Genomic DNA, 72,089 nt, shown 5'->3' with positions numbered 1-72,089 from the left:
CAGACCATAGCTGGCGTATTGTGGGGTCATGTGGGTGCCCATAGCAGTGCCATTGGTCTGGAGGTATATATTGTCACTAAATCTGAAACAGTTGTGTGTGAGGATAAAGTTGTAGAGCTCAGCCACCAGTTGTGCTGTGGCATCATCAGGGATACTGTTCCTGACCGCTTGTATTCCATCTACATGTGGGATGTTAGTGTAGAGAGCCTCTACATCCATGGTGGCTAGGATGGTGTTTTCTGGAAGATCAGCAATGCATTGTAGTTTTCTCAGAAAATCAGTAGTGTCAACAGTGCTGGTGGCGTAGGGTCTGAGTAGAGAGTCCACATATCCAGACAGTCCTTCAGTGAGAGTGCCAATGCCCGAGATGATGGGGCATCCAGGATTTCCAGGTTTGTGGATCTTGGGTAATAGATAGAACAACCCTGGTCGGGGCTCTAAGGGTGTGTTGATTTGTTCTTGTGCTTACAACCCATCCTGGACAATGTTCCCTCACTTTCACAGGCCTTCGGAGGAAGGCCAGTCCTCGCCCACAGACAACTCACCAACCTGATGCATATTCTCACCAGCAACTATACAGCGCACAATAATAACTCTAACTCAGGAACCAATCCATGCAACAAACCTCGGTGCCAACTCTGCCCACATATATACACCATCACACCATCACAGGACCTAACCAAATCAGCCATACCGTCACTGGTTCATTCTCCTGCACATCTACTAACGTAATATATGCCATCATGTGCAAACAATGCCCCTCTTCTATATACATCGGCCAAACTGGACAGTCCCTACGTAAAAGAATAAATGGACACAAATCTGATATTAGGAATGGCAACATACAAAAACCTGTTGGGGAACACTTTAATCTTCCTGGACACACAATTGCTGATCTAAAGGTAGCCATACTGCAGCAAAAAACTTCAGGACCAGACTTCAAAGAGAAACTGCAGAGCTACAGTTCATCTTCAAGTTTGACACAATCAACTCAGGATTAAACAAAGACTGTGAATGGCTAGCTAACTACAAAAGAAGCTTCTCCTCTTTTGGTATTCACACCTCCAGATCAGCTACTAGAAGTGGGCCTCATCCTCCCTGATTGGATCCACCTCGTCATCTCTAGCCTAATCCTGGCCTGCATATTTACACCTGCCTCTGGAAATTTCCACTACATGCATCTGATGAAGTGGGTCTTTGCCCATTTAAGCATATGCTCCAATACATCTGTTAGTCTATAAGGTGCCACAGGAGTCCTCGCCACTTTTGCAAGTTCAGACTAACATGGCTACCCCTCTGATTTATGAGATCACAATTCCTGTTTCTTGAGGAGTGCATCGAGGCACTCCTCCAAATGGCAGAGCTGAGCTAGAGAGTCTTTACTATTGGATACAGTTTGTGCCAAATGGAACTCAGGGGTCATATTCTGCCTCGAATAGGTGGCAGCCCTTTCCATTACAGTAGGAAATTCATCAGAATGGAAAGATCCCACTTGGAACTCCAACCTGTTGCACAGTGAGGACTCAGGCATAAAGCCAACTGTCTAGGAGGAACGTTTCTTGATTGTCTCCTGGGAGCATTAACAATTCATCAGCGAGGCCCCCAAACATATGAACCCATACCTGAATACAAAGAATAGCAGTGTGCAGGTGTTCCCCAGGTAACCAGACTAATTTAACCAAGTCTGCAGTTTGAGAATAGACCCCAAAAAGGACACAGGCTGTGTCCTGCATAATGTCATGGAAGAGTTTATCATGGACACTCACAGCTGTGGGCAAGGGGACCAGGTGTATCTCACAGGCCATATCTAAATCATTTCCAGTATACAGGCAGTCCCCGGGTTACGTACAAGATAGGGACTGTAGGTTTGTTCTTAAGTCGAATCTGTATGTAAGTCGGAACTGGCGTCAGCCGCTGCTGAAACTGATCAGTTTCAACCGTGGCTGAATCTGGATGCCAGTTCTGACTTACATACAGATTCAACTTAAGAAACCCAGATGTCCCCAAGTCAGCTGCTGCTGAAACTGATCAGCAGCTGATTCCAGGAAGCCTGGGGCAGAGCAACTCTCCCTCGGGCTTCCTGTAGTCAGCGCTGGTCAGTTTCAGCAGCGGCTGACTTGGGGACGCCTGGGGCAGAACAGCTAGGGTGCTGCTGGGTTGGTCCGGAGCGGCGCTGCGGGACCAACCCGGCAGCCCCCAGCTTCTCTACCCCAGGGGTAGGCAAGAAAAGCCTGGTCTGCTGGGGGGGGGGTACTAGCTGTACCCCCCCCCAGCAGACCAGGGAGACGGGGGTGGGGACGCCCAAGTCCTCCACGGCTTTGCTCCGTCTCCCTGGTCTGCTGACCTGGGAGATGCGGAGCAAAGCCTCAGAGCACGCGGGCAGCGGGACAGCCCAGGCACACCACGGCTGTCCCACTGCTGGTGTGCTCCGAGGCTTTGCTCCCCATCTCCCTGGTCTGCTGGTCAGACCAGGGAGACGGGGAGCAAAACCTTGGAGCACGCCCACAGTGGGACAGCCCGGGCGCGCTTGATCTGTCCCCCTGCGGGCGTGCTCCAAGGCTTTGCTCCTGTTCCCCTGGTCTGCTGGGGGGGGGGTACAGCAAAGCTGCTGGACCCCCCCCCAGCAGACCAGGGGGACAGGAGCAAAGCCGCCCAGGCGGCAGGGGTCCCGCCGCCTGGGTGGCTTTGCTCCCGGGCAAACGAGCAAAGCCGCCCAGGTGGCGGCTTTGCTCGGGTGTCCCTGGTCTGCAGGGGGGGGGGTCCAGTGGCTTTGCTGGATACCCCCAGCAGACCAGGGAGACCGGGAGAAGCTTTTCTCACCCCAGAGGACAAGGGTGGCAACCTGCCGCCCGTGAGCTCCGGGGCGAGAAAAGCCCCATTCGTAAGTGCGGAAGTAAGTCGGGGACTGCCTGTATTGGTCCTGCCAACTCTGCACACTTTCCAGACACTGCATGAACGTGTTCTATGCCCGGGGTGGGGAGCCTAACTCACAATGCAAGCTCGCCCTATCCAAACCAGAGTCAGACAAAGATGTAATGGTGAGCACCTGCTGAGGAGTAGGGTCGTACCCCTCAGGAGAAGTCTGAGGCACCTCAATCCAGATCAGAGCAACAGATCTACTGCCTGCTGCATAGCATTTTGATCCTCTTGTAACAGTCTAACCATGGTCCACATCATAACAGGATAGGAGGGCTGTACAGTGTGAATGTGGAACTCATAGTTGGGGGAGCAGAGGTCTGGGGAGGAACGGGTGGGTAAATAGGTGCAGGAAGAGTAGGAAGGGGGCAAGAAGCTTGCTTTAAGGCATCTACTTGACCCTTTAGGGCCAGGTTTTTAGCTTTAAGAACATTAAAATCGTCCATGTTGTTTTCAGCCATTCTGACTGCCAGCATACTCTGAAGATTAACAGGGTACTGCTCCTCAGCAATCTGCTGCAGAGTTTCTACTTTACTTCTAAGATTAGTAACTTCCTTCTACTAACCAAACAGACCCTCACACAGAGCTTGCATCTCCACAGTCTTTTTCTTATTATGCAAAATTCTGGATGCAAGAGAGGATTCTGCCCATCCCTGAATGACCAGCTAATCCTGACGTTCCCCCAAAAGACACTCAATAAGGTCCTCCCCTCCATTTTCCCACTAACTTGTTCATAAAATCCCTAACAGTTGTTGCAGTAAAGAGTCCATCAGACTTACCCATGAAATCCGTTGATCAGGCACGACTCTCCCCTGGAATCCTGTTTGTGATGGCAGATGTTAGACAAGAAACAGGTGACCCAGTAGTGGATGGGGTAAACGGACCACTTCATTGCTGACACACGTTTACCTCTGACCCCCAACACAACATTCCGAGTGGCAACAATTTGGCAGCAATTACATTCTTTTATCCATTTTAGTATGTTAATGTACACGCCTGTTACTACTTTCCCTAAATCCTTATTTAGTAAGGTTAACTCCTACACAGGAGGAGGCATTGGACACCAACGGGAATTGAGCCCAGGGTTGTTGTTGATGATGATAATGATCAGGGCTAGCTGAACCGTGGTGAGCCCCGCTCGCTAGTCGTGCTGTCTGGTGATCTGCGCATGTGCAGATCGCCTGAACCCGGCTCCTCCGGGTTGCAATCTACTCGCCACAGGCATTATTTGTCGAGCCCTGATGATGATAATGAATATTATTATACCCACCTCTAATGATTGTTTACAGAATTTCTAATTAAATCAACACTTTTGTAACTACAAACTTTCCTAATTAGCAGGTTACAAAGATTACAAGACATGTGACCCTGAAAGTACTTTTTATAGAGCAAGTGAGAGTAAGTAAAAGACACAACAAAGAAGAGCAGCTGTATGCTTACCTGTCTTTCTATGCTGCAAGAACAGTGGGAAAGAACATATTTACACATCAGAAAGGATAATACCTGCTTTGGCCCAATCCTAATCTATCTTTCCAGACTAAAACAGAGGAAGAAAAAGCATGCTCAAAGGGTTGTGGCTGAACCCCTTTACAACTGAGGTGTAGTCATTCTACACTCCTATTAATTTTTACATATAATTTTTACAGTAAGTATAGATGTGGTCTAAGGTCTGTACCTGCCTCCTTGGTCACTTGATTCTTGGCCAGATTCCTTGGCCTATTCTGTCTCATCCAGAGTTTCCACAACTATGCATCAGATTGGTTTAGTGTTTTCTCTGTGCTGTGACTGCTGTGTTGAAGATTGTAACTCACGTGGGTGCAAGAGTGCCCTCCTCAATATTTGGAGAACAATTTACAATGCTGTTGTATCATGCAAGCAAGGTACTAACAAACTTCAACAGAACTTTATTTACCAAAAGTAAATCTCTTTACAAAGCTGCTGCATCCCTCTCTAGCTCTCACTCAGCCCTGGCTAATCTCCTCCCCCCTTCTTCCTGTTTCCTGTGCTTCCAGTCTCCCAACAGCCATTGCTCCCAGTTCTAATAATTACAAGCAGCATCTAAAATACCACAAATGCCTTGCCTCACATGATAGAAAGGTTCTCCTCTAGATATGGAAAACGGACATGCAGCTACCCTAGTGACATGTGAGAAGTAAGGTGATATCTATTTACATAAACACAAAACGTGCAAAAGAATCTGCATTTATATTTCACATGCAACTGACACAATCTACTCAACGTATGTACATACATAGTATTTTCATAAGTAATCTTTAAATATATTTTCCAGCATATTCTCAAATACATTAGAAATAAAAAATTTTAAAAAATGATAGAAAACATTTTGAATTTTTTTCTTTATATTCCTCTAGCACTCATGAAAACGATTTCTGGTCCATTTTGATTGTTATCCATGTGTGTCTTCTGTAGAGAGCTGATAACTGGCAGAGATGACCTGCTAGCCTGCTAATGAGCTCTTTCCCCCTGTGGAACTTTATGTCCAATTTAGGAAAGTCATTGTGAAGCAAGTTTTGAATTAAGACTGGTAATAAATCCAGCTAAGGGCACTTGTTTGCATGATTGTGCACCTGGGGGTCAACAGCCAGGCTTCTATAGACAGTATTTTTATTCATACTTTCAACTGAAAGATTTAATTTTTTAAAAGTACGTCTTGGGGTAACAGAAGGCACTAAATTAAGGTCCTGGTGTGTGGGATAATATTTGGTGTTTTATAATGGCTCTGGTATGTGACAATGAAATCGATTGGGGTGAAGAACCATTTTTGGACTTCACTTTCAGATTCTTTTGTGTTCAGAAAGATGGACAGAATTGTGCATCTTTATAAAAAGCATTATAAAAATAAGAATACACTTTGGAACATCTATCTGTGATCAGAGTGTTGGTCAGAGAGGATTAATGGCTCAGCTGCTAGGTTGGTCTGTTGGCAGTAACAACTCCAGGGTTCTTGTCTTTGTCAAAATGGAATATAAAAATCTGTCACAGGGAATAATTAGTCATTGCTAAATATGTGGTATTTTAAGTTAATGATCTCTTCTCTGTGTGGGCTATAACTGTTCCACTCATTCACTCAGAGAATGCGGGGGCTTCAGAAGCAAAGAAACAGAGCTTCCCTGCACACTCTGGGTTGGGCCTGCCAAACATAACTGATGATGCTGGAGAGAGATCACATCCCTATGCACAGGGCTGGTGTAAGTATTTTGAGGATAATTAGTCATATGATTCTTTGGGGAGTGCTATAAACTTAATGACTTATTTTATATTAAGTGTGGGGTTTAGAAGAGCCACCTCTGGCAATTGGTGTGTATTTTCAAGGTTATCCTCACAATGAAAAGGCTTTGTAATTTTATTTTCTTTAAAAGTAGCTTAGACTCTTCTTTGTAGAGTGGGTCACAGCAGCAAGTTCAGTTCAGCCCATCAGTCAGCTCTGCAACTACAGGCACCTAAGAAATTCAGAATTAGCTCATTATTTATATTTCCAAGGTACATGCATGAAAGTCCAGTCAGTCAACTCCTGTTGCCATTGTTATTCGTATGATTCATTGATATTTATGACTAAATTACTATATGATGTTTCACTATGAAAGTTTATGGTACCAAAAGGTTTTCTATGGTGAATCTTTGTGGATTAAATACCATTCTGGACTGTTGTACTCAAATTGCATTTGATTACAGCATTTTTCCCCTTTAAATGGTTTTTTTTCCACTTACTGATTTCAAATTATTAAAAACGACTCTTCTATAATTCCTTAATGCTTTAGAATCCATATGGTTTTGGGACTTGAGACCAGCTTTTGACATTGCCCACAAACTGGAGACATATCTATCACTTAGGACTTCTTTACACAGTCATCAATGCACATTATGGGGATGAGATTTTGAAGTATGTATTTATGAAACAGTACATTAAAGCACACTACAGCATTTTTCATGCACACATGTAGGGTCTACACCAGGGCTGGCTCACGACATTTTGGCAACCTGAGGCGGGGAGCTCAAATGATGCCCCCATGCTCCCTTCCTTGGGCCAAAACTTTGAAAGGTCTCAATTCTGCCTTCTTCCTGTTCTACTCCTCTCAAGGCACTCCACCATCTCTGTGCATCTAGAGCAGAGAGAATACATATGTAACAGCAGCAGATACAATTTTCTACACTCTGGGTCCTAGTGGTACCCCCCCACAGTCTGGCACCTGAGGCGGCTGCCTCAGTTCACCTCATGGTAAGGCCAGCCCTGGTCTACACAGACCAATTAGCATTCAACACATTAGTTTTTGCTTTACAAATCATATCTCTGTGGTTCACTTTGCTGCTTCGTGTGGTCAAAAGTAGGTATTTGTAATACCTGATGGTTCCATTTTTAAATACATCATGCTCATGGAGCATTGACCAATGTAAGTGCTCTATATATTGGTATAAGTGCAAATTCCAGTTAGGAATTTCAATGTTATAGCAGCAAGACTGTTTAGAGGCGAGGTAGAGTTCAGTTAGTTAGAAAATTTCACTCTGCATACAATTTTATGTAGCTTATTTCTATGATTCCTTTTACATCTGCCATACTGTTATGAATACTGATTGGCCTACCCTTCTATTTCATGGCAAATGTCAGCTGCCAGTGAGTGTACAGCTTGGTTAGCGGTCATTATAAGTCAGAAAAATGGAAGATTTGATTAAGGTAAGAACCTTATGAGAGAGATTTAACACATCAAATGATTATTATGTGAGCCTGATTCTTCTTCCTCTTACACTGGTGTAAATCAGGATTAATCCTATACAAGTGAATGCATTTACACCAGTGGAAGTGAGAAGAGTATTTTTAAATGCTGCTTAAGGGTCTTAGTAAAGTGTAAAACATAAAATAGCTTAAAATAAAGCTAATGTGTTCTTTTAGATATCTTTAAGTCCAAAAAAAAAAATGTTCCAATTCTAAGCAAAAGAGCAAGGTAGGTTCTAATGCATGGGTGGGCAAAAGAGTCTCCACGGGCTGGATCCGGCCTGCCAAGCGGGTGGATCCAGCCCTAGGAGGCCCTGCTGCTCCCCTGCCCCCAGGCCAATTAGTGCCCGAAGCCTCCTCCCGCACTACCAGGAGCACATGGTGCTTTGAAGAGCCATGCGCTGCTCACAGGGTGGGGGAAGGGGAGTGGAGGAGGCTTCACGCGCTCCCCAGCCCCCAGGCCAATCAGGGCCTAGGGGTGGGGGAGCTATGTGAAGCTTCCTTGCCCTACCCTGGCCCTGCAAAGAGACCATGGCACTTCAAAGTGCCATGTGCTCCTCGCAGGACAGAAAGAGGCTTCAGGCGCTCCCACACCCCAGGTCCTGATTGGCCTGGGGTGGGGTGCATGCCAACCCTCTTCCAGGGCATGGATGCCTAGTGGAAAGGGAGATGAAAGGGACTCCCCCACCCACAGACCATGGTCTCGGGGTGGGGTAGCACCACCCCTTCCCGTGTAGGCCCTGCCCCTTCCTGCTTAGGTCCACCCTTTCTGGGGTAGCCCGGAGCTACTTCACAAATTTGCCTCCGGGCAAAAATTATTGCCCACCCCTGTTCTTTAAGAGACATGTTGAAAGAACATATTTTACAGTTTCACATGCACCAATGGAGAAGTAGATCTTGTCTAAAAGGATCTATGGATAGGGCTGTCAGGTGTCTGGTATTGACCCAGACAGGCCAGTATTTTCCCCTCCTGTCTGGTAAAAAAAAATCGGAAAATACCAGATACCAAAAATGTCCAGTATCAGAGGGGTAGCCGTGTTAGTCTGAATCTGCAAAAGCGGTGAGGAGTCCTGTGGTACCTTATAGACTAACCGAAGTATTGGAGCATAAGCTTTCGTGGGCAAAGACCTATTTCGTCAGATGCATGTCTAAAATGTCCGGTATTTTCTGATTTTTTTTCCCTGGCCAGGAGGCAAAAATACCGGACACCTGGCAACCCTAGTGCCCGGGCCCAGCCTCTGGCCTCCCCCTGGACCCCGACACCCCCAGGCCTCTGCCCCCAGATTCCATGCTTTCCTGGTTCCACAGGGAAGCTAAATTCTGGCTTGAACAAGAACACAAAATGGCCACCAGCAAAAAGCCTAAAGACCAAGGGGAAACAATGCCTTCCCTGGGTCTCAGTGCTCAACCGCTCCCCAGTTCCTAGTCCTATTCTAACTCTGCACTCACTCTGAAAGGGGCCATGCTGTTTTAATGCTGATTTGCTTAATAAGTCTCAGCGTCCTTTTTTTTGCTCAACAACTTTGGTCTCCCCCCCTTTTTTTTCTTCAACAGAATATTTTCCCCAGTGCTTTTTTGGGGGGAGTGGGGTGTTTGGTATTTTTGGTTCAAGCATCTGGCAACCCTATCTATGGAAGAAGATTTCCTTATCTCAGATAAGCATGAGGGGAGAAAAATCTCTTTTTGGTGTCAGTAAGTGAACTGCATTTATTTAAGACAAGTATTGGGACACAGGTTGGAAAGTGGCAGGAAATCACTCTGAGGGTTGATTTCCCTTGTTCCTTCCAGAGATAAAATTCACAGTAAACAGTTTAATTGATTAAGTTAAAAAAATATCCTGGGGTAATTGCCTTTTTTATTGATTAGTTTTTTTGTAATTGTTTGAAACTTAATATTCTGTGTGAACATTTTACAAAGCAAAATTTAATTGCATGAATCTTTGTCAATGAACAACAACAAAGAGGCATAGATTGTTTTAGCATTAGCTCTCATGACTCTACATTCAATTTCTTGTTTGTTAAATTGTAAGAATTTTTTTTTAACATTTACCCAAATCTCATTTGTTTAGGACAAGACCAGCCATCGAGCCATTGATAACAATATAGAATTAGAGACATGTGAGGAGTATTTTACTAATTTTGGGTATGTCTACACTACAATGTTAGTTCGAACTAACGGACGTTAGTTCGAACTAACATTCATAGCCGCTACACTAGCACTCCGTTAGTTCGAATTTGAATCGAACTAGCGGAGCGCTTAGTTCGAACTAGGAAAACCTCATTTTACGATGCTTAAGCCTAGTTCGAACTTACTAGTTCGAATTAAGGGGTGTGTAGCCCCTTAATTCAAACTAGTGGGAGACTAGCCCTCCCCAGGTTTCCCTGGTGGCCACTCTGGCCAACACCAGGGAAACTCTATGCCCCCCTCCCAGCCCCGGACCCCTTAAAGGGGCACGGGCTGGCTACGGTGCCCGTGCCAGGTGCAAGCCTGCCACCACCCAGCCAGCGGACCCTGCACCTGGCACGGCACAGAGCCACCCACCTGATGCCCCCCAGCCCTCCCTCTCTTCCCGGGACCAGGCTGGCGGCTCCCGGGAGCTTGCCCTGGACCGTAAGAGGCGGGCACCTTCCTGGGCTAGTGCGGACATCGTGGACCTCATCCACGATCTCCGCACTAGGCACCGGAAAGTGGCCGTCTAGGGCAGGAGAACTGCCAGCCTGGCCACCCAGGAGCAGGTGTGCATGAAAATCAAGGGGGTCCACTGAGACCCCCGACCCTGAGCCCTGAGCTTACAATGGCCGTCCTGGGTCAGACCAAAGGTCCATCTATCCCAGTAGCCTGTCTGCCGACAGCGGCCAACCATAGGGACCCTGAAGGGGATGGACCGAAGACAGTGACCAAGCCATTTGTCTTGTGCCATCCCTCTCCAGCCTTCCAGAAACTTTGGGCAGGGACACCACTCCTACCCCCTGGCTAATACTACTCCATGGACCCAACCTCCATGACTTGATCTCACTTCCCTTTAAACTCTGTTTTAGTTGTAGCCTTCACAGCCTCCTGCAGCAAGGAGTTCCGCAGGTTAACTATTTGCTTTGTCAAGAAGAACAACTTTCTCTTACTAGTTTCAAGCCTGCTACCCATTCCTTTCCTTTGGTGTCCTCTAGTCCTTCTTTATGGGAACTCATGAAGAACTTTTCTGAATGCACCCTCTCCACCCAACCCCTGCTTTTAGAGACCTCTATCCTGTCCCCCCTCCGTCTCCTCTTTTCTAAGCTGAAAAGTCCCAATCTCTTTAGCCTCTCTTCATCTGGGACCTGTTCCCAACCCCTGATCATGTTAGTTGCCCTCCCCTCTCCCAGCCTTTCTCTTCCCCTCTCCCACCTCCTTTTCCCAGTCTCCCCCAGTTTTGTTCAATAAAGACAGAGTCAATGTTGGAAGAAACATTATCTTTATTTTGTACATCAATAAGAAGGGGGGCTAGGGAAGGGTAAGTGGAAGGAGGTGAGGGAGGAATGGGGTACGAGCCCCCGATGGGGAGGACTGGGCTGGCTCTGTGGGCTTCTGGGGGTGGAAGCTCTCCTGCAGCCCCCCGATTGTCCCCTCTGCCCAGATGGCAGCCTGCAGCAAGTGCAGCCGGTCTGATGGCTGAGTGGTGTGATGTGCCCAGTGTGGGTACTCCGGGCAATCCAAGCCAGGACTGGTTTTCAAGCGGGGCACCCCTTAGAACTGTCTGTCCGGGGTGGGGATCAGGACCCTTTAAGCGCAGCCCTCGGCTAGCCTGAGACAGCATCTCCACGCTCTAAGTCCTCCTCTGATGCCCTGCCGGCACTGCTTCCGGCCATCCTTAAGCCCTGTTCAGAGTCCACTCAATGTGGAGTTGCTAGTTCGAATTAGCAAAACGCTAATTCGAACTAGTTTTTAGTTCTAGACACATTAGTTTGAATTAGCTTAGTTCGAATTAACTAATTCGAACTAAGTTAGTTCGAACTAGCGCTGTAGTGTAGACATACCCTTTGAGAATTTCTAAAGGAAGAGCACTAAGGATTAGCAAGGAACATATTCCATTAACACTTGTATGGACCATTAACTTCCTCAGGTGTGTTGTGAAGATTAATTAATTAATGTTTCTACTGTGTTTTGAAGTAATAAAGTACCATTTAATTACCAAGTGCTATAATATAATTGCTCAATTATTTTTTAAAATTGTGCTTGCCGAACATTTTTGGTAGGAAAACACAAATACAATTTAAAAAACGCCACAGATAGTAATGATCCTTCCCAAATATTAACACATACAGAGCATTTTAAATGTTTATTTTTTTATTGTATATTGGGTGGGAGGAGTAACCTCTGAGAAATCAATGGAATAACTTTTTTGATAGCCCCAGTATGGAAGGATATACAGGGCTTGAAATGCTGAGGGGTTAAAAATTCCTAAAAAACTAATCATTTCAACCAGAAATATACATGTGGAGATAGAGACAGAGAAGAGAGAAAACAAAACCAAAAGCAAAAAGAGCAAGATGTAAACCAAAAGGCAATGCCTTTCCATATCTCCAAAGAAAGAAATATTACCGGACCAATTTACATATATATTATCGTTTAATTACTGTCCAAGGCTCTGAAACTGTAAACTTGTCTGCACAAGTTGACTTCTGTGCTAGTACAAAGCCCAGTTCAAGTCAGCAGGATTTCAGAAAGATGTAGGTATGCATCCACAAGGAGCAGTTTGCAGGATCAGGGCCTCTGTATGATACTTTTGAAAGAGTATCATTTAGTATATGAATAAGTTCCTCAAGTATTTTGCTTGCTATCTAACAACCATAATTATTCTTCTGTCATTTTTTATTTGTTTAAATTTTGCTGGTAATCTATGGTAGCAATGCCATTTTTAAGGTATTTGTCTCACATAGGCTATGTCTAGACTGCAGGCTTCTTTCGAAAGAGGCTCTTTCGAAAGATGCTTTCGAAAGAGCCTCTTTTGAAAGCATCTTTCGAAAGAGCCTCTTTCGAAAGAGCGCGTCTAGACTACAATGCACGGATCGAAAGATCGATCCGCTATTTCGAAAAAGAGCGTCCAGACTGCCGGACACTCTTTCGAAATTGAAAGCCACCCGGAACTGCTTCTGCCAGGGCATGGGGGCAGCATTTCCTTCCGGGTGCTGCCTGCCAGCCCTTTGCAGAGACGCGTGGTTAAAGGGACGCCCCTGAACACCCGTTGCTCTGCTCCTGCAGCTGCCTTTGCTGTCCCTCGAGGAATTAAGCAAGGCATTGCAGTGCTGGTTTGGAGTGCTCAGCTTCCTGGGACACCCCAGCAGCTTTTTTCTTTTGAGGTTTTTCTGCGTGCAGACCCTTTTTTTTTGGCATGGAGCCAGAGCTGCCCCTGGGCAGGCGATGGCCCCACACCACCATACTGCAGCTGTTGCTGCATCTGCATGACACTGTCATGAGGCTACTTCCCGAGCTGCTCCCAGACCAGAGGTACGAGGGGTTCCTCCGTCAAGCAGCCGCACTGCCCTTGCCTCCAAAGTTTTTCGTGGACAGGCGTGTTTGGAGGTTTGACACCAGCTCTGAATGGTGGGACCGGCTCGTGATGGAGATCTGGGATGACCAAGACTGGCTACGGAACTTCCGCATGAGAAAGACCACTTTCCAGGAGCTGTGTACCTGGCTCGCCCCTGCTCTGTAACGGCAAGACACCCACCTGCGGCCCGCCATCCCCCTGGAAAAGAGGGTCGCCATTTCCCTCTGGAAGCTGGCAACCCCCGACAGCTACCGCTCTGTGGGACACCAATTTGGCATGGGGAGATCTACTGTCGGGGCCGTCTTGATGGAGGTAAGTCATTGTCTGGGGACAGTCACAGTTTGGGGTGGGGGGAAGGGAGACTGTCAGGAAGGGCCAAGTGGAGTGGGAGTGGGAGGGAGCTCCTCCACTCACCCTGAATTGTGGGGGGGGGGGGGATTCTGAGGAGGGGATTCCCGGGCTGTTTGAGAGGGAAGGTGGGCGGTGGGTTCTCCTCCTAAGAGATAAGGCACCCCTTCTAACATTTTGTTGTCTGTCTCATTCTGCAGGTGGTGAGGGCCATCAATTCGGAGCTGCTCAACAGGCTCATCTGTCTACCAGATCTGGACAGCGTCATGGCCGGCTTTGCTGCCTCGGCTTCCCCAATTGCGGAGGAGCGCTCGATGGGACACACATTGCCATCCGTGCACCGCCCCATCGAGCAGCCCAATTCATTAACAGAAAGGGCTACTTTTCTATGGTCCTCCAGGCCCTGGTCGACCATCGTGGCCAGTTTTCGGACATTTGTGTTGGGTGGTCAGGGCGGGCACACGATGCCTGCATCTTCAGAAACTCGTACCTCTACCGGAGGCTTCAAGCAGGAACATTTTTCCCCCATCGCCAGTTTGCGGTTGGGGATGTGCACATGCCGGTGTGCATAGTGGCTGATGCCGCCTATCCCCTGATGCTGTGGCTGATGAAGCCCTACACCGGCCACCTGGATGCGAGCAAGGAGCAGTTTAATGCTCACCTTAACCGGGCTCGCAACCAGGTTGAATATGCGTTTGGCCGTTTAAAGGGCAGATTCCGGTGCTTGCTCACACGCCTCGACATGGGGGAGAGCAACATCCCCGAGGTGGTGGCTGCATGTTGCGTCCTCCATAGCCTCGTGGAGAGGAAAGGGGATGCCTTCCTACCAGGGTGGGGTAGAGCTGCTGACGCCCAGAAGAGGCTCTTTGCCCAGCCCCGGACAGCTGCCATCCGCCAGGCTCACCGGTCTACTGTTGGCATCCGGGAGGCCCTCCGGGAGCAATTCTCCAGTGGAGGCCACTGAGACTGAGTGCACTGAGGGGCTTCTGTCTGGGGTCTGGGCCCTGGCTCAATAGAAGCTTCCCTCCACAACCCATCTCCTGACCCTGTTTGGACACATCACTTACACCAGGGTGTGTTTCAAAATAAAATGATCTGTTTACTTTTTGTACATATTATCAAACAATAGTATAAATGTTGCAAACATAACAAAATTTTTTTTCATTTTTGTTGTTGACAAAACTATTTACAATAAAGAAACATTTTGTTGAACCCTTTGTTTAACTGGGGTGATGGAGGTGCTTGAAACCTGGAGGGGGGAAGGGGACTGGAAACCTGGAGGGGGGAAGGGTACTGGAAACCTGGAGGGGGGAAGGGGATCAGGTTGCACGGTGCTTGCCTGATTTCCCTCTCCTGCCTGGGCCTCGTGTTTGGGGTGCTCCACGGCTGCGGGATTGGGTGGTGCACCTGTCGGTTGGCTGGCTGGGGTGCTCTTGGGACGTGGAAGCCTGGGGGAGAGGAGGGCCAGGGGGAGAAAGGGGCTGGGGAACTGTGGGGTCTGGGGGAGAGGGAGGTCCAAGGGGGGAAAGGGCTGCTGTTGTGGAAGCGGGGTTTGGTGGGGTGGGGTCATGGGGTGCTGGAGGAGCAGGACCAGGCACAGCAGCAGGCAAGCCGCTGACCTCCCTCAGAGTGGTGTACAGCACCGTGCGCTGCAGGACCAGCTCGTTCATGAGCCGGTCACGCCAGCGATCCTCTGCCTCCGCCCTCTGTCGCAGGATGGAGTTCTGCTCCTGCACGGCCTCAACGTGCTGCCTCAGGATGTCCGCATAGACACGCCTGTGTCTGCGGCTCCCATGTCCCCGAGATGGAGATGGAGATGGAGATGGAGGTGGGGCTGGGGTGCTGCGGCCCTCTTCCACGGCTGGTCCGGCTGTGGAGGAAAAGAAGAAGACACAATCAGTCCTAAAAACTGGACTCTGTAGCACTTAAAATACTAACAGGATGGTTTATTAGGGGATGAGCTTTCCTGGGCCAGACCCACTTCCTCAGATCAGAGTAACACGGCTACATTTCTATCACAATCAGTCATGTGTGCAACAGCTGTCCAAAAGGGCATGCCCTCTCCCTTGAGACAGGGGAAGCAGACATTCTGAAGGTCACACTGTGTGTGTGTGTGTGACCTGGGCATCAGCCTGAGTATGACAGGTTTCCCTTGTGCATCACCCACTGTGCACCCACCTACCTCCCCCCCCCTGGGTGTGACACAACCTCACTGTACTCACCTGCTGCTTCCTCTCCTGCGCCAGATGACGCCTGGGAGGCCTCTGAGGTCTGGGTGACTGGCTCCAAGGTGGTGAGGGTCGCCGTCTCCTCGCTGTCCTCCTCCTCCTCTGGGACCATGTCCCCGTCTCCAGAGTGCTCTAGCTCCTGCTCTGGAGCGTCCACCACGGGGTCTGCCAGTCCAGACTGTACAAACCTCCGTGGTGTGCGTGCTTCTGCACTGCCACCTAGGATCTGGTCCAGTTCTGGGCAGTAGGGGCAGTAGTGGGGGGCTGCCCCAGACCGGGAGCTCTCCTCCCTGGCCTTAACGTACCCCTGGCGCAGCTCTTTCACCTTTGAGCGCACCTGGTCCTGGGTGCGGGGGTAGTGGCCCTTCTGGGCCAGGGCTTCAGCCATGCGGCCATAAATGTCAGCGTTTCGCCGCCGGCTTTTGAGGGCCTGTAAGGCCTCCTCCTCTCCCCACAGCTCCAACAGGCTCTTTATCTCTGGGCCAGACCAGGATGGTGCCCAGCGCTTGGAGCCCTTGGCTGGGTCCCCAGAAGGCTCGGTGGAAGGGCCAGGACGCTCTTGGGGCTGGGACATGCTGCAGCAAAGTAGCCGTGTGCTCTGGCTCCTTGTCTGCAACAAGTGTCTGTGAGGGTGCCTGTCCCTTTAAGGAATGGCTGCAGCCAGGAACCACAGACGTGCAACCCATGGCCCAGATTGTCCACCAGGGCTTCTTCCTGGAGGCCAATTCTTTCGAAAGAAAGGGCTCCCCCCGTCCAGACTCGCATTCTTTCGACGGATCTCCCTCGAAAAAGGCGTTCTTCCTCGTAAAATTAGGTGTACAGCCGTCGAAAGAAAAGCCGCGTTCTTTCGATTTAATTTCGAAAGAACGCGGCTTGAGTCTGGACGCAGGGGAAGTTCTTTCGAAAAAAGGCTACTTTTTTCGAAAGAACCCCTGAGTCTGGACACAGCCATAGGTGTTTCTGGCAGGTTCATTAGTTGACATCAATATCTTTTTGCATGTTAAGATCTTTTCCCATTATTTGTTTTATTGCTTCACACTAGTTTTGGAAATATAGAATCTAACATTTTCTAAGAAGTCACCTTTTTTGTGACATAGCCTGAAATGTTTAAAGTCACTTTTTTTAACTCATCATAAAAGGATTTCGGATCAAGGAGTATATATTTTTTAAAAGATTTAAAAACCAAAGTCAAAGGCAACATATTGAACAACTAATGTATTTGACACTACTTTCATGCCCCAAGATGCAGAGAATCCTCCAGCTGTGATCTGTGCCCCATGCTACAGAGGAAGGCGAAAAACCTCCAGGGTCTCTGCCAATCTACCCTGGAGGAAAATTTCTTCCCGACCCCAAATATGGCAATCAGCTAAACCCTGAGCATGTGGGCAAGACTCACCAGCCAGAAACCCAGAAAGTTAAACACCTCTAAGGATGGAGACTCCACTACTTCCCTAGGTAACCCATTCCAGTGCTTCACCACTCTTCAAGTGAAATAGTTTTTCCTAATATCCAACCTGGACCTCTCCCACCATAACTTGAGACCATTGCTCCTTGTTCTGCCATCTGTCACTACTGAGAACAGCCCCTCTCCACCCTCTTTGGAACCTCCCTTCAGGAAGTTGAAGGCTGCTATCATATCCCCCCTCACTCTTCGCTTCTCCAGACTAAACAGATCCAACTCCCTCAGTCTCTCCTCATAGGTCATATGCTCCAGCCCCCTAATCATTTTGGTTGTCCTCCGCTGGACCCTCTCCAATGCGTCCACATCCTTTTTGTATTGGGGGGCCCAGAACTGGACTCAGTACTCCAGATGTGGCCTCACCAAAGCCAAATAAAGGGGAATAATGACATCTCTGGATCTGCTGGCAATGCTCCTCTTAATGCAACCTAATATGCCACTAGCCTTCTTGACTACAAGGGCACACTGTTGATTCATATCCAGCTTCTCATCCACTGCAACTCCCAGGTCCTTTTCTGCAGAACTACTACTTAACTGGTTGGTCCCCATCTTGTAACTATGCTTGGGATTCTTCCATCCCAAGTACAGAACTCTACACCTGTCTTTGTTGAACCTCATCAGATTTCTTGTGGCCCAATCCTCCAATTTGTCTAAATCACTCTGGACCCTATCTCTGCCCTTGAGCGTATCTACCTCTCCCCCCAGCTTAGTGTCAAACTTGCTGAGGGTGCAATCCATCCCCTCATCCAGATCATTAATAAAGATATTGAACAAAACCGGTCCTAGAACCAAACCTTGGGGCACTCCTCTAGAAACTGACCGCCAACCTGACATCAAGCCATTGATCACTACCCGCTGGGCACAGCCTTCTAGCCATCTTTCTATCCATCTTACCGTCCATTTATCCAATCCACATTCCCTTAACTCGCTGGCAAGAATATTGTGGGAGACAGTATCAAAAGCCTTGCTAAAGTCAAGGTCCACTGACTTTCCCATGTCCACTGAGCCAGTTACCTCATCATAGAAGCTAATCAGATTGGTCAGGCACGACTTGCCCTTTGTGAATCCATGTTGACTATTCCTGATCACTTTCATGTCTTCCAAGTGCCTCAAAATAGATTCCTTAAGGATCCTTTCCATGATTTTCTCCAGGAACCGAGGTAAGACTGACCAGCCTATAGTACCCTGGATCATCCTTCTTCCCTTTTTTGAAGATGGGCTCTACATTTGTCTTTTTCCAATCATCCGGGATTTCTCCCGATCTCCACGACTTTTCAAAGATAATAGCCAAAGGCTCCTCAATGACATTTGCCAACTCCCTCAGTACCCTGTCTATGTGTAAACATAGCCACTGCTTTTTTTCAAAATGAAATTTTTTGGAAAACCCCCCAGCAGTCTAGATGCGGATCTGTCGAAAAGAAAGCCTTTTTCAACAGTTACTGTATTCCTCAAAAAATGAGGTTTACAGGATCTGTCGAAAAACGATTTATTTTTGACAGATCTGCATCTAGACTGCTGCTTTTTTTTAAAAAAAAACTCTGTTAAAAAAAAGTGGCAGCCATGTTTATGCAAATGAGGAGTGGGATATTTAAATCCTGGCTTCATTAGCAATTTCAATGTGCCTAATCTACATCTCTCTGTCAACAGACACTCCCTGACTTCCCTTACTCCTTGTGAAATGATGGTTACAGTAGTCAGAATAGGAAGGCCTCCAGCTCAACATTATTTTGACGTTATGTCGAAATAACCGCTTGTAGTGTAGACACAGACTATGTTATTTTGAAATAATGCTGCTGTGTAGACGTACCATGTGACTGCAAAGGAAGGAGGGGACAGAATTTTATATGCAGATTTCCTACAGAGATTCCTCTTATGTCCTTTAATTAGAGTGGAAGATAATTATCTTTGGATATTAATTAAACAAACAACCAGAAAAGTATCCAGTAGCTCACAGTGTCAAAGTATAAAGCAAAAAATGTACTAGGAAAATGTCCCAGCTCACATTCTTCAGGCACATGTATTATCCATGTTCTTCATCGCTGCACCCAAATAAGTACCAAGATGTGCACTGCTAGAGCTAATCATGTCTAAATCACAGAGTCTGACAACATCTGTAACTTTGAAATACATCTGGTGAAGGGAAACTATTGGAAATTGATCATATACATTTTATAAGAGAAGATAAAACAGTGTGTCTGAGACTGGAGAATGCTACCTTCTAAAGGGGAAACTGTTGAACCACCAGAATGCGAAAAATAGGCCAAAATGCACTGTGTGACTAGCTGCTGAAAAAGCCACATCTGGTTTAATAACCCAGTTGTTCCACAATGTAATGTTAGATGATCTGATGCACTTTAGGTATGCACACAGAATTTGCATAAGGAGACAAAGAAATATGGAGTGCACTGTATATATCACCTTTTCTTACTTTTGATATCAGGACAACCTGCTGAATACTAAGGGCATGTCTACACAACAGGGCTAAAGCAAAAATAAGCTACACAACTTCAGCTACATCAATTGCATAGCCTAAGTCAAAATAAGGATATGTCTACACTACCCCGCTAGTTCGAACTAGCGGGGTAATGTAGGCATACTGCACTTACAAATGAAGCCCAGGATTTGAATTTCCCGGGCTTCCTTTGCATAAGCGGGGAGCTGCCATTTTTAAAACCCCGCTGGTTCGAACCCCATGCAGCACGGCTACACGGGGCACGAACTAGGCTTCCTAGGTCGAACTACTGTTACTCCTCGTGAAATGAGGAGTAACGGTAGTTCGAACTAGGAAGCCTAGTTCGAACTACCTAGTTTGTGCCCCGTGTAGCAGTGCTGCACGGGGTTCGAACCAGCGGGGTTTTAAAAATGGTGGCTGCCCGCTTATGCAAATGAAGCCCGGGAAATTCAAATCCCGGGCTTCATTTGCAAGTGCAGTATGCCTACATTACCCTCCTAGTTCGAACTAGGAGGGTAGTGTAGACATACCCTAACTTATTTCAGCTTTTGGCACTGTCTACTATACAGCAGGAAGTCCGAGGTTCAGCACTCTTCCTCCAGCTTCCCTTATTCTTAACCCTTATGAGGGTTACAGGAGCTGGAGGAAGAAGTCCTACAGCTCACCATTATTCAACATTATCTCAAAATAACAGTTTGTAGTGTAGATGTTATTCCAGAATAACACTGCTGTGTAGATATACCCACAGGCTATGTCTACACTGTCGGTTTCTTGCACAAGAACATCTTGTGCATGGGTTCTTGTGCAAGAACTCTTGCGCAAGAACACATCCACACTGCCATGTGCTTTTGCGCAAGAGCATCCATGGCAGTGTGGATGCTCTCTTGTGCAAGAAAGCTCTGATGAACATTTTAGCCATAAGGCTTTCTTGCATAAGAAACCCCTGCTGCGCATCCACACTGCCCTCTTGCGCACAAGCTCTTGTGCAAGAGAGCTTACACTTGTTAGAAAAGAGCATAGCTCTTGCGCAAGAATCCCTCTTACCTCGCTTTACTGTAAATCTTCTTGCGCAAGAGCTGGCAGACAGTGTGGACTCTCTGTGGAAGAACGGCCACTCTTGTGCAAGAACCCGCCAGTTCATACATAGCCTTAGTTTCCCTCTTTATCAAAGACAACCTGTCTGCTGGACGTATTCTTGAGCCAAACTCAAAAGCTAATTTATAGGGGTATGTCAACACTTGCACCCTAGTTCAAAGTAGGGATTCAAATGCAGCCATTCGAAATAGCCAATGAAGTGGGGATTTAAATATCCAATGCTTCATTAGCATGATCTTGCCGGCACATTACTCCAATCAACAGCTGTTAAATGAGGAGTAACGTTAGTCCAAACCAAGGGGTTTGGTTCAAACTAACGCATCACGGTGCACACTTTCACTTTCAAAACAGCTGGCATTTGGAGTAACGCGCCGGTGAGATCATGCTAATGAAGCACGGGATATTTAAATCCCCACTTCACAGACTATTTCGAATGCCTGCATTTGAATCCCTACTTCGAACTAGGGTGCAAGTGTAGATACACCCTAAGAGAGTTGAACCTTCAGTTATGTTTTCAGCCAAGTTTAAGGTCACTCAAGACAAAGGGGAAACACTCCACCTTTTTTTGGATTGCTTACTAATTGTATGCTAACTAAAATCCAATAGAAGAGCTGGAAGAAAATAATAGGAAGTGAGAATAAAGAAAATAAAATCATTTCTGTTCATCTCTAGTTCACTGGAGAAGCCAGTGAATTATATGTATTTTGAAGACTTTTAGCTGTGAATCATTGACTTTGTGAACTCAGAATGACTTCAGCCCCTATGAACTGCCTTAACAAGAATGCTCCAGAGCTGGGTTAGAGATGTTCTTGAAATCAGGGAGATTTTACATTTCTCATTCAGGTTGGCAAATTGCCTCTACGAATAAAGTGGTTATGGATCCCAAGAGGCCCCTGAAGCTTCTGCAGTCTGACAGTTGCTGAAGCAGTTTCATACTGAATTCAACTCTGCTGTGTGTTATTAATTTACTACATAATTACATTATAAAAGCAAATTACCCTGCTATTTCATTGCAGTTATTGTTTTTGGTTTATGAATTCATTACTTGTCTTTTCTCATTGCTGTTAATTATACAAATGCAGTTTGCTTGCCAACAAATGTGCTTATGCCTCTGACTAACTCTGACTAACTCATGGTTTCTGTTCCAAATTCTGTGATGCAGCAGAAAGCGGTGGTATTCCTGGAAATTCATCACTAGAATTCCAGTGTTTCATAGATGACACAGCACTGCATTTTTCCTAATACAGCAGATGAAAGTCCATGATGAAATGGATAAATAATGAACATCTAGTTTGTGCTACTCTAATTAACTTGATGAACAATTATGCAAGTAAGCCCATGGAAGTTAGTCAGCCCATCTATCCAGATGAGTATGCGTGAGGAGTAACAGTATAATCATACAGTCATAAATGTTTGGCCTCATGTCATCACATTTGAAAGTACTACCGAAATTTTCTTCAGTTACCACATAGCGATTCAGCAATTTATTTTGCAGGAATGTGTGTATGTAATATAATCCAGTCTTATGATCCACTCCTATGATTACTGTTGTATTTATCAAATTCCAGTTTAGCCTCAATATCACTGTACCTATAGTAGACATGTTCCACATCTTCCTGAAAATATTAAAAGTGAAAATGAATTTCTCTTAGAGTATGTCTACACAGCAAAGTTATTTTGAAATAACAGCAGTTATTTCAAAATAACTTTTCTAGCAGCTACACAGCCAAACTGCTATTTCAAAATTAAATCAAAATAGCAGAGGGCTTATTTTGAAATTGGTAAACCTCATTCCATGAGGAATAGCACCAATTTCAAAATTGCTATTTTGAAATAAGCGCTGTGTAGATGCTTATTTCGATGTAGGGGGCCTCCAGCCCTTCCCAGAGTGTCCTGCTGGCCACTCTGAGTACAATCAGGAAAACTCCTCTCCCTCTGCTCCTCCCCCGAGCCCTTAAAGGAGCAGACTCTGGCCACAGTGCCTGTGCCAGCTCCAAGCCTGCCAGCCGAGAGCCAGCAGTCACTGCCCCTGACCCAGTGGCCCCAAAACATGAGCCAGCAAGCCACTGGCAGCCAGCCCTCCACTTCTCCCCAGGAGCAGTCTGCCAGCTCCCAGAAGCCTGACAGGGCCCTCCGGGTGCCTTCCTGGTCCAGGGTGGAGATCATGGACCTTATACAGGTTTGGGGGGGATGCCCCCATCATCCATGATCTCCACACTAGATGGAGGATCATGAACATCTATGGCAGGATAGCTCCCAGCCTGAACACCAAAGGTCACATGCGAACCCAGGAACAGGTTTGCATGAAAATCAAGTTGGTCCGGTGAGACCCCCAAACCTGAGCCTCAGGGTGGAAGTTCTCCCGCAGGGCATCCTGGATCTTGACAGCCCCCTCATGGACCTCCTAGATGGCAGCCTGCAGAAAGTGCAGCCAGGCTCGCAGCAATGCGTCCAAGAGAAGCACCAGAGTGCCCGGGGAAAGCTCTGGCTCCGTATTGCAGAGTGCTGTGGTGTCTCAAGTGAGGACAACCAGAGCATACAGAGACAAAATGCTTTGCTGTCCCTCATCGAGGTAGGCAAGCAAGCAGGGAAACCTGACAACCGGCTGTCCAGGGGGGGTTCCTTTAATCACAGGCCTCAGGTAGCGACCACACAAATTAACTCCTGACTTGATGTTCTGCTGGAACTGGTTCCAACCAGCCTTAAATGTGATTCAATGTCCACTCAGTGTGGATGCGCTATTTCTAAATAGCAAAACACTATTTTGAAATGCATTTTGTGTGTAGACGCGTTATTTTGAAATAAGCTATTTTGAAATAACTATTAGATAATAATTAGATATTTTGAAATAATGCTGTAGTGTAGATATACCGGCTACGTCTACACTGGCATCCCTTCTGGAAAAGGGATGCTAATGTAGCATGTTGGAATAGGCAAATCCGCGGAGGATTTAAATATCCCCCGCGGCATTTGCATTAACATGGCTGCCGAAAGTAGGAATAAGAAATCCTCCGGAAAAGGCTTTATTTTCCGGAGAATAACGTCTAGACTGGCGCTTTTCTCCGGCTTTTCCCCAAGCCAGAAAAAAGTGGAAGCCATGTTAATGCAAATGCCGCGGGGGATATTTAAATCCCCCGCGGGATTTGCCTATTCCAAAGTCTACATTAGCATCCCTTTTCTGGAAAGGGGTGCCAATGTAGACACAGCCCCCCGAGTGAATACATTATAATTGTATACTTTGAAATAACATCTCAAAACAGAGGGCTACGACTTGTATTCACATGTTCATAATTTTCTCAAAACAAATAAACTTTGGACAGAAATTTTCCAGGCTTAGTGCAAGGTCAAGGTTGATTTGATTTTGAGAGTTTGATAAGTTTCTAGACATTCAGGAGGTATGAATGAGTGAAGCTTTAAACAAATGTGACGCAGACATGGCTGGACAAATTTGACAAGTGACCAACTTAATTGTAGGATGTGTGCCTTCCCTAATTAGGGAGTATATATAGGCAACTGAAAAGCCATTTCTGAACATGCTTAGTAGATATATGCCAAACTTTACTTGAAGTTTAGTAAACAGGGCTACATGAAATTCAAAAGTGTTTTGCTTTATGGCATTTTACATGAAAACTTTTGCTCTTGTGTTTCATACAATTTTTACACTGCATGCAAATTAGAAGGATTCTGTGAACCACCTTTTTTTCTATATCTCTATTCCTTTTTAATGCTTTGGACATGCAAATGATTAAAAAATAATGAGTTTTTTTTCCAGTGTACAGTGGATCCCTAATTTAGCTCCTATTGGAGTCAGTAAAAGTTTTAAAATTAACATTAATATGAAAATGTAGATCAACACTGGTCATTTAGAAAAATTCTAAATTCTGAAGTTTAAATTTAAACTTTTAAATAACTTTTGTTCATAATTTTCCATTACAATCTTTGGAATAACATTTTTACCTCACTTTTATCATTCTTCATGGCACATTTCTCCTGTGGATAGTTTGGCTCTTCCTTCTTTTTCTATAATACCTCTGAGATTGGTTTTGTTAATAGTCTCGTTATAATTATCAGTGTTGTCTACTCTTCAATTAGCTCAGATTATTTCTCACATCTTAAATTGTCAGAAGAAGGGCGGGAGGTCTGGTGAAATGTTCATGATAGCTGGAGAACGCAAGTTAAAAACTATGGAGTTTATTTTTCTGGATATGGAGATTCCATATATATTATATTGAGTTTTCATTTGAATCCTTAGGAAATTGGATTGGAAATCAACCTTTGGTTTTCTATTTTATTCATCATTTACACAGATTTTAGGTAGTGACAAGTATTGCACTACAACCATAGTTTAAATATATTTTGAACAGCATTAAACAGCATATTTGCCATTATTTTATTCAGTAAACAGCTTTTATAGTTGAGCAAAAATCAAATGCTAAGATTCTTTTTTAACCCAGATAGTTATTCCAAAATCCCCAAAAGTCAGGCTTTTACAAGAAAAGGCATTGGGTAATCATGTATCTGTAAGTAAATAATGGCTTTAGATTACTTGACCCTGCTACTTAGCATATATTTGAAACACTGTACCTGGTGTTCTGTAGTTTATCACAGATTACAAAGTATAATAGTTTTTCAAAACTAAAATCTAGGACATAGCAAGATTAAAATATATAATGCCTTGCTCCCCACTCTAAAAATTTATTCTTAGGTTCATGTCCGCTCTTGAATATTTATTGGAAATGAACAGATTGGGGAAATGCTCCAACATATTCTCTGGGAATCTGAAGAGGTGTCATTGCCAGAAGTATTGCCTCATAAAAGTCACACTCCTAGGAATTATATCCTAGACTGAGATAATTATATTAAATCTCATTTTTTATCTCGTCAAAGTACATAGGAAATTTAAGTTCTACCAATCAGTAGGGAGTTTGCACAACAAGTACAGCTGAATAATGTGGTCAGAATCTGCCCTCCAAAACTCATGTTTGACTGCTGTGGGTGTCAGTGCAAGTTGTGGACTGGTGTTTGTGGAACAGAGGATTGAATCATAGAAATGATCTTTTGTTTTGTAAATGTAATACTTCTGAAAAATGCTAAATTAACAGTTTTAGAAATTGTTTACCTAAAGAAGGGAATATAAAATGAGCAGCAATACTTCACATTTCCCTGTACCTAACCTAACCCCTGTACATCAAACCTGGGGTAGAGGGGACTCATTCTAGGAGTAAGAACAGTTATGCTGCTATAACACTTAGCATCAAAGAAGTCCACAAGAATGGAAGGGTTTTCCCCCCCTATCTACAGAACACCATCTCTAACAACAATGGCAGCAAGCTCAGTGGAAGCTGCATCTATGCTGGTGATTAAGTCAGCATAGCTATCATGCTCCAAGTTAGGAGAACCTTCACTAGGATTTTTTTTTGTACCCATGCAAGATAGCCCATGTTCCAAATCACTTCCAGACTTTGGGGGTTCAGAATCAAGATCCCAGGTGTGGGAGTCAGGCCCATCAGCATATGCTCACATGAAATCCGAAGCATAGTTCTTCTCTGCTTTCTACTTCATAACCTTTGGCTGTGTCTACACTGGCAAGTTATTCCGGAAAATCAGCCGCTTTTCCAGAAAAACTTGCCAGTTGTCTACACTGGCCACTTGAATTTCTGGAAAAGCACTGACGATCTAATGTAAAATCATCAGTGCTTTTCCGGAAAAACTATGCTGCTCCTGTTCGGGCAAAAGTCTTTTTCCAGAAAACTGTTCCGGAAAAGGGTCAGTGTAGACAGCACAGTAGTGTTTTCCGTAAAAAAGCCCTCATCGCGAAAATGACTATCGGGGCTTAATTGTGGAAAAGCGCATCTAGATTGCCAAAACTTTTCCGTTAAAAGCATTTCCGGAAAATCATGCCAGTGTAGATGTAGCCTTTGTGAATAGTCCCATATGCAAACTGGGAATCATGTGTCAAATATTTTGTTGAGCAGAAATGTAGTGGAGCTCTTTCTATTGTTCTAATCACTGATTCAGTTGATAATAGAAAAATAATGAATGAATTGTAACTACATACTCTTCCTCTTCCTTTAAGATGTGGATGCATGTATCCCAGCAAAAGAGAGAAAATACTATTGATCAAAATTTCAGCTGGATAAAGTGCACGTTGATGGGAAATTGTAAAAAAAAGCACAAATTTCATTAGTTTAGAATCAGAAAAAAAGATACAGTCCCACTTATAATGAATCTTATTTAGTAGGCAAATAACGCATTTCTATAGGGAACTGACATGGTGTGAGAATGGGCTGCACTAATGAATCTTGAAACATTTTCCTATTTTATTGGATAGTTTACCTACAAGAATAAGGCAAGACTTGAGAAGAGTCAACATATTTTACCCTGATTTTATGTAGTGTTATGGATAGTGATGAAGAAATAAGTGGATTACACAGAGAAGATGCCTTGCTATGAGAATTATGCTAAGGATGATATAATCAAGCTTTCAGTTACAAAATCCTCCCATTTCCTTTTCCTTCAGGTTTAGTCAACACTTTACCCAAGGGTGAAACTTGGCAGATGTAGACTCTATTTAAAGGACATTTTTACAGAATCTGGTAGAAATTACTGTAGAGCTCAGCAAAATGAATGTAACCTTTAGATTATATATATATTTAGCACCTCGATATCATTCAACGAACATTTATTTTAGAACAAATGTTACAGACTTGATAAAATAGTCATCCTTGCTTGCTGTGACTTATGGGGATAGCCGTTCCATCTCATGATAGATGAGACACCCATTCTATGGAATGCCATTAAGGACCATAACCTGTGGATTATATGAAGGTACCTCTTATCCATAGTCCTGCAAGGATGATGTATTGTATTTACTGAGATGTGACCACAAAAATTCAGGCTTTTTTTTGCAGAATGGAGGAGACCTGTTCACACAGATGTTCCTTGCTGTGCTCAGCCTGAGGGAGAGGATATGTGATGGGGTTTACTCATGCCATACAAAAATGAAAGGAGTGGAAGAATAGTATTGGGCCGAGAAGCTCCCACACTTCATCAGATGCCTAGAAGACTCCCTAAAAAAGACCTGCAGAAAAGGGAACTCGGACAAACCAGCAGTGGAGATCATGAAGGAGAGATAACTATTGTTGGACGGCCAGGATCTCTATACTCCAGCACCCATATTGGACCTTTTAAAGGCTCCTAGTGGAGCAATTTACTGCCCTCCCAGTGAAAAAGTCCAGATAAGAATTAATTACAAGCCTTTATGGACATTTATTAGGAAGGCATTATACAAGTGATAAGGAGTTATATTAAGCACATAAATTCTATGTTAGACAAAGCAACAAATTAGTGAGCCTCTGTTTCACATACATATACAAAGTAAGCTCAGATAAACTCAGCAACTCAGGTAAGTGTGTGGCCGTGTTGTGAGCTAGGGTGGTGAGTGTCCAAGTGCCTGCCTGTCTGTGGCCATTTGTTTGAATGGTGCTAGCTGCAAGTGTAATTAGTCAGACATGATCCCCCTCCACCCTTCTGTTCACTGACATCTAGCTGGCTGACCATAGCCCTCTGCTTTCCCTTTTTCTTTGACCCCAGGCATAATTTATGTTAAGTCCTTTATCATTCCCTTGGTATTTTAACCCATATTATTTACATTAGGTCCATTTAGTATGTCAAGTAATCCAATTTATGGCAGCTTTCTGGTTACTCAAGGCCATGAGGCTGAATTTTACCCAGAAACCATATTGTTTAATGCAAGCTTATGAATATGTATGTGACCTGTGGAATGTGTGTGAAGTGTGAATGAGAAATACCCAGTCATAGGCAGTTTAGGATCAGTGACTTTGAAGGGTAGACAAAGACCCTGGAAAGCAGATAAATTAACTGACAATCAGCAAGGAAGATCATCTCCTTTTGGAAGAGATGTAAAAACATATGAAACCTGGGACTGAATGAGAGGCAGTAACCATCTGCGGATCAAAGGGACTCCAAGGATTTGTGGAGGCAGGAAAAGGGAATAAGGGAATTTGTGTGCAGCCATCTTGGTTTTGTTAACAAGAGAGCAAGAGTCAGGCTAAGTCTGTGGCCTGACAACGCGAGATCTGTAATTAGACGCTGCCTTTGCCTCTCGCCTCCATACGGAGATAAGGATAGAATGCTGACTCTGGCAGGGACCTTGAGATAAGGAGCATCTGGGTAGAACTAAATAACTGTTAACCACTGGTGTTTGTAATGGGAAGGAGACTAATTGTTATTGTTATTATATCTAATAGTCAGTATATAAACTGCTTCATAATTGCTTGTATTCGAAGATCTGCCTCGGAGGGGAGCTCTCCCCTTCTGTCCAAACTAGTTTTTCTCTTGTTGCAGCTCATAATAAAACTGCCTCTGGCTACTTGTTGCTTAAACACAACGCATAGTGAAGGCTTGTTTTCTTCCACAATTTGGTGCCGTGACTCAGATGGCAATGCCCGATTGAGGACAGTGACAGCAGCTGCAGACCGTCTCCCTTCACCCCCAGAGTGCCAAATGAGAGGTAAGAGACCTTTTACAATCTCTACTGAGGTGTGGAGGAGGACTGCCTGTAGGGTCGTCTGCTTCTTGTGGGCTCACGCCATCCGAACTTCTTGAATCTGCAACAAGGTCAGACGCAAAGTGGTTCCGGGGAGGCTGTTTTGTTACCCCCGAGTAGGCCTAAGTTTATGCAGTGCTGGGAACTGCTGTGGTTTTGGTGGTGCCGCCCCGGGTACGGGAAGAAAATTGTATTGTGTCCGGACATAAGGCACCTAGGTTTATGCAGTGCTGGGAACTGCTATGGTTCTGGGGGGAAACTTGTTATTTGCCACCCCAAATATGGACGAGGTCCATAAAGAGAGATGCATCTAAAAGTGGGAAAATTTCTGTGTGAAAAGCATGCTGAGTGTGAATGTAATGAGTGGAGTGTGAATGCCGCTGCCCAGGTCTCTGAGAAGTAAGCTAATTCCAGCTGCACCAGGGCTCTCCCACGAGGGAGTTCTGAACACAAGGGGGGTCAGCCGAACCTCGAGACTGAGCAGATATGTGAGGGAGTGACGACTCCCCTTATTTCATGAGCTGCTGATAAGGTCTGACACTCTAGACCCAGTAGACCCCTTCTTTGGAGTGTGTAGATTTAGTTTCCTATAAGCCACAGAACAGATGGGGAGTGAACAGGATACTCCCCTGAATGACTAAAATGGATGGGGATCAGTCTAAGCATACCCCTCACCGCCAAAAGGCACCCCTGTGTACTACATGTATGTGCATCATGGTCCAAGGACCTGTAAGCATTTGACTGATTGACAGAGAAAGTAATTAAAGCCCTGAGGGATGAGATTGAAGCTCAGAAAAGCAAAAATCCGCCCTGCAGTGAGAAATGTAACTTACACGCAATTGCACTGCCTCTCCCAAGCTTAGGGGGGAATTTGGCCCAACATTACCCCCTCTACTCCTCTCTATGCCCAGCCATATATGGGCCCTTACCACACATCACTGAAGATAGAGAGAAGGCACAGAAGATAATTTAAAGGTATCAGATCTTCCCTTTGGAAGAATGGGCTCTAGTTACAAATCTGTCCAATCCAAAGCAAAACACTGAGTTTTGGAATAGATTTAACAGCTTGTGGGAAGTAGTCCTCCAAATTCTCAAGGAAGGAATGCCTGCCGACCATCAAGCTTATTGGCCCTAGTCATTTTGGTTGGAAACATATAGGCTACGTCTACACTGGCCCCATAAAACGGAATAGGCATGCAAAGCAGGTAAGTCAGAATAGGGAAATCCGCGGGGGATTTAAATATCCCCCGCGGATTTAAATAAACATGTCCGCCGCTTTTTTTCCGGCTTGGGGAAAAAAGTAGGAATAAGAGATCCTCCGGAAAAGGGCTTTATTCTGGAGGATCGCGCCAGTCTAGACGCTTTTTTCCGGCTTTTCCCCAAGCCGGAAAAAAAGCGGTGGACATGTTTATTTAAATCCGCGGGGAATATTTAAATCCCCCACAGATTTCCCTATTCTGACTTACCTGCTTTGCATGGCTATTCCATTTTATGGGGCCAGTGTAGACGTAGCCATACACAGAACACAACGCAGGAGTAGGAAAGGGCTGCCAAGCAACTTTAGGAGATTCTCAAGCCCTTGTTAGCAAATAGATAACTACAGCCTCTCTGGCTGGAATCGCAGGCAACCCAAGGATGTTTCACAACGCACAAGTGGGGGCCGTCCAGAAAAAAAAATAAACAGTTAAAACCTTTCCCCTTGCACACTGTTATAATTGGCTTGAGGGCGTGAGAGGACGTAACCTAAAAGCCACCCTAAAAGCCAACTAGTGGGAACTGAATTTGAAGATGTAATCACTAGAAGCTAAATCTGCCCTAACAAGGAGACACATTCTACAACATAAATCTCCTTACAGAGCATGGTCGAGTGATCCACCCCAGAGTCAGCAGCATAGATCAACTGCTGCAGCATGGATGTTATGAAAACCCTATACTGAGAAGTTTAAAATTAGTAATAGCTGACTGCAATAATACACATTTGGATTTACCTATTGAAAAGAATTAGGAGGTGTGAGGGCTAATGGGAAAGCCCACCCTCCTTACCAAATTAATACTGGACAAACCTGTGTAATTGAAAAAAAGGTCATTTAGCAGGAATCAGGATTGACCATAAGAAGGAAAAAGCATGTGAAAGTGGAAGGCAAAAGGTTTGGAGCCCTATGGGCATAGTGGAAGGAATAAGGAAAGTAGGAATACAGTCATTGGAAAGTTAAATTAATAGGAATGAGAAACGTTTTCTTTGGAAGGACGAAGCAAGTGATTTGAGGGTATGTGAAGGTGAAAAATGGACTCTGTGGGAGTGTAGAAGGAATTAAGCGATTGTTGTAATATATGAAGGGAAACCTGCTTTAAAAAGTGACTCCTTGTTTCTTGCAGCCTCTTTCAATAATCCAGGCAAAGAAACAATCAAATTTAACATTTGGCTACAGACACTTTTGTTAAATCTGCAAAAGGAAAATAAGGAATTCTATTGACACTTGTCTGGTTAACTGTATAAAAGAATGAAATCTATACATTCAATCCTTAAGGTTAAATTTACTCTTTAAGAAAACAAATCATTGTTTTAAGAATCCAAGCCTTGAAACTTCACTGTGTCTCTGTTCAAGACTGAGTTGATAGCACTTTTGGCTTGCTTTCAAATCCAACATTATATGTGAATACAAGCTGCCTGGCTATTTCAAAGGAATATAAAACACCTGTCCCCTCAAGTAAATTGTCCAAATACAAACAAAATATTTATAAGCACCCATTTAACAAAATTTAATGTCAATATTATTATTACTATAGTCTTAATAAGTAACACTGTATATGATTCTTTTCAGGAAAAGAAAAGCTTTTTGCTTGCTGGAACAATAACTGACCAACACCTTGTGTTAAGGAAAAGCATTATAGCTTCACACATTAAGCCTGATCTGTAGTACAAGAGGGAAACTGAGACATGCCACTGTTGGGGAGGGCTAACAACTCTAGAGGTAATTCGAGGGAGTGGAAGTTCACGAGTACCGATGAAGCGCCCTTATTCTCGTAAAGTTGTAGCTCACTCGCCCACGGAAGTGGTAAGGAACTAGCTGTAACCGGTTCCCCTAAAAGATCTTAGGCAGTATTTTAAGTTATAATGGACCACCCCAACGGGGGTAGAAATGTTTTCTTGTCTTTCAGATCATCAGAAAGCGCTGGTACCAGCTGAAGAAAAACAACAACAACAACAACAAAAAACCATGGTTCTGTGTCATGACAAAATAAGTTTGTGTTCCATCCAAGTTTGTCTTGTGTGTCTTAATTGTAATATATATTGCAAATATTGTTGTGTGTAGGATATTGTTTTATTGAAAGGAGCATGAATTTAAACCAACAAAATTAATAATTGGACCCAATCAATTGACTCTAAACTGAGTCAAGTAGCAACTTTAAAATTCAGTGAAAGGATAATAGTTTGGTAATTGTTTAGGCTAGGAGAATGTTAACAATATCTCCACAGGTGAACAAAAAAGGAACTGGAAGGAAGCAAGAAGTGCATCACGTGAACAGAAGGACTGGGAGTGGGGTACCAGCTTTAATGACCACACAAATGAAATATTTAGCTTCTGCAAATTTGCACACCAACCATAAAAGTGGTTTGGCCAGAGATAATAAGAAATCTATAAGAAACAACACGGGCAAGTGGGACAGCAGCATATTTAAGTAAAGATGTCCACAACAATGAGGAAACTAGTAACCTCACCATTGCAATAACAGCTACTTGCCCTGCTACTCATTGATGCCTGATGCCTTACAAGGCCTCAAGAAATATGGAATTGCATGGGTTCCTATTAACAATTAAACATCTGTGAACCATGATTGGTCCTATAAGAGAAACAGTGACTCTAGTCAATGTAACCTCCTTCAAGTCACATACATAGAACAAATACACACTAATAGCAACGGGGAATACACGGCCTTGGGCCGCCCCTCATTCACACAGAATTATTTTGCTTATTGTAACAACATGAACACTACGAGGACAAAGAATACACAGTCCTCTGAGTTAAAGTTTGTATGGAATATTGTGGGAAAGAAGCTAAACACTAACATCAGGCCACTGAAGTTGGACCTACTGACTCCCACTGGGGCTTACCACTTAAAGCCCAAACAAAGGTAACCCCTGAGGCATGGCTGTCATTTGCTAAACAATGGCCATTGCTAACTTGCCCTCATTTGGATATTATTAATCAGGTCCTTGAGGACAAAATAGAGCCTCTCAATTGTGCATCATGCCCTGAACAGACCCCTGTCCCAGAACCAGGACAACTGTCACTGGTCCTTACCTTGGTGATGTTCCACACTGGTATAGAACAGCTATGTGCTAGACTGGCTAATTGAATTGGCAAGTGCCTGATTAGGCAACGAAGGGGCTTAGCAGATACCATTGCAGATTGGTTTGGGCCTGGAAACTCTGTCAGCAACACTTATGTCATAGCCCAGAAATTGTATAGAATCCAGGCTGGTAGATGTAGTAATATCCAGTGACTGTAAAAGCCTAGACACCAGCCAAGCTAATCAAGTGATCCTAAATAGTTTGAAGGATCTGTCCAGCTCTGTGTCCACTTCACTAAACCTAACCAGATATTTGGACCAGAGACTAATTGGATTGTTAATTAATGGAACTAAATTAAAGGAATTAAAAGGCCAGTATTGAAGAATAGGATACCTTTGACCACCCAGTCCTTATGGTGGTGAGTCCCCATCTCCTCCGTGCCTATCCATGAGAGTGGGGCAGTAGAGAATCCATGAGGACCCAAAGGCCCACCTGGACAGGCCATAGTATAACCATTTGTTTTTGGCCCCTCTGGGGATTCCTCACTCAGATCAGATCAGAATGGTAACCTCCCTGCCTGTACCAAAGCAGGAGCATATAGATAGAGTCGAGGGCATTGCTTATTCTGAAGGTGTGGGAGCCTCCCTATACCCAGGGATTGTTGCACCCACTTTGATAAGGAAATTTTATGTACCTGCCCATTTAACATCATGACAAATCTGCCTAGGTTTGATGTGGTTGTCTCCGAGAAACAAAACATCGAGCTGGTCCAAATAAATGGTACCTACTGGTGTTTGACTACCCAGACAGATCACTCCATCCTGCCCCTCTACATATCTGTCTGTGTGCATAACAGCCCCTCGCCAGATGATCCTGACCGTTGATGCTCTATTGCACTTCAGCAGTGATAAGTAACCTAACATGAGATCCTGAGTGGCACGGCGGAAGTAAGTACCTAGAGGAGGGTTTACTGGCCCCTGCAGGCAAAGATCGAGGAGTTGGTGGCCAATGCCCAAAGATATATCGGGGCTGGCCGTCTGAGGTTCACACAGATAGGAAAACACCATGGACCATGCCAAACACCTACCTCTGCAGCACTCAACCAGGCAGTAGAGGTCAACTCTATAATCATGGGCGATGAAATATCCTAGGGTATGTCTACACTACCCCGCTAGTTCGAACTAGTGGGGTAATGTAGGCATACCGCACTTGCAAATGAAGTCCGGGATTTGAATTTCCCGGGCTTCATTTGCATAAGCGGGGCTCCGCCATTTTTAAATCCCAGCTCGTTCGAACCCTGTGCCGCGCGGCTTCACGCTGCACGAACTAGGTAGTTCGAACTAGGCTTCCTAGTTCGAACTACCGTTACTCCTCATTCCATGACATACCCTTAAAGATGGAGTTGAATAGTGTTTGTCAAATTATGTGGGAAGTTTCGATTATAACATTTATAATAATGCTAGTGCTGTACTGGTGCATTTAAGGTACATTTTAAAAACCCCTTAAATTGTTGTATTTAACTTGGTGGGTTAAGGAGAACCCCAAAGTCAAGAGAAAGGAACTATAGGAGTAAACTGAGGCAGTCTATGGTATCTCGCTGAGAACTGACAAACTCAAATCATTAGGTCAGCCTGAGAAGTAAAACAGTTCAACAGTTACTGTGACCCTGGTTCCTCTGGCAACCACATTCCAAAAGGGCCTCACTTTGATAAGGCAACAACCAAACAACTGCGTGGGATTGTTTTTACAATTTGCTTTATTCCTAGGAAATAACCTTGGTTCCAAAGGAGCTAGCTGGCTTTTAGCTCGGAGAATAGAGTCTCTGATGTCCATCAGTGAAAGACTGCTCTAGAAAGACCTTTACCAAGTCTTGCTAACCACCAACACCGCTGTGATATGCCAAGAACTGACTGTTGGCCAATGCTTCTCACTGCAAAAAGATCCCTCCATCTCGAAATGATCCTACCCGATTGCTGATAAGCCTCTATCTTCTGGTCCTGCCTTCCCACCTGCTGGATACCAGAAGAACCAAAATATTACAGGGTGATGTGCTGGTAACCTCTCCCCTGCATGATGCTGAACCATGACTGTTTCAAGGAAAAAAGAGGAAAAATCCACTCCTCTGACACCGTCGAAGCCCAAAGATTTCTGACTACAAAAGGACATTAAGAACTGACCCTGGTGAAAGAAGCGAAGTATTGTATATTGCCAAGGAGAAATTTGTGGGAGTGGTTTGAGTTTCTCCCTTTGATCTGGACTCTGTGCTTATGGACAGGTACCAACAGCATGTACCTGCCCTCCATAATTTGGTTAATAATTATGATATGTTGTGTTATGTTACTAAAATTATACAACAGCCCCATCGTAGAATTATATTGGGGATATTAATGATTATATTGCTTTTGCTTATTAAAGGTTTCATATTTGACTGTTGTAAAAGATGTAGTAATAGAAATAGCTTTAATGTTTGTACTAATTATGCAATGTTTAATGAAAAAAAGGTTTAGAAAGGTAGTTGTGCTGTAAGCACAGAAGGGGGGATTGTGGAGGCAGGAAAAGGGAATAAGGGAATTTGTTTGTAGCCATCTTGGTCTTGTTAACAAGAGAGCAAGAGTCAGGTTAAGTCTGTGGCCTGACAACGTGAGATCTGTAATTAGACACTGCCTTTGCCTCTCGCCTCCATATGGAGATAAGGATAGAATTCTGACTGTGGCAGAGACCTTGAGATAAGGAGCATCTGGGTGGAACTAAAATAACTGTTAGCCATTGGTGTTTGTAATGGGAAGGAGACTAATTGTTATTGTTATTATATCTAATCGACAGTATATAAACTGCTTCATAATTGCTTGTATTCGAAAATCTGCCTGGGGGGGAGGCTCCCCCCCTGTCCAAACCAGTTTTTCCTTTGCTGCAGCTCGTAATAAAACTGCCTCTGGCTACTTGTTGCTTAAACACAACGCAGAGTGAAGGCTTGTTTTCTTCCACAGATTGCCACAAGCCTTGTTGTCAGTCTCCAGGAAGCTGACTCCTGGCCAGCTCAAGCCACCTGTGAAATCAGAAGTTACCTTCTCCATGCCTGCAGCCTACCTTCAACTGCCAGTATGAATGTGATGTGTGGAAGTATAACCTTACCCTTAAGAATCTATACTAATAAATTAGCTTTAGTGCTGCTTCAGCTCACCCTTACTCTGGGTTATTTCCTTGGCTAGTCCAGAAACTGGTAAAAGCAGGGACTGTTTGACTGTGTGTTTGTCTGTTTGAAAAGTGTGACTGTTTGAAAAGTGAGAAAGTTTGAAAAGTGAATTGTGGGTGCTTTGTTCCAGGTGGGCCTGGAGCGGCTGAAGGCAAGACTTTGAACCAAGTGACTTCCTTGGAGCCAGCAGCCTTATAAAAAAGGCAGCCAGAGTGAATTGAGTGAGTAGTGAACATGGCAGCAGGCAATGGGGGAGTTTGCCTGGGAGTTCAGTTGGAGGGAGCCCCACAGAGGTTGGTGTTTTTCTTTCTTTTTGTTCTCTCCTTTTCTCTCTCTCTCTTCTCCCCTTCAAACTTCAGAGTGCAATAAAAATAACATCTGATGAGTCTCTCAGAAGGAAGATAGGGTATGTCTACACTACAAAGTTAGTTCGAACTAACAGACGTTAGTTCAAACTAACTTTCATAGGCGCTACACTAGGGCCCGTTAGTTCGAATTTAATTCGAACTAACGGAGCGCTTAGTTCGAACTAGGAAAACCTCATTTTACGAGGATTAAGCCTAGTTCGAACTAGCTAGTTCGAATTAAGGGGTGTGTAGCCCCTTAATTCGAACTAGTGGGAGGCTAGCCCTCCCCAGGTTTCCCTGGTGGCCACTCTGGCCAACACCAGGGAAACTCTTCTGCCCCACTCCCAGCCCCAGACCCCTTAAAGGGGCACGGGCTGGCTACAGTGCCCGTGCCAGGTGCAAGCCTGCCAGCACCCAGCCAGCAGACCCTGCACCTGACACAGCTTGAGCCACCCACCCGATGCCCCCCAGCCCTCCCCCTGTTCCTGGGACCAAGCTGGTGGCTCCCGGGAGCTTGCCCGGGACCGCAAGGGCTAGGCACCTGCCTGGGCTAGTGCAGACATCGTGGACCTCGTCCACGATCTCTGCACTAGGCACAGGAAAGTGGCCGTCTAGTGCAGTAGAGCTGCCAGCCTGGCCACCCAGGAGCAGGTGTGCAAGAGAATCAAGGGGGTCCAGTGAGACCCCCGACCCTGAGCCCTGAGCTTACAATGAAGAACAACTTTCTGTTACTAGTTTGTAGCCTGCTACCCATTCCTTTCCTTTGGTGTCCTCTAGTCCTATTTTATGGGAACTAATGAAGAACTTTTCTGTATGCACCCTCTCCACCCCACTCATGCTTTTAGAGATCTCTATCCTGTCCCCCCCGTCTCCTCTTTTCTAAGCTGAAAAGTCCCAGTCTCTTTAGCCTCTCTTCATATGGGACCTGTTCCCAACCCCTGATCATTTTAGTTGCCCTCCCCTCTCCCAGCCTCTCTCTTCCCCTCTCCCACCTCCTTTTCCCAGTCTCCCCCAGTTTTGTTCAATAAAGACAGATTCCATTTTGGAAGACACATTATCTTTATTTTGTACATCAAGAAGAGGGGCTAGGGAAGGGTAAGTGGAAGGACGTGAGGGAGGAATGGGGCACGAGCCCCTGATGGGGAGGACTGGGCTGGCTCTGTGGGCTTCTGGGGGTGGAAGCTCTCCTGCAGCCCCCCCCAATTGGCCTCTCTCCCCAGATGGCAGCCTGCGGCAAGTGCAGCCAGGCTGATGGCCGAGTGGTGTGATGTTCCCAGTGTGGGTAGTCCGGGCAATCCAAGCCAGGACTGCTTTGCAAGCGGGGCACCCCTAAGAACTGTCTGTCCGGGGTGGGGGTCGGGACCTTTTAAGCACAGCCCTCGGCTAGCCTGAGACAGTATCTCCACGCTCTAAGTTCTTCTCTGATGCCCTGCCGGCACTGCTTCCGGCCATCCTTAAGCCCAGTTCAGGGTCCACTTAATGTGGACATGCTAGTTCGAATTAGCAAAACACTAATTCAAACTAGTTTTTTAGTCTGGACCCGTTAGTTTGAATTAACTAATTCGAACTAAGTTAGTTCGAATTAACATTGTAGTGTAGACATACCCATAGTGTGGACAGTGAAAGAACAACTGTTGTGACCTGCACAGCATATGCCATGTTTGTCTTCCTCCCAGAAGATAGAAGTGATTTCATCTGTACGAAGTGCAAGCTGGTCTCCATATTGGAAGATAAGGTTCAAGGACTAGAGGCCCAAATATCAATCTTACCTTCCATCAGAGAAGAAGAAGACTTTCTGGAGAGAAGACAACATTTGATATTGAAGGTACATGATGCTGAAGAACATGGGAGGGCAGTACAGAACAGGGGAGAAAATTGGCAGCATGTGACCTTCAGGAGAAGAAAGACAACTCAGATATCCCCAATCCTAATAGAGTAAGTAACTGCTTTCAGGCTCTCTGCACAGGTGCTATGGTAGAAAACCCTTTGGGAAAGACCTCTGAGGGAAGGGATTTAATGGAGACCCCATTGACCAGAAAGCATGGGATGCACAATCCTAGCAACGGGGGTTAAATGACCATCACTCCCAAAAGGAGATGGGTGTTGGTGGTCAGGGAATCCCTCCTAAGAGGAACAGAGTCATCTATCTGCCATCCTGATTGGGAATCTTTAGAAGTATGCTGCTTATGTGGAGCTAGAATTCAGGATGTCACTAGGAGTCTTCGGACCACTACCCCTTCCTCCCTCTCCATGTAGGAACTAACAATATTGCCAAAAATGACATTGAGTAGATCACTGCAGATTATATAGAGCTGGGAAGAAGGATCAAGGAGTTTGAGGCACAAGTGGTGTTCTTGTCCATCCTCCCTGTTGAAGGAAAAGGTCCAGGTAAGCATCGTCAAATTTTGGAAGTAAATGTGTGGTTGCACAAGTGGTGTCGGAGAGGGAACTTTGGTTTTTTTGACCATGGGATGCCATTCCATGCACAATGGTTGCCAGGAATAGATGAAATCGACCTAACACAGAGAGGGAAGAACATCTTCACAGACAGACTTGCAAACCTAGTGAGATGGCTTTAAACTAGGTTCATAGGGAGATGGTGACCTAAACCCTGAGGTAAGTGGGGAAGTGTGATAACAGAAAGGAACACAAGGAGAAAGGTTCAATAAAGAAGGACCTCTGGTTCAGACAGAAAAGGTAGGGCAATCAGCTAGTTATTGAAGGTGTCTGCACACAAATGCACAAAGCCTGGGAAACAAGCAGGAAAAATTGGAAGTACTGGCATAATCAAAGAACTATGATTTGATTAGACTAACAGGAAATTGTTCAGATGACTCACATGACTGGAGAACTGCCATGGAAGGGTAGAAACTGCTCAGGAAGGACAGGCAGAGGAGAAAAGGTGGATGAGTTGCACTGTATGTAAGAGAACAGTATGATTCCTCAGAGCTCTAGTATAAAGTGGGAGAAAATCCTGTTGAGAGTTTTTGGGATGACTGTTATGGTTGGTGTTTGCTATAGACCACCAGATCAGGGGGATGAGGTAGACAAGGTTTTCTTCACTCAAATAACAGAAGTTTCCAGATCACAAGAAGAAACCATCCAATGCACAGTAAGAAAAACAAACATGTGGGCAAAAATCTTGGCATAAGCACTGAAATCCTTGGTGAGCTTACACACAAAAAGGAAGTTTAAAAGAAGTGAAAACTTGGACAGATGGCTAGAGAAAAGTAAAAATATATTACTCAAGCACGAAGGGATGTGATCAGGAAGGCCAAAGTGCAAATGGAATTGTAGTTAGCAAGGAATGTGAAGAGCAAGAAAGATTTCTACAGGCATATTAACAGTAAGAGGATGGTCAGGGATGGTGTGGGGCTCTTACTGGATGAGGGAAGTAACCTAATGACAGATGATGTGGGAAAAACTGAAGTACTCAATATTTTTTTGTCTTTGTCTTCACAGACAAGGTCAGCTCCCGGATTACTACACTAGGCAACATAGTAAGGGATAGAGGTTGGCAGCTCTCAGTGTAGAAAGAACATATTAAGAAGTATTTAGAAAAGTTGGACATACACAAATCCATAGGGCCAGATCTAACGCATCTGAGGGGCTCAGGGAGTTGGCAGATGTGATTGCAGAGTCTTTGGCCATTATCTTTGAAAACATGTGGACATCAGAGGACGGCCCAGTTGACTGGAAAAAGGCAAATGCAGTGCCCATGTTCAAAAAACGGAAGAAGGACAACCCAGGGAACTGCAGTCTGGTCAGACTCACCTAGTCCTCAGAAAAATCATGGAGGGGATTTTCAAGGAATACATTTTGAAGCAGTTGGAAGGGAGGAAAATGATCAGGAATAGTCAACATGTATTCACTAAGGGCAAGTCGTGCCTGACCAACTTGATTGCCTTCTGTGACAAGGGAACTGGCTCTGTGGACATGAGGAAGGTGGTGGACATGATGTATTTTGACTTTAGCAAAGCTTTTGATAAGGTATCTCACTGTATCTTTGCAAGCAAATTAAGGTGTATGTGTGATGGGGTGAAGTCACAAGACCGCTTGGGGGAGTTTCCTAGAGTGCTGTCAAGGCCACTGCTATTTACTTTCCTGCTGTCTGGGGCTATTCACTGCTCTGTCCTGCTGGATCAGCTCCCTGTTGTTCCCAAGGCAAAACACTAAGCTGAGATCCCTGCTTCTCTCCCCCCCCCCCCCCCCCCCCCGAGAAGCAGTACAAACTGAAACTCTTCGGGTCCAAGGAAAATGCAGGTTTAGCCCAGCTTCCTGGAATACTGCTCCTCAGATGGGATAGGAACTTCCAATGAATTATTTAGGTAAGCCCCCTTTAACAATGAAAGGAGGACTGTACACACTGATTGCCTCCCCAGGTAACAATTATCTGTTACTGAGGTAAACTGAGTCTGGGACCCCAGCCTGAAGGATGATTTGTTGAGATACAAACTTACCAAAGGAATGTAGGAGTTCTAAGGTCTCGCAAAGCTGAATCTTTGAATGTGGCTTTATATTTTTCATGAGCAAATAAGGATGACCTTAACCCTCATGTGCTGTATATGGCCATTTGATAAAGTTTATGTGGTAATATAATGAAATGGATATTAATAAGAGTAATGGAATATTCCATCTGAATGAAGATTCCCTTGAACAGCAAGTAGTGCTGAAGTGCTTCCATCCGCCTCATCTGATATAAATACTGGCAATTTGCTTGCTATTGTTACATTGTTGTGTCTAGTAGATCAAATTTTCCAGAGGACAGCAAACAAGTGAGCTGTGGCTCCACTGACCTTGCTGCTGATAGGGAGTGCACCGCTATGAAAATTACCATCAGTTGCAGTAAAAATGAGGTTTATGACCTGTGCTGTCTTTTGAACAAATAAAACTGACTACACTGAGAATGCTTCTGCTATTTCTGTTTAGACTGAAGACTAATCTAAAAAAGAATGTGTGCAATAGATTCTAAAGGTTGTTTTCTATTCAAAATATCTATTATTAAGGATGTATTCAGACATTCAATTACCTGATCAGCTGATTCCTTGAGCTATATAAATTCTTTGTAGAGATCAAGTATTCACTGAATTGTCTTTTTATGTTCTCTATTTTTTAACTGTTCATTTCTCTTTTTGATCACAATTTTAAAAAATATTTAATCAGAACATATCACCCATTAATGGACTATTCTGTATTTGTTCTTAGGTGGTGCGACCAGTCTCTTTCCACTTGAAAACACTTAAGCTCATGCATAACATTATGCAGTATGGGCAGTCCCACTGAAGTTAATGAAGCTGCTTTCTGTGGCTAAAGTGAGCACGTCTATGAGTTTGCAAGTGGAAGGTCACAGTGTTTTCTTTGTTCCTCAGTTTGGTAAGGGCTGCTTATGTTATGCCTTGCCTTGATCTAATATATTTATAGAATGTCTTCTTGTTTCCCTTTATGCTTGTCACTAGTTTTAGCTTGTTTTGTGCCTTTGCCTTTCTAATCTTGCCCCTGCATTCCTGTATTGTTTGCCTATATTCATCCTTTGTAATTTGTCCTAGTTTCCATTTTTTATATGTCTCCTTTTTTATTTTTAGATCGTGCAAGGTCTCCTGGTTAAGCCAAGGCGGTCTTTTGCCATATTTTCTATCTTTTCTACACAGCGGAATAGCTTGCTTTTGGGCCCTTAATAATGTCCCTTTGAAAAACTGCCAACTCTCTTCAGTTGTTTTTCCTCTGTGAAGGAGTGATGGCATCACTCCTCCTTCTCTCTGCCCAGTCTGACATACTGACCGCTCGTCATCAGGCAGTATGTGGTCATCTCAGGCCTTACTGCTGCCCAGGAGATCCTAGCTCGTAGCTTAATCTCCTTTCTTACGTGGATAAACTCCTTTTATCTTGACCTGCACACGGCAGGAGGGATTAGGGGGCTCCGGATCAGCCCTCTCTCACAGGCCTCAACCCAAGACCCTAAGGACAAGAACCACAAGGGTCCTGTCCAACTGGTGAGGCTTCCAGTGGTACCTAACCAGTCCGCAGACTAGCTTCAAGGAAGCCCCACTCTGGGCTACTTCCTACCCCCTTGTAGGGTCAATGAAGGATAGTTCTCCTCCTCTTCCCCTGGCTCCTCTTAATCCCTTGTCTCGGACCCTCCAGCCTTCTTCCTACTTCTTCTCCTCCCCTCTGGCCTTCCGATCTTCCTCTTTTAAACCCAGTGCCCATCCACATCGGCACCCCTCCCCCTGACATCGGGCACTCACGCTCCCCCAACATTGGACACGCCCCCTCCCATGAGCGTCATCCTCTCGGGCGTCCTCCTGGACGTGGTGCCTGCAGCTTGCCAGTACTCGTGCCACTCAAACAAATGGTGGCTTTAACCGCGCGCTCCCTGAGCAACACAGGGTCTGGAGCAGTCCTAGTGTTGGGAAAGTTCTAAGAGCGAGAGATGTCCAATTTGGAATACAGAGTGGCTATGTCTAGACTGGCATAATTTTCCGCAAATGCTTTTAACGGAAAAGTTTTTCCGTTAAAAGCATTTGCGGAAAAGAGTGTCTAGATTGGCACAGACGCTTTTCCACAAAAGCACTTTTTGCGGAAAAGAGTCCATGCTAATCTAGATTGGTTTTGCGCAAGAAAGCCCCAATCGCCATTTTCGCCATCGGGGCTTTTTTGCGCAAAACAGTTTTCAACTGTCTACTCTGGCCCTTTTGCTCAAAAGCATTTCTGGGAGCAGCATAGTATTTGCGGAAGAGCACTGACAATCTTACATGAGATCATCAGTGTTCTTGCGCAAATTCAAGCAACCAGTGTAGACAGCTGGCAAGTTTTTCCGCAAAAGCGGCTGCATTTTCAGAAAAACTTGCCAGTCTAGACGCAGCCAGTGATTATTCTGAAAATGACAACAATAAAATGTAAAATGTCTCTTGGATTGAGTATCTTTTGTCACAGGACAGCTTGGCTTCTTGTTTGTTTTCCCACTTTGTTAAGGATTATTGAATGTTTTGTTCTTGAGAAAATTAAGTCCACAAGGAACCAAGATACCTGATTTGAAGTTAAATTCCTGTTTTGTGTCCCCATAGTAGTAATACATTTACTGGGCTCTCATATCATCAGTATTGTGCCAATCTTCATTGAAGAACTCAGCTACTGCTGATACAGTGAAATTTCTCATTTTGTATTTCATGACATCTCTTAACTGTTCAACGAAGTGATGCGCAGAATGCTTTCTAAAACTATTTAGTTGGACTTCCGACAATCATTGTAATGAATGGTGTCCTTGGAAATGCATGTAAAGTCATACAAAAATAGACAGCTAGTGCAATGAATCTGCTAATGGTATACTTACTTGTCTGTTTCATGAGCATCATTAATACTTGTACTAAATATTTTTATCTTAGGCTGTATTAGACTATCAAATCATTCCATCAACTGATAATATTTAACAATATACAATAAAGATAACATTTACACAGCTTTTATGTCTTCGGAGTGCTATACACCATTGAACTAATGTACCAAAGCCCTCACACAGCAGGGCTTGTCTTGCCAGTGATGGACAGTGATCTCTGAGAATACAGATTTATTTTGCATTTCCCCAGCCTCTTTCAGACTACATCCTCATGCAGCCTAACTAACAAGGGAAGAGAAACCCATGCTCAGATTTTGTTGTATGTATATAAATATGAGAATACACACAAGCAACCTATGTGCAGAGGAGGGGGAGGGATCAGAACATATATGCATGCATGCACATGCTCACATACAGATAAATACACACCATAGTTTCCACAATATATTCCTTTATATAGAGGTAATAAGCATGCGGGCCTTGCTGTCTACTATGTTATTGTGGTATTACTTTTAATGATTTATGCAGCTTAGTTACTGTATTCAATACATTCATCTTCAAAACCAAAAAACCTCAAAAACACTTTGTTTTCCAAAAAAATCACAACATCAACAACAAAATAGCATATATACCTTTAGCTTTGATCTGAAAAATCATTATTATCCCTGAAAGCACATCTGAATCCTGAAAACTGAGGGTCAGTAATGAAATCCACACAAGCCTAAAGGTATATGAAGATGTAATGGTGATGTGAATTGCATATTGTGGCATTCATCCTTATTTAGCTTCTAAAAGTGACAGAATTATTGGTATTTTTATTCTGGAAACAATTTCACTAAAAGTGTTAGCCTACTTATAAACATTTATCCTTGAGTATTGGCATTTCAGAGCACCCCTTTACATCTGTGCAGAGAAACCTCTGTATCTGACAGGATATTCCATATTACATTCGTGATATTCCCCTGCAAGTGCCTACTTACAACTTAATTATGAATAGTGCTGATGGGTGCAACTGATACATGTTTTTGACAGTTGATTTTGCCTGTTTTCTTTTCATCAGAATTTCTTGGAGTCATGTCTGCGATGCACTCTCTATTGTGCATTGGACTATGAAAATTGACTTTGGTGCAAAATTTTCCCTTTGGACAAAAGTGTTTTGAGAGCATCCTACTCTGCCAGTTAATAGTTCTGCAATTTGTCATTTGAGTTCTTTCAGAACTCTTGGGTGAATGCCATCAGGTCCCAGGGACTTGTTACTGTTAAGTTTACCAATTTGTTCCAAAACCTCCTCTAACAATACCTCAATCTGGTACAATTCCTCAGATTTGTCACCTAAAAAGAAGAACTCATGTTTGGTAATCTCCCCAGTGTCCTCTGCCATGAAGACTAAAGCAAAGAATTCATTTAGCGTCTCCACAATGACTTAATCATCATTGAGTGCTCCTTAGCCTCTCAATTGTCCAAGGGCCCCACTGGTTGTTTAGCCAGCTTCCTGCTTCTGATGTACTTAAAAACATTTTGCTATTACTTTTTGAGTTTTTGGCTAGCTGTTCTTCAAACTCCTTTTTGGCTATTCTTATTATATTTTTACACTTAATTTGATGAAGTTTATGCTCCTTTCTATTTTTCTCACTAGAATTTGACTTCCACTTTTTAAAAGATGTCTTTTTTATCAGTCACTGCTTTTTTTACTTGATTGTTAAGCCACCATTGCACTTTTTTGCTTCTCTTACTATGGGTGTGTCTAGACTACTGAGTTTTGTCGACAAAGCAGACTTTTGTCGACAAAACTATACCAGCGTCTACACTACCGCTGAGTTCTGTCGACATAACGTCGACAGAACTCAGCAGTTTTGTCGACGCTGGTATACCTCATTTTACAAGGTATAACACCTTCTGTCAACAGAGTTCTGTCGACAGAAGGTGTTATTGCCTGTAGGGTTGCGTCTAGACTACAGGGTTCTGTCGACAAAGCAATTTGCTTTGTCGACAGAACTCAATGTGTCTGGACGCTCTTTGTCGACAGAAGTTTTGTCGACAGATACTGTCGACAAAAATTCTGTCGACAAAACCCGGTAGTCTAGACGTACCCTAAGTTTTATTTTGGGGTATACATTTAAGTTGTTCCTCTATTATGTTGTTTTTGAAGTTTCCATGCAGCTTGCAGAGCTTTTTCTTTTGTCACTGTACCTTTTAATTTCTGTTTAAGTAACCTCCTCATGTTTGTGTAGTTGTACTTTCCAAAATTAGATGCCACAGTGTTGGGCTGCTGAGGTGTTTTTCCTACCACAGGGATATTAAATTTTATTACATTATTGTCACTATTTCCATGCAGTGCAGTTATATTTACCTCTTGGACCAGATCCTGCACTCCACTTAAGACAAAATGAAAAATAGCCTCTCCCCTTATTGGTTCTAGAACCAGCTGCGCCAAGAAGCAGTCATTTAAGGTATCAAGAAATTTTATCTCTGTATCTCTTCCTAGGTGACCTGTACCTAGTCAATATGGGGATAGTTGAAATCCCCCGCTATTACTGGTTTTTTTCTTTTGATAGCCTCTTTAATTTCCCTTAGCTCCACATAGTTATTATCACTGTCCTAGTCAGGTGGTTGATAAAATATCCCTATAGCTATATTCTTAGTTTTGGAAAATGGAATTATTATCCATAGAGATTCTATGGAACATTTTGGCTCATTTAAGAGGACTTTAGTTTTATGTTTTGACGCTGTGCCATTTGTTTCTTTGGTATAAACTGAAATATTTTCCCATTATCCTAATATTAGCAATGTGTTTCCATGGGATTGCACTGAAATAGTTTTAGTCACATTTTGAAACTGCATTGGTTTATCTTGTCATTAAAATTTGGCATTATTAATTTTTAATAAACTTCCACTGACTGGAAGTTACATAATTTATTTTTGACATGGCAGTGTAGCCTTTCTGAGCTCAAACTGACAGGTTCAACTATCAGGATTTCACTGTGACAGTGTAGTAAATCATGAATAATTGAGCTGACAAATGTGAATATATCAAAAGCAGCCATCACTGATATTTAGTATGTATTTCTCAAATGTAAATGCCTAGTGCTTTTTTAATTGCAAAATAATCCAATAATTGATACTGTGACTAAGAACTAGATACTTCATGGACTCTATCCAAATCTCATGTCTGCAAAATAGAGCTGCAAAACTTATAAGGGATTTAAGACACCTCTTTTTTAATGGAGTTTGCCCAGTTCCAGAAATGAGAGGCAGGTGCAAGGGAAAAAATCTTGTAAATATTTCAGAATCTTAAGAAAAGGTTTGGCTGAAGTTACTTTCTAGAAATAGGTGAAGATTCTGGGGAGATGTTGCTAGCTGTTCTATTGAAATCATTGGAGTTTCATTAATTTACTCCTGCTTAGGATTTGGCCTACTTCCCTAGGGTGTGTCTAAACTACCGGGTTTTGTCGACAAAACTTGCGTCTACACTGCCTCTGAGTTCTGTCGACATAACATCAACAGAAGTCAGCAGTTTTGTCGACGGCTGTAAACCTCATTCTACGAGGAATAAAATTGCCTTTTGTCAACAGTGTTCTTTCTACAGAAGGCATTATTGCATCTACACTGTCCTTTGTGTCTACACGGTCATGTTGACAAAGCGGTATGCTTTGTCCACAGGACTGGATGTAGTCTAGATGCTCTTTGTCAACAGAAGCTTTATCGACAGTATCTGTTAACAAAACTTCTGTCGACAAAAGCCTGTAGTCTAGACGTACCCCTAGAGTTTTTAACACTAGCAAAACAAAAGAAACAAGCAACATTTTAGTGAGATTTGTTTTAAGATCCTATTTAATACCCTACCAAATGCGCCATCATAAAAATGCATTACAGACAATGAAATCCTGTGAAATCTGGTCTTTTGTGTGTTTTACCCTAGATAATAAAGATTGCAAGGGGGAGACTGATGTTGCACAAATGTGGGATTCCTGACCCAAAAAGGAGTTGCGGGAATGGGGTTGTATACAAAGTTATTTTATGGATAGCTGTGGGGGTTGAAGAGCAACAGATGTTGGCCAGCACCCAGTTTGGAAGGTGGTGGCCCACTACCACCAGCATTCAAGTAAGTGTAGCATTACCATACCATGCCATCTTTTATTATATGCTGCTGCTTTCAGAGCTGCTGTCTGGGGGCATAGCTCTATAGGCAGCAGCCCAGAAGTAAGGATGGCTATGCCATATCATGCCATCATGATGTCTCTGCTGCTGCTGGTGAAAGTTCTGCTTCAAAGCTGGGTTCCAGCCAGCAGCCACTGCTCTCCAGCTGCCAGCAGCAGAGCAGAAGTTAAGTGAGTAGTACCGTAATCCCCCTATAGTAATATTGTGACCCTACTACAACTCCATTTTTGGTCAGGACCCATAAAAATTTTAAAACTGTTAAATGTTTACATGGCTGAAATTACAAAATTTGTGCTTTTTAAAATCCTATGACCATGACATTGAACAAAATTGACCATGCATTTGGTAAAGTCTGTGATGGATAGAAGGAGTGTTGGCCTTTTCTGAACATCCCAGCATTCAGTAACTAAAGGGTTAAACTCAGGTAGCTAAGAAGTGTTGGCAGGGAGCCAGGAAAGCCAATGGGAGAAGCTGTTGAGATTTGAATCGAAAGGGGTACTTGCCTGGTTTTGTGGAGGGCGGGGGGGTAAGCGAGTAGCTGGTGGAACAAGATGAATTGAACCAAGCAGAACTTCCATGCCAACAAAGAATAACTGGCCATGGAAATGGATTGGACTCACAGATCTGTGCATAGACAGGAAATAGAACGTTTATTTAGACACAAGCAGGTTATTTTCTTTGTTTTGTTGTTTGGTTAAACTTCTCTGTGCTAAGTCAATGTGCCTCCCCATACACTGTATTTTAAGCTATATCCCAGTGATGCAATTTCTGTGTTTTTAAATTGTTCTTTTCTCAGTTGCTTTAAAACACCTAGCATTCAAGTATTCTTTATCGAGTATATATTTTTGTTTTGTTAATAAAATCACCTTTTTAAGGTGATGATTTAATTCTTGTATCCTGTAAGATAATAGGAGGTCTGTGTGTGCAAGCCTAAGACTGAGAGGTGAGCTATCAGAGATTACAGTTTGTTTTTCCTTTTTTTTTTCCAAGCTCTCTTATTGTAAAAGAGCTTGGGGGAAGCCCTCTGCAAGAAGTTCGTCTTGATAAAGCCCTGGCTGGGATGATTTAGTTGGGATTGGTCCTGCCTTGGGCAGGGGCTGGACTTGATGACCTCCTAAGGTCTCTTCCAGCTCTATGATAAGTTCCAAGTGTTTTCTTTCTGGGTTCAAGAAGAAAAGGTTGATTTACCTGGTGGTCGCAGCTACCTCCCAGGGCCAGGGAATCTGTGACCTTGGGGAGCTTTTGAGCAGAAGCTTATTGAGACAAGATATTTTTAAGGTCTCTTGCACCTCCCTCCCTCCATTCTGCACGCACAGTGCCAGAGTGGCAAACAGCATTAACAAGGCTCTAATCATCATTTTACAGAGGGATCAGCATTTTTGTTCTAATACTTGGTAGACTACATATGTGTGCACATTGTGAAAGATTACATATATTACATATTTACCGGCCTATGAACTGATTGCATTTTTCTTGAGTTTTCACAACAGTGACTTTTTGTGTAATTGTGGCATTGAAAATACTTAGAAATGGCACAAAAAAGGCTAAAGGCTAAAGAAAGAAGGCTAAAGAAATCTTGAGTGAACTTTTCTGAATGAATGAAACAAGTAATTGAAATTCTTTTTCTATGCTGTAACAGTAATTAGCTATACATGAGTAAGTAGACAAACAGAAAATAAGCAAGGCAGATGGCTTTGGAATGTGATAGGTAGTTACGTTACCCTTCTCAAACTGTTTGCAATAGTCACTAGGGAAATTAGTGACATTGATGCATCTTTTACCCATCTAGAGCCTTGACCCTGCATCACATGTTGTAAGTACTTAGGTTAATTTAATATGACCAGAGATCCATGTTCCGTCTTGTAATTAGAATAGTTTTGTTTGCAAAACCTAGATTTTTTTAATATTAAAAAGTAGTCATAGAAGCATACTATAACCCTGGTTCATCTTGCAGACAGCAAAATGAAAAGCACTATTAATCTATTTCAGAGAAGCAATGTGATGTATCTTCTGGATGCAAGTAGAATGCCCTTCTATGAAGGTCACCAACTATGCCATGATTGTCATTTTGTCTGGAATTTGAACATACATGTTGCCTTCATTGACACTTGCCTTGGAATAAAAAATGTACCCAGGAACTTACAACAACTTTTCACTTCCTTGGTAATTAAGGAAATAAATAGTGTCTATCTTAAAAGCCTACTTGAAATGATTTACAAATCCTTTTAATTAACTGTGGTACGCACAAGAACAAAAATATGTTTATTGTAACATACAAAGCATATCTCATTGAAAATATTCTCAGTCCTTTTCTAGGAAGGGAAGATCTCTGAATTTTAGTTCTTTCTCAGAATTATCCTGAGATCCTGATATAAACTATTCCTATAAAATCAGGTTGTTGAATTTTATGGTGCAATTTCTTGACACCAGCAGGGTAAGATATAAGTATTATATACCATCTATATAAACTCATGTACTACATTTTCTTTTTTCTTATTTTAAATCTTGTTATATTTAAGACAATCTTGTCATTTTTGGAGGTGCCAGAATCATTAGTTTTAAACATTTAGGCTTAGCAGCAATGCCATTGCATATCTTGCATTAAATCAATTTCAGAGTTTGTCACTGATCAATGTAAAATAATTTAATAAGAAGGAGTATATGGATAGGTCTAGACTGCAGCATTTTTTGCAGAAAAAGCTACGCAAAATGAGCTTGGCATTTTGCATAGCTTTTTCCTCTTTTTTGGGGGAGGGGGAGAGGCTTTTCTGCCATTTGGCCCCATTTCGGTAGAGCCCTTATGCCTCATGAAATGAGGTATACTGGGCTACCTGAAACAGCGCATTTGCTTTTCCATGAAAAAAAGTGGGAGGGCAAATACATTCCTTGGACGTGGTGAGTTTTTTGTGGTATACTAGAGGTATCCCGCAAAAAACCCATAGTTTAGCCTACGTATCTTAGTTTAATTTGCCAGTGGTTATACCTTGAAGGCTGTCAGATACTTTAAGTAGCTAAGTAAAATAATTAATTAATAAAACCCTTAATATAGAGTGGTATCATATTCCACATGTAGTCCTGCTGAGTCTGATATTAGTGGGACAAGATGCATGTTGTAGATAAGGGACTTATGCTAGTATTTCTAGCATACTATAAACAAGCTGCAGGGAAGTATTGGGAATCCTGGAAATACTAAAGAACTATTTTAAATCTTATATTATGTATGTAGTCCCCTTATTAAAGGTGCCTCTGCTTATTTTCTGGGAAGACCCTGTGTGCTGCAATCCAGCCTCAAAGATGACAATTCCCATGAGCCTTTGGGAAAAACAGGAAGGAATTGACTCTTGTGTGGGAGATCTGCGTCTCTCCACCTGCATGAGAAGAGAGGCCTAGCAGTCTGGGACTCTGCCCTTGGATTGTGGAACAGAAGAGGAGCCAGGCTGCTGAGGAGGAGTTTGATCCAGCCCAGAGGCTGTTAGAGTGCAACTATAGACTGGGACTAGATGCCTTTGGAACTGGGATCTAGCAGGCTGCTTCTGATAGGCACAGCATGAGACTGTGAGTAACTGGGCATCTTTGGGGAAATGCTGCCTGGAACAGACCTCAGAGATACAGACTAACTCTGAGTTCAAAGAGAGGCAGAGAGGCCAGTGAACCAGAGCTGCTGCATAGCTTGGACCCACATACATACTACCTTCAGAGAATCTCCATTACAGCTGCAGTTCTTCAAGCGCGCCCATGTAAGCAAGAGTCTGGGACTCTGAGTCCAGGGGTGTGCACACTGAAGTGGAATCAATATTGGTAACTAGATAAGTTTCTTTTACGTCTGTGTACTTTGTTAATTGATGTTATTCACTGTTAATTTGTTAAAGCCTGTTTCTTTAAGTTAGGTTGTTCATTCTAATGCAATCTATGAGATGTATATTGTTTATAATTTGTAAGTATTGATCTGGAGTTAGATCCAGGTTATTGCTGGAATGAGTTTATTCCTGGAGGCTCTCAAGACACACCAGTAAGTGTGTACAAGGCCAGCCAGGTGGAGGCACCACCCTTGTACATTTTTTATGAGCAAGGGACTGTAGCAAGGGGGTGTATAGGTTTTCCCCAACCAAACAACATCACCACTGGGGACTCAGGATCTCCTTTTATGTCACGACCATCAGGCACCCCTGCACACCTGTGAGTGTGACCTGCTCCCGAGTAACCCGAGGAGGAAAAAGGGGGTTACATGTACAATATTTACATTATTATATGTAATATGTAAATATATGGTAGGCAACTATAAAAGTCTGTGTGATTACTGTAAATATGATGTGGTTAATTTGGCAGTATACCATTCAGTGCCACCAGAAGGGCTAGGGCAGGTTTAAGAGACATTTTTACATAGTATTATTGTGCAGCAACAGAAAATAATTCAATGAAAGAAAGATGAGATATCTGTGCTATATCTATTAAGTTGTATTCAGAAATTAGAATAAGTAAAATATGTGACGGGGGAAATGCATATGTATTGGAAAGAATTCTTGATCTATGTTTCAAATGGAAAATAAAAACTAGCTTCATAGAGCAATAACCAGAACAGTCAAAGGTTCTTGAAAACAAAATCATGTACATCATAGCAAACTTCTTCACATTTCACTCAGAGGCCTTAACCTCTTAATATATGCTTTAGATAGTGATAAAAAATGTAATGAAGGGGACATACTGACAATTAAGAAAGCGGTAGTAAAATAGTTAGATTTATTCTGTGCATATACGGTATTTTGTACTACAGATATGATTGAAATTAACTGAAGAAATATACATAAAGCTTCCAATAGTGAATATATCTTATACCTGCATATAAATCTGAAAATATTCCTTGATTATCTGCATTCCTTATTGTAACTTTCCTAAAATTGAAACCAAAGATATGGAAGATTGTGGTAGTGATAGGTGGAAATAAATTGGCACAAATTGTTCCCCACTCCAGCACTCTGAGTACAGAAGTCATTGGCCTTCAAAAGATCTTAAATACCTTGCCGCTATAGGCTCTACTTACAAAAGAACTTCCCAGAATCACAGATGCACTAACTCTGGAAGACAGACTGCCACCATCATGTGATTTTTTTAAAGAACCCTGAAAAAATCTGGAAGGAATTCTTGAATTCCTTCCCCAGGGGTACCCCAAGCTCTTCTGTCACAAGAGAGTTTGAAAAAAGAACCAAAAAACCCCCAGAAAACTGACTATGTCTTTGATAGCTGACCTCCCAGGCTAGGCAGACACATACACACAGACCTCCTGTTACCTTCCAGGACACAAGGATCAAATCATCGCCTTAAAAAAGGGGATTTTATTAACAAAACAAAAAGATATACTTGATAAAGCATAGTTGAGATCAAAACACAAGGAACAATCTCTTGGGCTGTAGTTTAAATATGGTCAATGGAGGAGGGAAAGCACCTGGTATTCACATAGGCTTTGTCTACACTGCAAGTTATTGCGGCAGGAAATAGGCTAATGAGGGACTCATTAGCATGAGACACGATGTCATTAGCATAGTTTCTGCCGATTCTTTTTGAATAAGGGTTTTTTGCGCAAAAAGAAGCAGTGTAGCTGCTTCTGTTTTGTGCAAAAAACTCCTCTTATGGCATAAGGATCTTGCACAAAAGGGGTTTTTTTTTGCGCAAAATGGAAGTGGCTAAACTGCTTCTTTTTGTGTCAAAAACCCCTTGCGCAAAAAATATCAGCAGAAACTATGCTAATGACATTATGACTCATGCTAATGAGTCCGTCATTAGCATATTTTCTGCTGTAAAAATTTGCAGTGGAGACAAAGTCATAGAGAAGTTTAACCAAACAACCAAAACAAAGAAAAATACCCTGATTGTGACTAAATACACCTTTTCCCCATATTTACTCATGATCCCTTCACGGTTCCGTCCACTTCCATGTCCCAAATTCCTTAGAGGCATGGTAGTCCTGATTATTGCATATTGTTCCCTCTAGTCCCTAACTTAAAACTTAAACATAGAGAAACAGAAGCAGGTATGTATATACAATCCAAATTTCAGCAGTTAATTCTTCTGGCCCCCTACCAACACACTTAGCTACCTCAGTTTAACCCTTTTGTCACTGGGTGCTGGCCAGCACTTATCCTATCTGTTGTTTAACGCCTTTGCCCAATACAGTATAATGTAAATGTAAGTTTCAGTATAATGTGACTATACGTTTTGTAACTTTTGGAGTGCTATAACCTTCCATTATGTGAGAAAGAGATCAGAAGGATTCTTGTGATTCAGCATGATCACACTGTGGCTCTTAGAAGTAATTAGAATATAGATTGTTTTTTAAAGAAAATATGATCAATGATTAAAAGTTTGTACTAACAGAAGCTTTGTCTTGACATAGATTGATACTTTTTATATGGAAAATTGTGTCCCTTTTCCCATGTGTGAAATGATTGTGTAGTTCCTGGGGAGGGGGCCTGAATCTGTTTGTAATGTGAGAATTTAGAGCTGAGAACTCAGGGGCATCAAGGTACCATAAATTGAGGCCCAAAGCAAAGTAGAACAATTCAGGACATTATTGATGGCCTTGGAGTGTGAAGGGCAAGCATTCCATTACAAACAAGAAAGCCTTGAAATAATACTGGGAAGGAAGCACCGACATACTGGTATAAGAGTACAAAATAACTCCCAGGTAAACAGATGTGAAACAGAACAGATGGTGATTGATTAAGAAGTAATGTACAGATCTGAATGTGAGAAACATCTTATAAAAGATGGGAAATCTTGCATGAATCTCCGGGTCTTGTCTTGTCAAGATCCGAGTGTCGGTTCAGACTGAGAGAAACTCCTGACCCTCCCCCTCCCATTTATCTTTCCTAGCCAGTGAGTTAATGTGAGCAACAGACTGATAACTTTAAGCAAAAGCAAGATGGGTTTATTTGTTTGTTTGTTTGTATATGAGCATATGGATGTATGTGTGTGATCAGATTCAGTCCCTTTTCCATTTAATTCAACAGTAACATTTAATAAAAGCAATACAAGTGTAATCATGGGTTGGTCATTAGTGAAAATAAGCTAACACTATCCATCACAAGGAGGTTCCCAAAAGTTGTTTGATTTTCTATTGTCACACTAGTAATATTTCAGTTTCATATTGCTTGGGCGTTCATTTGGGATTTTAAGTAATATACATAATTTTAAATTGTGTGATTTGAGAAGGATTACATTTATTTTCAAAGGAACCAATCAAGCCTGCAAATATATATTCCCTTTTGTCTTCTGTCATCTTTCATAGTACAAAGGTATATTGTGTCCTAAACAATATTTTTGCGTATTATTTTTGGGCTGCATCTAGATTGGCATGATTTTCCGGAAATGCTTTTAACGGAAAAGTTTTCCGTTAAAAGCATTTTTGGAACAGAGTGTCTAGATTGGCACGGATGCTTTTCCACAAAAGCACTTTTTGCGGAAAAGCGTCCGTGCCAATCTAGACGCGCTTTTCCACAAAAAAGCCACGATCGCCATTTTCGCAATCGGGGCTTTTTTGCGGAAAACAAATCTGAGCTGTCTACACTGGCCCTTTTGCACAAAAGCTTTGCACAAAAGGGACTTTTGCCTGAACGGGAGCAGAATAGTATTTCCGCAAGAAGCACTGATTTCTTACAGTAGGAAGTCAGTGCTTTTGCGGAAATTCAAGCGGCCAGTGTAGACAGCTTGCAAGTTTTTCCAGAAAAGCGGCTGATTTTCCGGAAAAACTGGCCAGTCTAGACAAAGCCTTGATGTATATTAGATCAGAGAAGGAAAGTGGGAAATAAAATTGTGTATGATGTACACAGTTAAAATAGTTTTAGCAGTATCCCTTTCTCTTAACTATCTTTAGTCCATTTTATTTTTTTAAAGCAATAGGTAAAAATGAAAAATGTCTTGAAATCATGAACACTGCCTATAAAGTGTGATGACAGTAAACAAGAGCTGTGATTCTCTCCTTTTGGATTCTTTTCTTGCTGTTGAACTTAGCACCAGCTGACGACCCCAGGATCAGCACATTGCTAATATGTGTCCCTGAAACAGGCTGTAATCAGAGATAAAGGCAAGGCTGATTTTGACACATCAAAATGAAGAAAAGTTGTATACAAATTAATTGCATGGGTCTTGGAAAAGATATACACTCTAGCTAAATAAGAGAACTTTCTAAGAAGTACAAGATGAAGGAGAGATGGAAAGATAGGGAAGAAATAAGAGAAGATTAAACAGTGCATTCGACATGTCAACAGATGGCAGCATATTAGACAAGGGTGTATATTATATCCCACCATGTCTTGAGACAGAACTATCGAGTGCCTCAATAATCAGAATAGTTATGGTTATGTAGAATGTGTTTTCCTTAAGACATGGAGCACAGAATAACATTTGCTTGCTTTGCTACACTGCCTGTCTTTAAACTCCTCTAGGTCCTTATGACATCTTCCATTACCAATTAGCTAAAGTCTAAACTTCAATACCACATGATTTTAAATGCTGATGGCACAAGACAGTTAGGTTTGAATCTCTGGAGCTGAACCGTACCCTATAATCTGGTTGTATTTCAGGTATAAAACTAGAGGGTGACCTACTCTTTGACATTAGTTTGAATGTTATGAGAATGGCTTTTGACTCCATTTATTGTAAATCTGAAATGCAAAGCAAATCACATGAAGCCTTCCACATGTAAAACTACTGGGATTATTTGGGGCCAAAATCTCTCAAGATTTCAGAAGTGTTAGGTTTCCACCCAGAATTTATCTTTCCTTTGCTAATTTGGTCGAGCTAAAACTAATCTTGGAGTAAACCTGATCTGTATCAGGATTCAAGCACTACCCAGCTGAAGCCCTTCCTTATCTTTTCACTTTATCCCTGGTCTACACTAGGACTTTATTTCAAAATAACACCCCCAGGTCGAATTTATAAGTGGAGTGTCCACACTACCAAGCCCATTATTTCATAATAATGGGCCACAGAATTTGAAATCTGTACTTCTGCTTTTCATCAGGAATAACACTAATTCTGAAATACCGTAAAATCTCGAGTATAATGTGCACTTTTTTCCGGGTTATTTAGCATCAAAGTCGGGGTGCACATTATACACAGGAGCTATATTTTAAAGCTTTATTTTGGCAGAAGCCGACGAACCTGTAAGTAGACCGCACTGCAGCATGGCGTGGCCCACCAGGCTCCTAGACAAGGCAAGGAACCTGCGGCACCACCAGGCTGCAGCGCCCTAGCTTGCTTCCTGCCTGGTACTCCTTCAGGCTGTGCCCAGAGGTCCCCGTGGCAGGCGCAAGCTCGGCACGGCGTGCGGGCAGCTGTCCGGGGGGCAGGGGGCAGGTTTCAAACTCTGCCACCGGCTCCCCAGGCTGCATGCACGTTTCCCAGATGAGCCTGCAGGTGAGAGCCGCGCGTCTCTCCCTCGCTTTCCTGCAGCCTAGGTCCGCCTCCGGGAAGAGGGCGAGACTGGGCTTGGTGCTGGCGGGTTGGCTCCTGGTCTTTTTAAAGAAAAATGTCTGAGGTAAGCTCGATGTACAATGGGGTGCGCATTATATCTAGGAGTTCAGTTTTTTTCATTATGCTAAGATTCAAAAGTCAGGGTGTGCATTATACATCGATGTGCATTATACTTGAGATTTTATTATTATTATTTTAAAATAAAGGTAGTATGGACGCTCTGGTGCCACGATTTGGGAATAATTATTCTTTAGACTTTTCTGTGGCTCTAAGTCCAAGATAGCACATCCACATTAATGGAGCCTTCCTTGGAATAATTTCACGGATTCCCTTTAGTGTGGACACACACGTTTGAATTTGTTAAATCTGAAGTTAAGTCGAATTTAGGAATTTTGAAATAATTTCCAGGTGTAGACATGGCTTGTCTGATAAACACACAGATTTGTCTTCCTCCTCTATGGTCAATATTAACACAGAAAACAGGAAAAGAAAAATAACTTGATGCTATTTGAGACCATTAATTGAATGCCTTTTCTCCACAAACAATGGACGTAGTGTCATGTTTTCAAACTGATGATCCTCCTGAGGTCCTTACCCCTTGAGTACTCAACAGTTTAGCCAGATGCAAAACCATGAGATGCCTTTGTGTTGATCAGTTGAGTGTCTGTGTTGAACTCTGCACTTAGAGGTTTTTGGGGGATCATTTCAAATGAATAATTTCTTTAGACACATAAGGTGGGAGGGATTTAAGGCCTGCTAGTGCCTTCCCATTGAAATTGCTACAGACATGGTCACAATGATCTTTGATTTTTTTTTATTTTCCAGTAAGAAAAGTAGAAAATAAAATAGAAGGCTCCCTGCCACAGAGCAATGGGGAACATTAGTTCTTGACTCCATATTTTCTGCTTGATCTTAAAGCTCGCTGAAATTAATAGGAGTCTGCCCAATGTAAATAGACATTGTAGTCTCTTTAATCCTTTATGCATGTGAACCAGGACTTCACATTAGTTATTAGAAAAAATTTTAGCTGTGAAATCATGGAATAAAGTATAGTCACTTGAAAATGGAGTAGTGTAGTTATCTGAAAAAAATTACATTAAAAATTGTACATCCACTCATTCATTTTATTAATTAGGCTGATGCTTATTTTTAATACGCATTATCGTTTGCTATAGAATCATTTTGTTGTTTTCTAATGAAAACTATTTAAACTGACATGTAACTGAGGGTAAAATCCCAAGGAAATAAATAAGTCAACAGTTTTGATCAGGGCCCAAGTTCAACAAAGGATCTAGCTAAGCACATAAGAACATGCGTAAGTTTAAGCAAGTGCATAAGTGCTTTGAATAGGGATGGATTAAAGCATGGGCTCAAATACATTTCTGGATTCAGGGTCAAGAGTCTGATTCTGAAAGGGAATGAGCTCTCGCAGTTCTATTCCTAGTTCCCTATCCATATGCTACCTGATCTTAGTTAAATCACTTATTCTGTCTGCTGTTTTCCTTTTCTGCTATTTATCTGATATGTTTATTTTGATTTTAAGAAATTAGGGCAAGGGAATCTTTTTTACTATGTGCTTATCTAACACAGTGAGCCGACAACATATGTTAGGCCTGGGCAAAATATGGCCCACGGGCTGGATTTGGCCTGCCAAGCTACCAGATCCGATCCATGGATGCAGTGGGGAACCCCAGGCAGGCTTCCCCCTTGCCCAGCACCCCCTATACCACTTAGAAAAGCAATTGCCAGGCCATTTCTCTCAAAACTATAAGTCGGAGTTGTGAGGGGGTGGGAAAGCTTCAGATGCTGCCTCTGCTCCCAGCACAACCCTATTGGCTGGTTTCTGGCCAGAAAACTGCCAATGGGAGCTGCCTGTTTGAATAACAGGCAGCACACGAAGCACAATGCTCCTCTCCCCTACAACTTGTAGTTATTTACACATGCACATGACCCTACAGCCTACGCAGGGACGGGGCAGGCAGGCTGAGAAACATGTTGGGCTGCTGACCAGGAATCACCCAGGTAAGTCTCCTGGCCAGAGCCTGCCTCAGGCATCCCAGCCCCTCCTTTCTCCAACCTCACTCCTGCTTCCCTACTCCATATACCAAAGCCCTCTGTCCACCTCCTGCACCCATACCCCTTCCCAGATCCAGCACTCTAATCTCCAGCCCCAGATCACAATCCCCTGCCCTAGATCACAACCCAAACCCCTGCACCTCAGTCCAGTGTCTCAGGTCACAACTGCCTCCTTCACCCAAACTCCCTCCCAGCTCCCACTCTCCCTCCTGCATCCCAGTCCCTTACCCCAAACTCACTTCTGCACCCAACCTCCATCCCAGACCTCACATCTCCTCCATTAATATATTGGAAGAGCAGCCCTCGACCACTTTCCAAATTTGTGGAGTGGCCCCCTAGCAAAAATTATTGCCAACACCTGCTAGATTATGGGAGTATAAATAATAAAAATAATTTTCACTGTAAGAAATTCCATCATTTTTTCCCACAAACTGTATAAAAGGAAAGGCAGGACTGGGGAAGGAAGAGTCTCAGAATTTCTCTGCTGTTTTGTTTCCAGCATTTGCAATTGTAAGAACTGTAAAAATATGAGCAAAATCAGCTCCTTGCTAAATATGCTCTCGTGACATTTTTCTAAAAAATGAAATGTTTTCTGTTCCTAGTATTTAATTCAGCAAATAAATATTTTGTAACTTTAATGTTCTTTTCTGGGTGTCTCATTTTCCAACTTCTCTTGCTGTTTTGTCTCTCGCTTCCATTATTTTTAGTTGTTGTTATCTAAGTTTTTCTTTCTCCAAGCTTCTGTCCCTTTAGATTTCTCTCCATATGTGTGGGAACATTCAATTTTTTCCCCCTTACTTGGTATTCAATAGTAACAAACTAGACAGCTGTATATACCTCAAAATAAATTCTACAAAGTTTCATGAATATTAATGCAAAAATATTGGAACAAACACAGAGTCAGACCAAGCTCACTAATGTTTGAGAAGCATTGAGTGAACCTGAGGCCAGTTTGTGCCTTTGTATTAAACTCATGTGAAATTCAAGGTCTCAAGTGTGAAATTCGATGAAACACAAAGATTTAGGCTGAGTTTGTACTTTGAGAGGTTGGATTCATTTGACCTGAAACTCAAAGCAAAAATAAAATCAAACTGCAGCACAGAATCAAAGAAAATATTTTAATATCACAGCTCTAGTGCTAGTACACAGTTGCATTTAGTTTGCTGAAAAGCATTCTGTTCTCCAACATGTCATCATACACTTTTAACAGCTGCTGTGTCGTCTGTCCATTACATATATCATACAGCTTAACTTTGTAAATAGTATCAAAGCATGCTAACTGGTGTTAATTTTTGGCAACGAGTGGCAACTCATCATTTCTGGCTATAAAGACATTGCAGATGGTGGGGGGAGGGCAGCTGTTTGTTTGTTTTATCCTCCTGATGTAGCAAATATTGAACCAGATAAAGTATGAAACGATAGTGTTATCTTTTCTTTTCACTGTTGGCAATGGAATAGCACATCATGCGAGACAATGATTTTGGCACTTTGCACCATCGTACCAGATTTCTTTAAACTAGCAGCGGCTATTTTACACTTTCTAATTTCAGGTCAGCAATTTTCCAAGGAACTGTTTATGGTCTTAATCCTGAAGTCAGAAAATGAAATAATGCAATAGGTAAGAAAATCAACTAAGAACCCACTAAATATCTGATGTGTTAATATATTTTTTTTACTAGAAAATGTGTACCAATCTACATTCCTCAAGGAACTTATTTTGAACCAGTAGGAGGAGAGGAAAGTGATCAGAAGTAGTCACCATGGAATCACCAAGGGTAAGTCATGCCTAACCAACATGATTGCCTTCTGTAACAAGGTAACTGGCTCTGTGGACATGAAGAAAAGGGCGGATGTGATATACCTTGACTTTAGCAAAGCTTTTGCTACAGTCTCCCACATAATTATTGCCAGCAAGTTAAGGAAGTATGGACTGCATGAGGTGCATAGAAAGCTGGCTTTATTGTTGGGCTCAATGGGTAGTGATGAACGGCTCGATGTCTGGTTGGCAGTCAGTTTCATGCAGAGTGCCCCAAGGACTGGTTCTAGGGTTGGTTTTGTTCAACATCTTTATTAATGACCTGGATGAGGGGATGGGTTGCACCCTCAGCAAGTTTGCAGATTGAGTAGAGGTACATATGTTGGAGGATACGGATAGGATCCAGAGTACCTAGACAAATTGGAGAATTGGGCCAAAAGAAATCTGATGAGGTTCAACAAGGACAAGTTCAGGGTCCTGCACTTGGGATGGAAGAATTTCAAGCATTGTTACAGGCTGGGGACTGACTGGCTAAGCAGCAGTTTGGCAGAAAAGAACCTTGAGATTACAGTGGATAAGAAGCTGGATATCAGTCAACAGTGTGCCCTTACAGCCAAGAAGGTTAATGGCATATTAGGGTGCATTAAGAGGAGTATTGAAAAGTTATTATTCCCCTTTATGTGGCGTTTGTGAGGCCACATCTGAAATATTGTGTCCAATTCTGGGGTCCTTATTACAGAAAGGATGTGGACGCATTGGAGAAAGTCCAGTGGAGGACAACAAAAGTAATTAAGGGTCTGGAACACATGACTGGCAAGGAGAGGCTGAGGGATTTGGGTTTGTTTAGTCTACAAAAGAGAAGAGTGAGGGAGGATTTGATAGCAGCCTTCAACTACCTGAAGTGCAGGAGGGCTTCCAAAGAGGATGGAGAGAGGCTGTTCTCAGTAGTGACAGATGGCAGAACAAGGAGCAATAGTCTCAAGTTACAGTGCAGGAGGTCTAGGTTTGATATTAGGAAAAACTATTTCCCTAGGAGGGTGATAAAGCACTTAACTGGGTTACCTAGGGAGGTGGTAGAATCTCCATCATAAGAGGGTTTTAAGTTCCAGCTTGACAAAGCTCTGGCAGGGTTGATTTAGTTGGAATTGGTCCTGCTTAGGGCAGGGGGCTGGACTTGATGATTCCTGGCATCTCTTCCAGCCCTAGGATTCTATGATTGTATTATTCTTCCAGTTAAATATTTTATCATTGAATTATATTGTTTCACCCCATGATACATTGTCAACATAACATGATGGGATGGGATGCCACCTGCATGACAAGTGAAATGGCAAAATCTGAGGCTTGACTTAATAACTTGTTTTCTAAAATGCCTGATGAGACTACATAAAATTGACCTACATGAGGAACAGATACATCCCTGTATGTATTTGTGACAGGTTCGGTCACCGAAAGGTCCTTGAGAATGATAGGTGATGAGCTCAATATACCATTGAACCTACCTATGTACCACATCTACTGTCCCCACTGGATAACAATTATTTACGCTGGGATTCCAGCATCATGTAATATGGACACATATCTTCATTGCTGACAACAGCTCTGCTTCCCCACCACCACTACTACAGAAGGGTCAGTGCAATGGGCAAAAGGGGAAGGGCTAAGGCAGCTAGCTTTCAGTGTTGCCCAGACTATGCTGCCTCTCCTCCAGCCACCCTCAGCACTGCCTGGACTGCACTGCTCAGGATGCCAGCTTCAATGTAAAGGGCCCAGAGCCCCTTCTCCCACATCCTTTTGCTCCCCAGTTTGCTGCTTGCCTTTCTAGAATGTCTGATTCTCTCCACTTGATTGTCTCTTGTTAATGGTCTATTAGGTCTGCATCTGTCCTCTTCATTGTTGTTCCTGATGGGCTGGAAATAGGATTTTTTCAACATGTATGTATCTGAGGTGTGGGGTTGGGGGGCAAATTTATGGTCAATATTCTTTATTCCAAACACAGAGATAGTACATGCACACAAATAGAATATAAACAATCAGTGGATTGCAAGCTTTCCAGTGATAGGTTATGTGCAATATGTTGCATAATACATATTCGAGTTAGGAATATTCATATTCCTAAGCATATTTCCATAAAGAATATATATAAACACCAGCTCTGTGAGCTTATCGACTTCTCCAAGTGTTCCAGCCATCGTTAGAGGGGCAGAAAACCATAGATAGAGGGGAGGGGATTGCAATAATATTCTGGGGTGAGTGCTATGCCTCTTACTGATATATTGACAGTCAAGGCCAGATCCTCAGTTGCTATAAATGTGCATAACCATAGGAATTATACCATTTACATAAGCGGAGGATCACACTGTCTGACTTTGTGTTGAAGTGCAAACTATATTTTACGAGGTTCCTATAATACCCCTTTTTTTCTTGTGACATACTATGCATCTAGAGGTACATTTGCTCATGAAAATGAGCAGCGAGGGCCTGAGATATATATTCATTTCGCTTGTAAACAGCTGCCTTCTACTCTACAAGGGTGGTGACACTATTTGGCAATCTACGTTATCTGAAACATCTCCCTTCTGTCTATAAATGCTTATTATTTGTTCCTGTAACATGCACTGTGTATATATTAATACTATAGCACAACATTCAGCTTGTTCAAAGAAAGGATAGGATTGAATATCTTGAATGAGATCTAGGAGGTGCCATCCTCTGCAATTTTTTTTATATTTGTTTAAGTGCAGTCTGGTCTAGTACAAAAGACGTAGATTAATTCTTTGGAGGAGTAGTTATGGGCACAAAGCAGGGGGCAGAAGTTCCCTTTGAATGAGGGAACAGAAGGGTTGGAGGAGAAAGACGCACAAGGAGAATGAGAGAGGGGGTGAAGAGTGGACTCTAGGCTGGGAAGAGGGTAGTTCTTAGAGCAGTTTGGTTCATGGTGCCTGTACACTGATGCCTCCTGCTCCTGCACCAGTTCCTGTGTCCCATCTTGTCTCCTACCCCCAGGTGCTCCCCAGCCCATATGTGCCTGGAACGTAGCTGTGTACCATTCCTTACTCACCACTGCAAGAGTTGAAAATATTTGGGGAGGGGGAATGCAGAAGCATAGGACCTTCTACATTTTCATTGGGGGGTTGCTAGCCCTACCTGATCCCCCTCTGTGGTTCCAACCTCCAGCCCAAAGAACAAATACCTCTGGCAGCAATGATTTAACAAGTAGCCAGAAATGAAATCTGTGAGAGCTTGAAAATCCTTCTAAACTTCCCTTCTCTTTGGAGGCAGTCTTTTGACGAGAGCTGTTTGGAGTCCTCCAGTGGCATTTTAGCACAGTCCTAAAGAACAAGTATCAAGCTGTCTTCAGCAAAGGGAAAGGTAGTCTGTCACATAGCCTTTCTTGCAGCACAGTTGTCTCAGTGCTGTGCTTCTAAGCTTTCCCTAATTGGACCATCCAAAGAGGAAAAGTTCAGAGGGAACTTCTGGGTTATCTGACACTTGTGGCAGACCAAAGGCCTTGGGCTGTAGGAGTTTGGTGGAGGGCAGGTACATAGGTAGTTGGGTGAGTGGGTTCCTGTTTCCTGAATAGGCTGCTCAGACTGTTGCTCAAAAACCAAGACAGGTTTTTGAGACTCATTAAGAGCCGGTCGGTAGCATCAGCCTTATGGAACACCTGCAGCCAGTTAAGGCCTGCTGGTTAACTTTCGGCTTCCCTTCTATTGAGGCAAGGGAAGTAGAAAAAGGGTGGACTGGAGAGGAGGAAGTGCAGAGTGGAGGCAAAACTACAGGTTGCAAGCAGGTTTTCTCCTGGACGCCAGGGTGAAGGTGCTGTGGGAGTGGTTGGGGAAGTGCTCAGAGAGAGACTGCTATTATGTGGGGTTAATGGCAAGAGCCCCACTAGTGGCTGCTATCTAGGGCCATGAGCCAGAATCTGGAGAAAGTGGGTGGGACTGGGTTCCTTCCAACCCTCCCCATGCCTGGTGAGTGAAAAGGAAGGGGAAAGGATTTGTACTGCGGAAGAGTTTTCCCCTCTAAGCTAGTGACTGGCCTATGATGAAAATGGCTCATGAGGTAGGGAACCCTTGCCCCTGAGAGAAACAAGAGGCAGAGGGAGGGGCACTGTGAGCCTCTGAGGCATACAAAAAAATCTGCCAGGAAGTGCAGGATCAAGGGCACACAACCAGAGCTCCACCACACTCTCCTGTTTTTATATTTGTTTTCCAGTAACTCCTGGAGGTCCCATGTTTCTAGTTGTTATACAACACACATAAGAAGATTCAGTGCCTGCCACAAAGAGCTTACTCAGAAAAGACAGGAAGGTTATAGAGGGAATTACTTGCCCAAGATCATGTGAGTGGGTGGCAGAGACTCAGTCCCTTCACCTGGCCTTCAATATCTCTTCTTGAAGGTCACTGAGAAGCATGGCTGGTAGATTCCACTATACAATGTGGCTGTGTCTATACTGGGCCACTTATTCCGGAAAATCAGCCGCTTTTCCGGAATAATCTGCGAGCTGTCTACACTGGCCCTTGAATTTCCGGAAAAGCAATGACGCTCTACTGTACAAAATCAGCCACTATTCCGGAAAAACTATTCTGCTCCTGCTCGGGCATAAGTCCTTATTCCGGAACACTGTTCCGGAAAAGGGCCAGTGTAGACAGCCCAGTAGTCTTTTCCAGAAAAAAAGCCCCGATCGCGAAAAGTGTCTGTGGCCAATGTAGATGCACTTTTCCGGAAAAAGGGCTTTTCCGGAAAAGCAGCCTGCCAATGTAGACGCTTCTTTTCTGGAAAAACTGAAAACGGAATAGTATTCCGTTTTAAGCAGTTCCAGAAATTCATGCCAGTGTAGACACAGCCTGTCTGTCCCTTTTACTTTCTTTACACTTCAGATAGTTTTGCCAATAAAAAAGGTCACCGTTTTTACTGGGAGCTTAATGCAGCTACCATATTTGGAAAGTTTGTGTGTGTGTGCGCGTGTGTGGGGAAGCAGGGGTAGTGTCTGACTTATTCAGGCAATGGAAGCTTGATCTGGGTATGGATTGGAGAATTGGCTTTGATGTTAACCAGATTCCTCCTTAGCATTGAACATTTTGACCTGTACATAGTAGGGAAATGGATGATGAAATAAGAGGTGCAAAGTAAACAGTTGAACACTATAAGACTGTTTATATCATAGATTAAAGAATTTTCTAACAATTTCCCAATGTTTTCTCTCATATTTATCATTTGGAAAAGCACCGCTTTATGAGCTAGCATAAACAATATAAAAGGATTTTAACAATGGCTGTTTGACCTTGGTCAGTCATTTAATGGCTATATAATACCTTGAGACCTATTATAGCTTTCTTACCTTTTCAGCCATCTGCCATTTGATAGTTAGTAGTGCATAGTGTAAAACACAAAAGGATTCCTTCTCCATTCCTAGGTCATTTTGACATGATGTTTTATTACCTTCTCATGCTAGTGCACACACAGCAAGTGCCATCAGTACCATGAAAAGATTAAAGTTAACCTTAAAAGAGACCTAAATTTATGGATAAGGTTCTGCGATGTAAATGTCAAAGGACAGAGCTAGAAATGCTGAAATAAGCACAGAGTACTCCAACAGAGTATTAAAAACAGGAGATGCTACTTTGTTTACTACTTGTAATTGTTTTAAAGTTAGAATTGATGTTAGAGTTAAAAATAAGGGAAAAAAGAGGTTTCTTCAATTCAAGACCGCCTGAATGGACTTATGAATGGACACATTTATTTATAAGAGAGTACAATCAACCCATTTTATGAGTATTAAGAGAACAAGGATTCTATATTTGTTATAAACCTAGAATCATTTAAAGACCTTTCAAACTCTCAGAAGTGAATCATTCAAAATTTTTGCTCCAGTCATGGATTGCATTGGGCTGCTCTTCTGGGTCTTAACAAAAATGGGCAAAATGGGGACAGTTTAAGGCAGAAATGAGTTTGGCTGAGTGTTTGTAATGCATGGAAAAAAGATCACAACAATATCATTTAAATAAGGTATTATAATTAGATTATAACTGGGGAAGGAAAGGAAGATGTAGTGTGGGTAGAAACTGTTGTGTTTATTTGATACCATTTGATACCAAATTTGACCATTGTATTTCCTAAAGTTTCTTCTTATCGGTGTTAATTATTTGTGAATTGGACCATAAACTATCTATACAATTTATTAGCCTAGCATTTTCAACTAAATAGATGGTTGTGTAACCTGAGTGCTACTCATAATACAGATCTTCACAAACTCATACAGGGTATGTCCACACTAGCCCCCTAGTTCGAACTGGGGAGGCTAATGAGGGCGACCGAAATTGCAAATGAAGTGTGGGATTTAAATATCCCGCGCTTCATTAGCATGTTCCTGGGCGGTCACCATTTTGGAAACTGACTAGCCCGGAATAACTGCCCACGTCTGCCCATGGTCTGGCCACTGGGCAAGGGGCTGTCACTGCTGCTGTGTGCAGGCAGACGTCTAGCTGGCACATGCCCAGTGGCCAGACTCTACCCCTTTAAGGTTCCCAGGGCTTGGGGAGAGGAGAGGAGTTTTTCTGGTTGTGCCCAGAGTAGCCATCAGGGCACCCTGGGAAGGGTTGGAGGCCCCCTAATTCAAAATAAGGTCTACAGAGCGCTTATTTCAAATTAGCTATTTTGAATTTGGCGTTATTCCTCGTAGAATGAAGTTTAGCTAATTTGAATTAATTCCACGAGGAGTAACGGTAGCTCAAATTAGGATCTTTAATTCGAATACCTACCCCATGCCGTGTGTAGCTGCGGGACAAGAGTTCGGACTAAGGGGGATTTAAAAATGGCGGTGCCTGGGAACATGCAAATGAAGCCCAGGATATTTAAATCCTGGGCTTCATTTGCAACTCCGCTTGCCCTAATTACCCTACGTAGCTCGAACTAATGAGCTAGTGTAGACATACTTTAAGGGACTAGATTGTTTCTCCCCCTTCTGAAAGGTTCTACCCATTGAGTGCTCCCTACACAGCACCCTAAACACAAAATAAGATAGGAATATTCAATAGTATTTTGAAATAGCTTATTTCAAAATTTGGCGCATCTACACATTGCCAAATTTTGAAATAATGTGCTATTTTGAGACATCCCTTTCAAAATAATGGATGTGATTAAAAGATGTGTGTTAGCTGTCTAGATGTACCCAAAATGCCTTCCTGCCTTTTTTGGGCCGAATACAACTGAAAAGCAGGGGCTGCCTCCCTCCAATTTCCATATGGATTCAGGGCTCCAAAATATGCCCCAAGAAGTATGACATACCCAGCTTTCTGACATCCCTGTCCAGTGGAGCAGAGCCAGTGCAGTGATGAGGGCAATCTGTGCTCCACACAGGATGGCAGCAGTTGATTCTCTTGTTCACTAGACCACTTGGAAAGAAATTCTTCTCTTCTAAAATGCAATTCTTGCATTGCTTTGATTGAGCCAGCACTTCACTGAAATATTCATTAATGTTAATGGGAGTTTTGAGCATGGATCTTGGACTACATGCAATGCCAACCACAGTAAGTGTATAACATTTTCTTCATTCAAAATTAGACTTAAAAATTATGTGTGGTCTGATTCTGCTATTCCTGCTCATGGGAGGGTGATAACTAACCTCAATATTAATTCTCTAGGAATAAGGTACTACTATGCATAGGTAAACAGTGACAGAATATGGCCTTAAAATTTTTTTTTTGACAGATCAGAACAATTTGTAGTAATGATAATCATTTATTTTCATGTAAATATCCAAAAATGTATTTTCAGACTCACAGATAAATATAAATAGCACAGCACTAAGTCTAAATCATGCTGACTAGAAAAAGGCATCCTTTTGTTTTTATTAACTATAAGTACTATAGAATCAAATCTAGAGTTCATTATATTTTTGTTATGTTTTTTATCTTTCTTTAAGGCTGCTAGTAATCTTTGAATCATTTATCCTATGAAGTTTCTTTCTGTCATCAAATACCTGTTTCCAATTAATACTGCTAATGGCTTGTCATTTGTGTTTAGCTAAGCCATATGCATAACAGAAGAATGTGGACTGATTTTCTGTTTTCTTAGGAACTAGTGGTTTACAATAATATCCCACTTTTTTCTGTAGTCAAGTTGGGTTTTTCAGATTTTAGTGTCTTGTTAGTGTAGACATAGTTCCCTCTACCCTCCAGATAATGGTAATGACAATCAAGAAGCAGCCCCGGGACACAAATAAATTCAGTGCATAATACTGCCTTAGTAAAACACTGTGTGCTTTCAAAAGCTTCTGACACCTTGTGATGAACTTTAAAAGGTATTCCATTTACAAACAATTTTGTTCATGTAGTAGTTCAAGCCATTTGTTTATATATGTATGAAGTGCTTGGAAAGTATGTAGTGAGAGAGGGAGCATTGCTTAATTCCAGAATCAAATCCTCAAAGATGTAAATTATAGCTCCTGTGATTTCAAAGCAATTTGACTAGTTTTTGTCAGCTAAAAATCAGGTCATGAGATTCTATTTTGTGTTAGTATTTCTAAACTTGACCTTTTATTCTGGATATATGATAAAATAACCTGTGCCGTATGTTCCATCACATCCCCAACAGAAATTATTCCTTAATTATTATTTAAAGATATGGGATGGTGTCCATTAAATCTCCTGAAATATTTTAAATGGCATCAATGTCACTTAGCATCCCTGACTGTTCAGCCACTGAAATCTATGCTTAGTTGCATGATTTAGGGTGTGAGCCATTTCCCACTGAAGTGAATGGAAAGTGTTAATATCGTTGGGACTTGAACTGAGATTATAGCCCTTAGAATCTTTAAAGTGCGCAGAATGAGAGGATAGAAATGAAACATTTTTGTAAAAGGACACTAAACAGCTCAAATATGTCTGCCTACTGCCATTGAGAAATGGTGATTTATTTAGGAGCATATCTCAGAAGGGTATGACTGAACATGTATCATGGCTTTTTCCCTTGGTAATTATATCTGTACCATTTTATTTTATTATCCTTTCAAAGTAGAATGACCCCCAGTGAGTAAACATGGGGATCTACATTTACAAATTCACTGATAGTCTTTATTAGTTAAAAATGTTAACTATAAGAAAAGCAAATGATTTGTAGCAAATTCTCATATTTAACTGTTTTAATCATAAAGCCCCAGCTCTGTTGAACATTGTCTGCATAGCCCTGTTTATTCTGTGCTCTTCCAGAGCAGACTAAGATGAGCTAGTCAAACTAGAACCACACAAAGCAAATTAAAGCCCTTTCCCAAAGCAAATGGAAAATGTATGCAAATTATACCTCTTCTCGGCATCTATGTTTTCAGTGTCCCTTTCTGACCAATCTATAATACTTGCCAATTAGCCCATCATAAGACAGGATTTTCAAGTCTCTCCTCCACGTCGGTCTTCTCTCCTGAGCCCCCGGTCTCTCGCTCCGTCTCTCTCTCTCCTCCTCCTACTGCCTCCCCCTCTCTCTCTCAGCTCTCCTCCGCCTCCTGCCTCTCTCTTTGGGTATGTCTACACTACCCTCCTAGTTCGAACTAGGAGGGTAATGTAGGCATACCGCACTTGCTAATGAAGCCCGGGATTTGAATTTCCCGGGCTTCATTAGCATAAGCGGGGAGCCGCCATTTTTAAATCCCCGCTGCTTCGAACCCCGTGTAGCGTGGCTACACGGGGCTCGAACTAGGTAGTTCGGACTAGGGTGCCTATTCCGAACTACCGTTACTCCTCGTGAAACGAGGTGTACCGGTAGTTTGGAATAGGCACCCTAGTCCGAACTACCTAGTTCGAGCCCCGTGTAGCCGCGCTACACGGGGTTCGAAGCAGCGGGGATTTAAAAATGGCGGCTCCCCGCTTATGCTAATGAAGCCCGGGAAATTCAAATCCCGGGCTTCATTAGCAAGTGCGGTATGCCTACATTACCCCGCTAGTTCGAACTAGCGGGGTAGTGTAGACATACCCTTTCTCTTCTCCTCCCCCTCCTGCCTCTCATTCGGGGGACCACGGAGCCCAAACAGCCATTTGGGTTCTGCACTCCCCATGCTGCATGGGGAGCGTGAAGCCCAAATGGTCGCTTGTGCCACCTGTTCCTCCATGGCGGCCCAGCTGAGTGGCGCAGAAGTCAGCCGAGCGCCACG

At 43.1% G+C, this 72,089-nt stretch overlaps 1 long non-coding RNA gene across 11 annotated transcripts; it reads left to right on the top strand.

Annotated features, from left to right (window-relative positions):
• Positions 1-28,678: 28,678 nt before the first annotated feature.
• On the top strand, positions 28,679-55,622 carry LOC142830607 (uncharacterized). 11 transcript variants are annotated; one of them, XR_012906008.1, is made up of 5 exons: positions 28,679-29,284; positions 32,143-36,713; positions 36,938-37,100; positions 38,831-42,527; positions 51,911-55,622. It is a non-coding gene; the product is annotated as an uncharacterized LOC142830607 (long non-coding RNA). The 11 variants fall into 11 exon arrangements; XR_012906010.1 differs by lacking the exon at positions 51,911-55,622 and adding an exon at positions 42,737-44,610; XR_012906009.1 differs by lacking the exon at positions 51,911-55,622 and having other exon boundaries at positions 28,688-29,284; positions 38,831-39,542; positions 42,360-44,610.
• Positions 55,623-72,089: the final 16,467 nt, after the last annotated feature.

This window comes from Pelodiscus sinensis, chromosome 9 (genome assembly GCF_049634645.1).
Source record: "Pelodiscus sinensis isolate JC-2024 chromosome 9, ASM4963464v1, whole genome shotgun sequence".
Lineage (NCBI taxonomy): Eukaryota > Metazoa > Chordata > Testudines > Trionychidae > Pelodiscus > Pelodiscus sinensis.
Note: the sequence above shows the minus strand (reverse complement) of the source record. Positions and strands in the feature narration are given on the sequence as shown.